Below are 59,359 nucleotides of genomic sequence, written 5' to 3'. Positions count from 1 at the left end.
AATATTAGTTGCTAGAAGGCAGAAATATAATCCTTAATAAGGTGTTTGGTAATTCTGTTAGAGGTGAAAATATAATAAACATTTCTTTATCTTCTCAGCCAAGCCCAGCCCTAATCATTATGATACTCACCTCCAGGCAAAGCAGCCAAAACTTTTTCTGTGTTCCTTTCAGTGTATCATTAGGTGAAAAGTGGGTAGGCTAAAAATCAGTATGACCATTTACTTACCTTGGTTCCAGTTTTAGACATATTTAGTGCATAGGTTGGTTCCCCCAGTGCTGAAAGAAATTCAGGAATAGCTACAGAGAGTTAGAGGCACAGTGACATTTATACTGGGCTGGTTTCAAATCAAACAGTTGCTTAGTCATGAGAATAGAATCCAAAAATTGAGTCAGTCATTTAGAGGCTATTGATGGTTTCTAGAAAAAACCAATTGGGATTATGAAATAAAAGAAAGCTTCAGTATCCCCTTTAATGCTTACCAAGCCCTGCTGCATTATAGATTTTGCTGAGTCAGGACACCAAAACCCAGCCAAAGTTTTAAAAATTAAAAACAAAAAGTCCTTCTTCCCTGGGTAATTTGGTTTTTTGTTTTTTTTTTTTAGCAAGCAGCCTCTTTGAAATTCCTAATGTCTTTTTTCCTTCAACAAAGCTTACAGGAAATAAAAGTCCAAAGATCATCCTCTATTTCTGGACAGAAGTGACATGTTCCAAAGGCAAAAGAACTTAAATGACAACTAAAGGCAATGTATGATCTTGTGTTTGGGGGGGAAGGTCACTACAAAGGCCATTGTTGGGACAGTTAGAAAAAAATCTTAATGTGGACTATACATACTATTTGCCAAAGTTTAGCTTCTTGAATTTGATCATTCACTATTACTAGGTAAGAGAATGTCTTTGTTTTTAGGAGATGCATGGTAACAGACTTAGGAGTGAAGGTACAAGATGTCTGCAACCTACATTTAAATTGAGCAAAAATAAAATAATACTATTATATAAAGAGTGGTAAAATCAGTATGGCAAAATGTTAACAATTGGTGAATGTAGACAAAAGGGTATGTAGGAGTCCACTGATCAATTCTTGCAACTGTTCCTTAAGTTTGAAATTCTTTCAAACACAAATTTAAAACCAAAGAGTTCTTTTTTTAAAAAAACAAAATAGAAGTTTATTTCTCTCTCATACAACATGGCTGCTCTGTAGTGTTATAAACCCAAGTTTGTAGAAAGAAAGAGTTTTAATCACCAGAAGGGTGCCATAGTATGTAGAGAGACAGAAAACTACCACGAGACTCCTGAATTTGCAAAGGTTTAGCTAAGTCCAACTTGCCACCCACTAGGTGGTGTTTCTCTGCCCATGATATTATATTGGGACATGTTCAGAGAGTATTTTTTGGCTATTAATATACCTCTGACTTTAGGGAAGAGATTACATCTTATGTAAACTCAAAGAAACAACAAATCAACTCTTCTCCATTTTAATTTTCCTGGTCAAGTGTATTCTTCTCAAAAGTCTGACTTCCTCATTTTTCTAATAACCAAGATTTCAGCAAATATTTTTATAAATGGGATACCTCCCAGATGTCAATCAGAAGATGGTCAATTCAGAAGATGGCAATTGTGCCTTGATAAGAAGATTAATGAGAAACAGAGTATTAAACTATATGCTTAGTTTTCTGAATTTTATAAAATTTAAATAAGTTATCTGATTAATACCATTAATTTCATTAACAAAGAGTATTTTCCAAAATATACTTCTATTATCTCAGTGTTTCTTTATTTGGTAATGCTCTACTTGCTTGAATTTCATCTTAAAAGAAAAACTATGAAAACTTCAATTAGAGTTAATATTCTGAAGATGAATTTCTACTTTAGAAATATGAAAGCAAGCCCTTTTTGATATAATTATGAATTAAATGGCCAATAAGCATATGAAACAATGTTTATCAGTGATCTGATTCATTCACTAATTTGATCATTGTTTTCCTTTACCTTCAAGAATAGGGTTTTCCCAATCAAATGTAAATTTTACTTTGATATGTCACAAAATGACACTGGAAACATTTTCTAACGTGAAAAGTAAAACTTTATCTGTGTTCAAAAGGAATACATTACTCTTTAGTTTATTGAAAACTTGAAACAGAAAATGAAAAATAAAGATTTTTACACAATTTCATTAAGTTTCATATTTTAAGGACTAAAATATCTTCATATAAAACTTTCTACTATATTTATACATCAACAAATCATACTTTCATTCCAACTATTTTTAAAAGGATTAGCAATTTCCTTTTAAATAATTACAAAGAACTATAAAACTCTTATTTAACTCCAGAAAGGATGAAATCCTTGCATACAAATTAAAATGTGCAGTAGACTTGCAAATCTACATTCAATCACTTTAATATTAACATATATACAATAGGACTGCTTTTATCAACATTTTTATTTTAGCATCATAAAGATGAGTCTTCTGATAGTCTATAAACAATGTTTATATAAAAGTCAGAAGTTTAGCTAAAACTCAACCTAAACAGTAATAAATGAATATGGAAGGAAAATCAAAAAGTCTTAACTAGGAAGAAAAAGCCCCAACATGTCTTAAGCAGCAAGAGTGCCTTCCCAATTTAGTTTCAAGATGAGCACCATCCTCCATTCATCCTCGTGCTTCTAGAGCCCTGAAGATAACAAAATAAAATTAATAACAATTTTTTGTGCCTTCATGCAAATAATAAGAAAAAGAACCATGCATTTACAAAATCACATAAATTAGCAAGATCTGATAATCGTTTAAGTTAGTTATATTCCTTTTCTCTAAATGTCACATAAGTTCATAATAGAAGAAATTCATACATAGACATAAAATATTGGCAGCCTTAACCCTTTGCACTCGCTTGCTTTTTTCTCATTATCCACTCGACATTATCCACACTCGATATCCGAGTGCAAAGGATTAAAGTAAAATTTTTACCATTTCCTTTGTATAATCCCCATGAGATTTCTAATTCTTAATCTCAGCATATATTAACATTGTAAAATTTTTTTAAAAAAATACATACTTTAAAAATGTAAACAATATGTAAAATAAACAAGAACACATTTTTACAACTTTGTAAAACTGCATTTCCTTAAAAAGTGAGACATATGTCCCTGCAATTCCCCTCCTTGATATGTACTTATGAGAAATAAAAACATGTCTACACAAAAAACTTGTACACAAATGTACACAGCAGCATTGCTCAAAATAGCTGAAAAGTGGAAACAACCCAAATGTCCATCAGCTGATGAACAGATAAACAAATTGGCAGATCCACACAACAGAATATTATCTGGCCATGAAAAAGAATGGAGTACTGATATATGCTATAACATAGATGAAACATGAAAACATGCAAAATGAAAAAAGCCATACACAGAAGGCTGCATGTTGTACAATTCCATTTATATGAAATGTCCAGAATAGACATAGTAGATTAGTGGTTGCCAGGAGCTGAGGGGAAGAGGAGATATAGAAGGCTAGAAGAATGGGGAGTGACTGCAACTGGATTTTATCTTGGGGGTGATGAGAATGTTCTGGATTTATTAATGGTTATGGTTGCCCAAACGTTGCATATATTTAAAAGCCACTAAATTCTTTACTTTAAAAAGGTGAATTTTAATTCACGTTATGTGATTATATCTTAAAGAATAAGTTTTCTCCCATCCTAGATAGATATTCAATCTCATTCCTCAAAGACAAACACTGTTTACAATTTCTTTATATCTTTTCAAAAATTTTAGGCATATAATTAGTATATACATATGTGTGATAATCCCTCTCTATTTTCAAACACACAAAGCAACATTTTACTTTTTCCCCTGAGCTTAGAGATCACTCAGTATCAGCACATATAGATAAATTTCATTATTTTTAAAGATGCACTCCATGGTATGGATGAATCAGTTCATTAGGCACCAGTCCTATACTGAGAAGTATTTGGGTTGTTTCCAGTCTACACCTATTTCAAACAATGCTGCAACAAACATCTTTTTATAATAGATCTTTACAAGTTACAAAATTTCAATTACATAGGAGGAATAAGTTTAAGAGATTTAATGTGCAACAATGATGACTATAGTTAACAATAATATAGTATATTCTTGAAAAATGCTGAGAGTAGATGTTAAGTGTTATCACAACAAAAATGAGAACTATGTGAGGTAATGCATATGTTAATTAACTTGATTTAGCCATTCCACAATGTGTATATATTTTAAAACATCAGCTGGGCTTGGTGGTATGGGCCTATATTCCCAGCTACTCAGGAGGCTGAGGTGAGATGATCACTTGAGCCCAGGAGTTCAAGACCAGCCTGGGCAACATAGCATGACCTCATTTCTTAAAAAATACAACATCATATTATGCATAAAAAATATAAACAATTTTACCTGTCAATTAAAAAAAAAGAAAAAATTAAATAGATCTCTACATACAAAAATATATCTGTAAGATAAATTCTAATAAGTGAAATTGCTCCTAAGTCAAAGAATATTTGTATTTTTAATTTTGATTTTGTCAAAATACTTCCCCATAGAGGTTACATACATTTATACTTTTCCCAGTGGTAATTGAAATGTCTTGCTAGCACTGTGTACAACCAGTTTTTGATCCTTGCCAATCTGATAAATAAAAAGTAGTATATAACATTTAAGTCATCATCTTTGTGTCTATAAATATTTTTCTGTGATCTATTCATGACCTTGGTCCATTTTTCTATTGTTAGTGCTTTAAAATACCAAAGTAAACTAATTTCTATTAAAAAAAGAATACCATATATTTGGATTAAATAACTTCCAGTAAATTGGTTTGTATCCTAATTCTCTTCTATTGAATTTATGATCTTCTAGTGTTCAGTAATCAAATTTTTATTTGGATTAATTCTGATTATTACTGCTCAGATGTGTCATTAACAAAGATCAGCTAATTTATGAATTGGTTTGGAGGGATGAGAAAGAGGGAAGATGTGTTAGAAAGAGAATTAACTTAAAGCTATGTGTGGGGAAGAGTTATATTATCTTTGGACAGTACAACTTGTACCAGGCAAAAAGCAAAAAAGTTAAAACTTGGCTATTATATTTACCCGCATTTCTATAGGCTCCATTTTGGTTGGTCTTTTCACTATAAAATATGGTTATAAAAATATGAGTATGTAAAGGTCTGTGTATACTAGTGGGAGTGGTAGAAAACATTTGGCAATGTTTAATAATACAATATTCTGTGCATTTTGTTTTACACTCAGAAGGTTTCCCCAAAAGAATGTTTTAAGTGGTGTACATTATAAACGCCTACCAGTATTTTGATGTAGGATCCCTATCCGGCTGCTTGTTTGGAGCCTGCCGCAGGAGGGACAAGGCTGTCCAGCTGCTGGCGATGTCCTGTATTAATCAACCATTCATAAAACTTGTCCTCCACAAGTACCTGGAACTGCTTCCTTTGATCCCTAAAATCACAAATGAAAGCAGAAAGAACATAAGAACACTAATTCATCTATATTTAATTCCAAGTGATTATATAACACTTTAATGGGATAATATTAAATGATTCATGGTTTCTAGTTATCCTTTTGTTCTCTCTGTTTAGAGTACACTAGACCACCCTCCACCACCAAAAAAGGATTGTTCAGATACAACGCCCTCCTTGTAAAGACTTATTCATTGTTAGATATTTACTGAGGACCAAGTGAATGCTGGGTAGTGTTGTGGTTGATGGGGATAAATGTGTAATGAAAAGGGAAGAGACAAAGCTCCTGTTCAGGCTGGATGGTGCTACTTGACACTACAGGGACACTCACACTGTGATCTATGTAAGTCTATGCCCCTGTGGACACTATATTCTAGTAGGAAAGACAGGTAACAAATAAAATAAATATATGATATAAAGTTAAATAGTTGTAAGTGTCTTGGAGAAAAATAGAGCAGGGTAAAGGAATGGAGAATTTTGGAAATGCTATTTTAGAAAAAGAATGGACAGAGATGACCTTTCTAAAATGACATTTGTGCAGAGGTCTGAAGTGATGGAGTAAGCAAAATAAATATCTGGAGGAACATACCAAGCAGAAGAAACAGAAGGGACAAAGATTCTAAAGCTAGAGCATATTTAACATGTTTATGGTAAGATAGAAAAGAGTAGCTCCTGACAGGCAGGAGCTACCTTAGCACTATCCCAGGCCTTGGTATAGCTGGATCTGGCCTGGCTGTGATGGTCTTCTGTTGAACGTAAGCAATTCCACAGAATACCAACATAAGACAAAGCTGCTCCAGGATGATGACAGTCCATAGCAAGAACAAGACCACTCCATAATCATATCTCATTCTCAGACCAAATCTATGGTCTAAACCACAAAAATGACCAAACATCACCCTTTCCTGGTTGAGTGACTGCTGCTTCCTTATAATTACAGTTGTAGCTCTACTTCCTTCCTCTTGCCTTAGATATAAAAATTATTAAGCTATCAAATCATAGAATTATTCTCAGTCCCACATAGCCTGTTTCCTAGAACCCTCCCCCAAATTCCCCAACACAAGACAAAATCCCCAAACTTTCAGTGAGATAAAACACAGTTCTCTTGCTCCTTGCAATGAGTCAATACAATCCACATTTGTTCTACATATGTTCCCAGCAGTCATTGGCTAGATGGCAATGACTAAGTAATAGCAAAAAGACTGTTGTACTCTGGAAGGGAGTAAATGAGGAAGAGAAATGGCAGCAAATGAGAAAAAGAGAGCCTGATACGTATGGTAAAGACTTTAGATTTTATTCTAAATATGATTAAAAGCCATTAGAGGGGTCAGAGCAGGAAAATGACAAAATCTAATCAATTTTAAATGGATCTTATTGGCAGTCTGTTTTCAAACTGATTTCTGTCTGCCTATATTCCCAAAGTCAAATTGACTACTTTTGTTGTTTCTGGTGTCACCATGGATCTCACCACTTGAAAACACTGATTCAGAGTTAATATTTATCAAGTGTTTACCACATCCTATACTCTGCATATAAGTTTTTCACATGTGTAAGAGAATCTAGGCACCTAAATATCAGAAGCTTATTCAACAGAATTTCTTTAAAAGGATATTTTTTCATTGGTCGTCCATTTTTAGATCACATTATTATAATGTTATTATTGTACTGTATGATATGACATGATATGGTGTGACAATAGTTGAAAGAAAATGATAAAGACATGTTAGTACCTAAAAGGTACTTAGAATAGTTTTAAATTATGTGGCATAGTCTATATATGATTTCTTTGATTCACATAACTCTTACATCTGCCAACTAAACTCAAGCTTCTTAAAAGAAGGGAGTCCAATATTTGAGTATCCACTCACTCCCATCCCCTAACCCAACAAGTGCCTAGAATACTGACCTGAAATCCAAGCATTAACAAAAGATACAATATATCTTTCATTACTTCAGCACAGCTGTAAAAATGTACAGATTAATTTGTTTTTCCATGGAGTTTCATATAAAATACAAACTATTACTTCTAAAAAATACTCACTTTGTCAAACGAGCCTCCTTCACAGTTTTCTGCCAGATTTGTATCTTCTGTTCTCTCTGACCAAGTGCTTTCTGATACGCAAATGGCAGACCCCCAGGTATCTCTGTTGTGTCCCCTTCCATTTCAAAGGGAATAATAAATACATAGAATTCACAAGGTGGTAAGAGCCGGAAGACATTAGCATCACTGTTCTCTCTGCACATAATCATTGGATTATCCCAATAGTTAGGCACTGTAGCAAGGCCTGTCCTGGCCATATGGTCCTCTAGCATTGGGTAATGGGTATGAAAAGGGGCAAAAGTTACTGTCTGGTTCCCAGACAGAATAAGTGGGCGCGTAGGCGTCAGAATGTGAAAGATGCATCCTATGGTAGAAGAGATGGACAAACGGTGGCAAACAGCAATGACTTTAACATTGTCACAATTGTGTAGGTGAAGAGTAGTCTCTACAGGGCCCAAGACAAAGGTGCTATTCCTGCATTTCTCAATTGTCACAGATCTGAAAAAAGAAAAAAATGACATAAATTCCTCTGAATAAGATAAAAAACTATTTGATTGAAATATTATTCTCTGATAGCAAAAAAAGGGTCATAGTCTAAAGAAAATATCAAAATGCCGGAACGCTATGAAGACTGTGCTTACCGTAAGGGGGAGAGCAGATATATAAAAGACTCGTTGCACCGATGAATCTTTACATGTGCCCCCACCAGTGTATCTGAGCTTTTGGCCAACGTCTGCTTGTAAACCTGGCTCATCACCACCATGCCATGCATCCTAGGGGCCACATGAGTATTACAAGCAATCTTAGCTCTTTTTGTTGTCCCTTCAACTATTTAAGAAAACATAAATAAATGAAATAGTTTCAAATCAAAGAAAACAAACAACTGTATGAGGTTACACATGTTTATGTGTATACATGTCTAAAATTAGATACTATGTGTGAGGGAAAAATGTTAGATCTGGGGATTGGGAAAAGAGGTGTTTGCTATACCATTCTCTGTTCTTTTCTATATTTGTACTATTTCATAATTTTTATGAAAAAAATTTAAAACCTATAAGCCATTTAAGATTGCTTATATATCAAAGTTTTTTTCACATCTACTCTTCAAGTTAAGTAATGTGCCTAAGGTCATATGGCTAGTAAGTGGCAGAGCTGGCCTAACTCAAGTATCTTCTCATCCATGATGCTTTACTTTATCATCCCAACCATGATTCATCTCTTTAAATTGCCATAATATAATTATGTACTCCTTCTAATTAACTTACTATGTTATTCCATGAATCCTATTTGAGTTCATGTCTTTACACCCAAGATCATTACTACCTAAAAGCACACCTTCCTATCAAATACAGTGTCTTACACAAACTAACACTCAAAAAATATGTGTAAGTTGGTGTCCTAACCATTATATGACTGGCTTCTCAAACTGTAATTCCCTGCAAGCCACTGGGACACCCTTTTAAACAATACTGGCCAAATGTAGAACAGTCACATTAAGTATGCTATTATTCTTTTAAAATAATTCTTATTGTTTATTTTTATTATATAAGTTTATTTTTATTACATATGTACCATGTACATTATACATGGTTATTGCAGAAAAAAAAGATAAAAACCATTTGTAATCCTGTTAACATTAGTGATCCTTACAAGGTTAGACATTCTTTCTTTTGTCCTACTAATGCCTATCTTAACATTCAAAAACTCTCTTGAACCTATATTATTTTATGAACATCAAGAATTATGTAGTATTCTCTTATATATTTATGGGAACCTTACATATCTGAGAGTCTTACACCTCATATTAGAGTTTAGTTGGATACAGAATTTTTGGATTACAATCTTTTTGCTCAAGATGTTGTTCAATCATCTTCTGTTTTTTATCATTATAAAAATTTGATACAAAACCTTTTTTTTCACATTTGTATGAAACCTAGTATTTTCTCTATCTCTGAAACTCAGAGATTGTAGAAGTATATTCTAGTGCATTTTTTTCCCATTCATTTTGCCTAGTACTTGCCTCAGTAGTATAGACACCTACTGGTGTTTCCTAAAACTTGTACCTGGGGCCAGGCACCTGAACCTATCCATTTAGCCACTGCTGAATCCTCAGGGATACCTGATGTAACCCATTGTTCTCTATACTGAAAATTTAAATTTCCAATTTAGAAACATCTACTCTGCTTATGCCTACGCAGCTAAAGAGACCATATCTCTATATGAACTCTCTGAGGTTGTTAGTGTGAGATGGCCAAATTCTGCTGTGTTGTATAGAAGATAGGAAAGCCTCAAGCAAGTGAGCGTGACAGTGTGAGGCAGAGGCAGAGAAGAGAAAAGCAGAGCAAAGAGAGGACTAACTACAGCTGGAGTTTCTGTTAACTGCGACCAAAAGGACCTTGACTAATAAATTAACTGAGATTGTTGCTGCCTTGAGAAAAAAAGTCATATATATAAGACAGATGTTCCCTTTTTTTCTTTAATAGTACTATTTTTTTAGGTCCTCTACAGAAGATGTGTGATCATTAATATACTAGAAAACATTAGGTTCCTTAACTTGACATTCAATTTAATATAGATCAAAATATTAAAAAATACCTTGGTGAGCCCAAGCCAATTTCTTTCCAGACTTGAGGCAAGCGGATGTACCAAATGGATTCCCAGTTAAACAGGATCTCAACCAGGCTTCCAGCTTGTAGAAAGAGAAAGTCTTAGAGATCTTTGAGAAGCCACTTTCTGCATGCAGTGGTTGCCACAGTGCAAGTTCATGAAGTGGATAGATCTTCCGGGCTCTACTTACTGTACCTTCAATAAGAAAGCTAAGTGCCACAACAGCTTCTTGAGACACCAGACTACTATGGGTTGAATGAAATGATGCAGTGAGTTGTTCTGGATCTAAAAGCAGCTCAAGAAGATCTGATAGATGATCCCAGACAAAGGCTTGGTGACTGTAATCATTCCAGTTCTAAAAAAAATCAAAAGAAAGCACTCTTAACAGAACAAAGAGATTGTCCACAAGATCTAAAACTTCTATATTTTAATTATTTTGTATTTACTCTCTGCCTTATCCTCAAAAAGGATTTAGGTAGCTTATAAATCTTACATAGTTTAGCCAGGCATGGTGGCTCATGCCTGTAATCCCAGCACTTTGGGAGGCTGAGGCAGGAGGGTTACTTGAGGCCAGTAGATCAAGACCAGCCTGGGCAACATAGCAAGACCCTGTCTCTACAAAAAATTAAAAAATTATCTGGGCATGGTGTGCAAATCTGTAGTCCCAGCTACTTGGAAGGCTGTGACAGGAGAATCACTTAAGTCTAAGAGGTTGAGGCTGCAATGAACTATTATATAATCATGCTACTGCACTCCAGACTGGGCAACAGAGCAAAACTCTGTCTCAAAAAACCAAAAAATAAACATAAAGTCTTTTTGTGTATGTGATAGGTATAAATAGATTCTCTTTCCATCTTAAGTAATTCAAAGTAATACTAATAAATAAACTTAGTGTGTGTCAAGCATTAAGTGCTATGCATACTTTACCATATTTAATCCTAACAGTAATTCTAGAATAGATACCATTATCATACCCATTTTACAGATAAGGAAATGGATTTACAGAAAAGTAAAGAAACTTGATCAAGATCACAGAGCTGGCCAGGCATGGTGGCTCACGCCTGTAATCCCAGCACTCTGGGAGGCCAAGGCGGTGGATTGGTTGAGGTCAGGAGTTTGAAACCAGCCTGAGCAAGAGCAAGACCCCATCTCTACTATAAATAGAAAGAAATTAATTGGCCAACTAATACATATATAGAAAAAATTAGCCAGGCATGGTGGCGCATGCCTGTAGTCCCAGCTACTCGGGAGGCTGAGGCAGTAAGATTGCTTGAGCCCAGGAGTTTAAGGTTGCTGTGAGCTAGGCTGTCGCCACGGCACTCACTCCAGCCTGGGCAACAAAGTGAGACCCTGTCTCGAAAAAAAAAAAAAAAGATCACAGAGCTGGTACATACTCTATAAGTTTCAGATCAAACATAAAAGTAACAATCATGGACATTCATTCAATGAAGCACTAGGTTTCTTAATTTACCTTCTCCAATTATAGAAGGAATTTCCAATTCTACTGGGTGAAATGAGGCAATTGATCCTACACTGACTGGATTTAAGAGAAATTATAACTTTGGGAATAAGCTTTAAGTTGGCAGATGTTCTAGTGATTTGACCCATTCATTTGATAGATATTTTCTGAGCCTCTTATTAACATGAAAAATGTTAAGTGATGAACATGCAAATTGATTAAGACATAGTTCCAGTCCTCAAAGAACTCAGAGTCTATTCTAGTGAGAAGACAGTATAAATAAATAACTACAACACAGTGAGATATGACCTACAGCAGAGATCAATAAAGATGTCCTATGAGCATGAGAGGAACAACTAACTCCACCTGGCAGAAAAATCATAATGGATTGCTGTTTGAATAGATTCTTGATTCATGCTGGTAGTTAAGCAAACAGATAAGAAAAAAGGCATTGTAGGAATAGGGAACGGCATATGGAAAGGCCCAAAGGAGTGGAAATACCTGCTATGTTCAGAGAACTGAAAATTCTGGGTGGGATATGGGAAGCATGCTAGGAAGTGGCAGCTGAAGTTAAAATGGTAGGCAGAGACCAATCATGAAAAGCCTTGTACAAAAAACTAAAACATTTGGGTTTTATTTTGTTTTTGTTATTTATTTATTTATTTGTTTTTTTTGAGACAGAGTCTCACTCTTATTGCCCCGGTTAGGGTGCCGTGGAGTCAGCCTGGCTCACAGCAACCTCAAACTCTTAGGCTCAAGCAATCCTTCTGCTTCAGCCTCCCAAGTAGCTGGGACTACAGGCATGTACCACTAAGCCCGGGTAATTTTTTCTAGGTATTTTTAGTTGGCCAATTAATTTGTTTCTATTTTTAGTAGAGACAGGGTCTCACTTTTGCTCAGGCTGGTTTCGAACTCTTGACCTTGAGTGATCCTCCTTCCTCAGCCTCCGAGAGTGCTGGGATTACAGGCATAAGCCACTGCACCCAGCCAGCTGGATTTTATTTTGTATGCCAGGGACTTCCAAACTATTTTCTAAATAGCTATATCTTTTATTTTTCTTTTTAATAAGTTCTCCTCTGGATGCCAAAGAAAACAGATCAAAGCAGAGTTGTCCTCAGCCTCAACCTGCTCTTCCTCTCACTGCATTCCCCCTCCTCAAAGTAGGCCATATGGTAGCTCCACAGAATTCAACATGAAACCAACATTGACAAAGGAGGATTCATTGGCACAGTTTAGACAGGAGATAAATATACTCCATCTGTATTTGGGAAAGCCCAGTGTGGTAGGTAGACTGTAGACTAAAGCAGGGTGACCAGCTAGAACCTAATTACAAAAATCAATGCAAAAAAAAAAAAAAAGTCATTAGATAAAAAAAAAAAGCTTAGATAAGAGGAAGAAAAGGGACAAATTTAAAGTGTCATATTGAGGCAGAATCAGTAAGACTTTACAACAAACTGGATTTGGGTGGTGAGAAAGGAGCAGCATGGGTGGGCTGGTGGGAACTTTAACTGGCATAGGGAGTACAAGTTAACTCAAGGAAAGGGAGATTTTACTGTAGGGACACTCATTCGTCTCCCAAATGGAGTTAGAACTGGAAATGGGAAGCATCAGAATCTGACTGTCTTTCAAGGGCCAGTGTCCCTCTGCATGTCTCTTCCATTCTCTTCTTTTTCTCTCATGACAAACATCCTGTGCTTCTGTGCTTCTCTGATTATCTCAGAGTTTCTAGTCCCTCATAACTCCAGGTCATCTCTAAGCACTGTGGCTATTTGGTCCCAATGCCACCTGGTTTTCTGGTTCAAGTACTCATCACCAAATCACAATTTCTCTCTGGGGGGACTGACTGGCCCAGGTCATCATTTCAAATCAAAGCAATTTCAAATACATAGTAACAAGTGTCCATTCCTGGTCCTATCAGTTGTTTGGAAAGGTCATGATATAGCACAAAACCAGAGTCACCATTTGCTGGTGATACAACAAGTATGCTTAGGATACAACAAGTCCCATATTACTGAATTCTCACAGCCATTGGGAAATAGGCACTATTATCCCTATCTAGAGAGGAGAAGCCAAGGCCTAGAGAAGTTATCTGACTTTCCTGAAATCACGTGACTATTAAGTGACAGAGCCAGATAAGACTGCAGACTACCTTGGCTCAAAACATCATCTCCTATTAGTGCCCATTCAGCAGGAACTACATGTGGAGAGAGCAGGCGATGATTGTTATCACTGATACATCCAGACTTGAACATTCTGAATTTCAGGTATAGCTAGGGCAACTATGTGAAGGGATAAATATGAGGCAAGAATTCTGGGATGAAGACAAAGTTAGGAGTCATTGAGATATATGCGGTCATGGGAATAGAAAGAATTATCTTGAATGAATATGTTGAGTGAGGAAATTGCCACAGGAAGAATAGCTGCATGTAAGGACCAGGGGGAGAGAAATTTATGGAAAAGAAGGAAAAATCAGAAGTAGAACCAAGGAGGTATAGCATCATGGAATATAAGGCAGGACAGATTTATTAAAAAGAGATTATAAAAGTGCCAAATAACACAGAGGGTTTTGTTTTTTGGTGTTTTTTTTTTGTTTTTTTTTGTTTTTTTTTTAGCTTCAGAACATTTTTAAAGAGCCTCTACATGGCATTAATACTGAGGTCTACATTTTAAAGTTTTTCAGACTACCTCCACAAAAACAGGTAAAAACATTTGCTTTTCTTTTTTAAAAAAACAGAAAGAAGCCGGGCGCGGTGGCTCACGCCTGTAATCCTAGCACTCTGGGAGGCTGAGGCGGGCGGATTGCTCGAGCTCAGGAGTTCGAAACCAGCCTGAGCAAGAGCAAGACCCCGTCTCTACTATAAAAATAGAAAGAAATTAATTGGCTAACTAATATATATAGAAAATTAGCCGGGCATGGTGGCACATGCCTGTAGTCCCAGCTACTCGGGAGGCTGAGGCAGAAGGATTGCTTGAGCCCAGGAGTTTGAGGTTGCTGTGAGCTAGGCTGACGCCACGGCACTCACTCTAGCCTGGGCAACAAGCGAGACTCTGTCTCAAAAAAAAAAACAAAAAAAAAAAAAAACAGAAAGAAAAAGCAATAAGACATTTTCTAAAACTCACAATGTGAGGCAGTTAAACTTAACTTTTAGGTTGTCGCATCATATATAAGTACTTAAGCATGATTAAGCAATATGAGAAGATATTTTTATAGAACATTTTTAGGATTTCAGCAGACTCTGCAAACACATCTTTTGGTTTATCCTATTTTAGTCAAATGAGTAGACTCAAATTCATTAACATTTGCAAAAATGGGAATGCTAATAGAATATAGTGAATAATCTGCCCAAAAATCATGCTAGTGTTTTTATATCAGTGAAAGTGGTGTATCAAAATCACTTCTCTATACACACTTCTCTGAATACATTGATTTTGTTTTATAATTTAAGAGAAAGTAAAAAGTAAAAAACAAAACAAGCCATCAAATCACTGACTTATATAAAAAAATCCCAACATAATTTTTAATGAAGGTAATACCATCTCCCTCACAAATTATCCATTTTATAGAAAGAGATAAGATACAAACAGTACCTTATTATGACAACTGGATTTTTCAGTCAGGTCAGGAGACTGAGATCTGTTTCTGGGACTGGGCCACTCTTCTCTAATCAAAGATGTCCTCAAGGAGACTTTATTTAACTGCTGTATGTATAAGAAGAGCAGAAACTGTAGGGTGTCCACTGAAACCTATCCAAGAAGAAAATAAATGATGAATACATGTATTTTAAAAAATGTTTTTCTCACCCCATGTCAGCAGAAAAGTAAACACATCTTAAAAAAGTATCACTAATCTACAACTAAGTAAACAGTAAATTCACAAGTTTTCTGATCCTAAGAAAACAATTTAGAAACACTGCTAGCATTTGATATGTATGTCTCTGATATGGAGATGTAGGAGTTTCTAAGACTAATTAAAGTGGAGTCATTTACCTTTGTAGAAAGCTAGATAGCATCTATGGCCATAGAGATTGTCTCCCAAAACTGATGAAGGGGAAAGAATGAAGTATACACTTTTTAAAAGCACATTATTTCAGAAATTTAAAGTTATGGTTTAAAAACCATCTTAGTAATATGAATAAATAAATGAATAGATGGAAGAAAGGAAGAAGTATATTTCATGAAGACACAGAGATTTAACCTAAGGCTCACAGACTTATCAAGAAAATTTAGGATATCAGTGCAACTTCCAAAATTGTATGTATCTTTTTGTGTATGCGCATTTTGTGGAGAAGTAGGCTTTAGGTTTTCACCAAAATTTTTTTTTTTGAGATGGGATCTCAGTATGTTGCCCAGGCTGGTCTCAAATTCCTGGGTTCAAGCAATCCTCTTGCCTCAGCCTCCTGAGTAGCTGGGATTACAGGCACATGCCTCCATACCCGGCTGGTTTTTGCCAAGTTCTTAAAGGGGTGTTTGACTTAAAGAGAAAAAATACTACTAGTCTGATAGATGTATAAAGTCATTTATTATTCAAGGAAGTGTTTGAAGCTCACAATTTGAAACCCTTGATTATCCTCATATAACCATCCGAATGCATAAACAGGAGAGGCAAAAAAGTAAAGTAATACATCTGAGTGTACAGCTATATTCTCCCTGATTCCCAACCTGGCTAAAAATCAATACCATCTGAAGAACTTAAAAGTACAGATTCTCAGAATTACCCAGATTTATTCAATCTACGTCAATGTTGAGCCCCACGAATTTATATATTTTATAAATTTTTAATTTCTTAATTAAACTTTTGAAATAACTAGATTTACATGCAGTTGTGAAAACTGATACAGAGAGATCCCATGTACCCTTTACCCATCCTGCAAAACTGCAGTACAATATCACAATCAGGATACTGACACTGATACAGTCAAAATACAGAAATTTTCCATCAACATAAGAATCTCTCATCTTGTCCTTTTATAGCCACACCCTTTCCTTAACCCCTAGCAACCACTTATTTGTTTGCCATCACTATGATTTTGACATTTCAAGAATGCCATATAAATGGAATCATATAATATGTAACCTTTTGGGATTAGCTTTTTCACTCAGCATAAGTCCTTGATTTTATAAGGTTTTAACAATTATTTGTTATATTATCATTATTTCTTCCTATATTCTCCTTGTGAGACTATATATGATCCTTGCCTTTTCCATTTTTATATCCCTAGTAACTAGCATAGAATCTGGTACATAATAAGCCTTCAAAAAACTTGGAAATCCCTAAAGGTTTTATTCATCTCTGTATCCACAGCATCTACTACTATACACAGCACACAGTAGGTACTCAAATATTTGATTAATGAATGAATATAATATCCTTCCCCTCTTGGTTGCTAGATAAAGTTCTTTTCAATTTCCAAAACCCTGTTTAGATATTACCCCATACAGCAGAGACTGACTAGATGTTAACTAAATATCTTTTTCTCTTCTTCCTGGGCACAAAATTAGATGGTGTTTCCCACTCCCCACCCTTTGCAGTTAGGTATGGTATAACGAAGTTATGGTCAATGGAATGCGGATTAATTTATATTTACCACTTTCGAGCCTGACCCATAAAACTGTCCCAAAAGAAATGGAAGCAAAGGACTCTGAGGCCCTAATGGGCATGGCTGTGGCAAACTGCATCATTATTTTCAAGTGTTCACTTACCCATCCTCCAAGTGGCTTATATAGCCCTACACATGGCCATGGGATTTTCCGACTTTCCTTACCTCTTATATGGTAGTTTACCTTTCCACCTCATTGACTTTAGCCTTGGATATGTGACAAAGCATTAGCCAAAGGAATGAAAGTAGTCATAGTTTATGTCACATCTGAGCAAAAGTTTTAAGAGGCATCATGAGAGCCCCAAAATAAACCCACACATATACAGTCAACTAATTTTTCATAACCGTGCCAAAAATACAAAATGAAGAATAGTTACATCAATAAATGGTGCCGAGAAAACTGGATATCCACATGTAAAAGAATGAAATTGGGCCCATAGCTTAAACCATACAAAATCAACTCAAAATGGATTAAAGACCTGAAATGGTGAAACTCCTAGAAGAAAAATAAGGAAAAGGGGCTCCTTGACATTGGTCTTGGTATTGATTTTTTGGACATGATATCAAAAGTGCAAGCAAGAAATGCAAAAATAAACAAGTGGGTTATCTTCTGCACAGCAAAGGAAACAATGAACAAAATGAAAAGACAACCTACAGGATGGGGGAAAATATTTGCAAACCATATATGTGTGTGTGTGTGTGTATGTGTGTGCGCACGTGTGTGTGTGTGTGTGTGTGTGTGTGTATGAGATAAGGGATTAATATCCAGAATATACATAATAAACTCCTATGGCTCAAAAGCAAGAAAAAATAAGTCAATTAAAAAATAGGCAAAAGACCTGAATAGGCATTTCTCCAAAGAAGACATACAAATGGCCAACAGGTATATGAAAAGGGGCTCACCATCACAAGTCATTAGGGAAATGCAAATCAAAACCACAATGAGATATCACTTCACACTTGTTAACAAAAGATTACTAAGTGTTGGCAAGGATGTGGCAAAAAAGGAACCCTGGTTCACTGTTGGTAAGAATGTAAAATTGGAACAGCCATTACGGAAAACAGTATGGTGGCTCCTCAAAAAAAAATGAAAAATGGAACTACCGTATGAACCAGCAATCCCATTTCTGGGTATTTATCCAAAGGAATTGAAATCAGAATTTTGAAGAGATAATTGCATTCCTGTGTTCACAGCAGCATTACTGACAATAGCCAGAGCATGGAAACAACCTAAATATCCATCAATAGATGAATGGATAAAGAAAATGTGGGGTGTGTGTATGTATATACACACATACACACACATATTATACACATACTATATACATACACATATACAAAACTGAATATTATTCAACCTTAAAAAGAAGGAAATCTTGCCATTTTCAACATGAGTGGACCTGGAAGACATTATGCTAAGTGAAATAAGCCAGACATAGAAAGACAAATACTGCATAATGGCACTTACATGTGGAATCTAAAATAGTCAAATTCATAGAAACAGGGAGAATGGTGTTTACCAAGGGCTGGGAGGAGGGGGAAACGGAGAGGCGATGATCAAAGGATACAAAGTTTTAGTGATGCAAGAAAACTAAGTTCTGGAGCTACTATATAGCATAGTGCTTATAGCTAATAATACTATACTGTATACAGTAGATCTTATGTTAGTGTTCTTAACACATACACACACAAAAATAATAATAATAAAGGAGGTGAGGACAACTTTGGGAGATGATGGATATGTCTATGGGCTTGATGGTGGTGCTGGTGGCATATACCGTGTTTCCCCAAAAATAAGACCTACCCATAAAATAAGCCCTAGCAGGATTTCTAAGCATTTGTACAATATAAGCCCTACCCTGAAAATAAGACCTAGTGATGGGTGTGGCTACGCAGAGTATCTGCACAACTCATGCATTTCATGTCGGAGCAGTAAAGACAAGCAGCCCTTCTCATCTGCCCCATGAGAGCTCTATTACTCAACATGAGAGACTGGGGCCAATAGTTCTAAAGGAAATAGAGTCGTAAGAAATTCAGGATGGAATTCAGGGTTTGGAGAGTTATGATGATGTTCCAGAAGAAGATGACTTAACTATATTTGAATAAATGTAGATTGTTGTACCATACTTTAAAAAAATAACACATCCCCTGAAAATAAGCCCTAGGGTGTCTTCTTGAGGAGAAATAAATATAAGACCCTGTCTTATTTTTGGGGAAACACAGTACTATCCTCAAACTCAAGTTGCATACATTAAACAAGAAAACAAAGAGGCATCATGAGTTTCCTGCCTCCGTTACTCTTTCCTTCTGTTACAAGAATGGGATGGCCTACACAGCAGCTATTTCTTCAGCCTGGGGCTCCAAATGAGAAAACATATAGAGCCAAGCCAGAGCCTGGAAGAGAGCCACAGCTAAAGTGTAGCTTACAGGTAAAAGGAGTAAGAAATAAACCTCTGTTACCGTAAACCACTAGAATTTCATTTTGTTTGTTTTTAATGGCAGCAAAGCTGATTAATATAATTGTGACTCCAAATGATAGAATAATGGATCCTGGGTCACTGGTTGGACAACAGCAGCTCAGAAATTCATCTAACCAAGTGTACCTGTGTTGGGCTGCTGTACAAGTGAAATAAACTCTTACTGTTCTAAGCCACTGAAATTCTGGGATTGTGTGTTACTCTGATTAATATACTTTCTCTGTGAAGTCTTTCCTGATCACCAGAATAAATCATTCTTTACTCAATTTCTGTACTTTCTGCCTTTTGTTACTGTACATATCACACTATTAAATAGCACTTTTTTACACACCAGCTTCCCCTACTAGTCTATAAGCTCCATAAGGGCAGAGATGCTGTCCTAATTATCTTTGGATCCCAGCACATAGCAGATGTTCATTTTAAAATAGGTGCTCTCGCAGTAACATATCAATGGTTCATAACACTCAATGCAAAATACTTTTAAAGTCAATGAAAATATTTTCCTCCTTCAATTACAGTGTTCCTGTGCTTTGGGAGTAGGTGAATAAATATTGGTAAGTAAGGACTAACTTATTGAATACATGAAATACTGCCATACTGGAACTGCTAAAGCTCAAGTGGTATTTTGAGATCACAAATGGTCATTAACCTAAAACCTCAAACTATACAGCTAGTATAAAAATTAAGCATGGGTTATTTCCCAAAGTAATTAAACATACATATCACAATCAATCCATACCTGATTTCTCTGCTTTTCAACTTCATCCTCAGACATGCAGTTGGACAGAACCTCAGACCATTCCAGCCGCTCCTCAGGTGTCCTCACGGAAAGACTATCAAATATTTCAAAGTAAAGCCATGCCAGATCCTTAGCCAACTGCAGCTTCCCACATGCAATGTGCCTCCATGTAGACCAGTAGAGGCGTGGGTAGGCTCCCTCTGTGGCCCGGGTTCGCACATAGCTGGATATCTTCCTGAGATAGTGAAGACTAAATTTGGATGGAGGGGGGACCTGCAAGGTACCCACTATAAAGGGTTCTGCTTTCACCCAGAGGAGAACTCCGGACTGATCCATATTATCTCCAAGGACATCTGGGTGAAAAGGCTTCTTTGCATACCTAGGAAACAAAGTTTCTTCATAAACTGATTTGAAACAAATCTCATGTACATTTCCTTGGAAGGTGACCCTTCCCTTAACTGTGTTAAATATACTACATCATCAGCTTTAAAAGCAGCTCTAGTTCATCAACCAAGAGCAGAATAAATTTTTGGTCAGATCTTATTACAGTCTATTTGAGAGAAAAAAAATTGTGATAAAATTATCCTAATTGAATTGTTAGAAATGGTTGTTTTACGAAGAGTGTGTAAATGCATGAAGTCTGAGTAGGATCCCTGCTTAGGGCAGGAATAAGGAATGGGAGGTTGGGAGGAAGTAATACTATCACAGAAACCTTGTCACTGAGAAGGAACACTGGTCAAAATAAGAATAATAAAATTTCAGAGTTAAATCACTTGCACATGGAAGACAGTTGGTTAAAGATCTGCACATGTTAGGCCGGGCATGGTGGCTCACGCAGGTGGGTTGTTTGAGCTCAGGAGTTCAAGACTAGCCTGAGCAAAGGTGAGACCCGGTCTCCACTAGAAATAGAAATTACTTGGACAGCTAAAAATATACAGGAGAAAAAAAAAAAAATTAGCCAGGCATGGTGGTGCATGCCTGTAGTCCCAGCTACTTGGGAGGCTGAGGCAGAAGGATCACTTGAGCCCAGGAGCTAGGCTGACGCCACAGCACTCTAGCCCTGGCAACTAAGTGAGACTCTGTCTCAAAAAAAAAAAAAGATTTGCATGTGTTAGCTGACCATTTAAGTTCAATATGAGGTAGCAGACAAGAATGCTAATGTAAACATAGGCTGCAAATACAGATCAAGGGAAGTTAAAGCATATTTATTCTCTTTAACAGTGAACCCACTCTGACGTATTCTATCATGCTTGATTTAGGTGTAGTATTTTGGATTTTGTTTATTGTTTCTTTGTTATAACAATGATACATGATTTTTATGGAACATTTATAAAATATCTAAAAATAGAAGGGGGGAATCATCTATGGTCTCCATCACTAAAGGGCAACTAGTTAATACTTTATCGTACTTCCTTCTCGTCTTTCTTCTACGTAGATTAGATGTTTGTTTGTTTTTGAATTTTCATAGCTGTGATAATATCACATATACAATTCTGTATTATTTAAAAAGCTTCAGAGCATTCTGGCAAAGAATGGTGGCTCACACCTGTAAACCTAGCACTTTGGGATTCCAATGTAGAAAGATTGCTTGAGACCAGAAGTTGGAGATCAGCCTGAACAACAAAGTGAAATCCTGGTCTCTATAAAAAATAGAACAATAAGCTGAGTGTGGGTGGCAGTGCCAGTATTCCCAGCTACCAGGGAGGCTGAGGCAGAAGAATCATTTGGCCCTGGAGTTTGAGGTTATAGCGAGCTATGATTGCGCCACTGCACTCCAGCCTGGGTGATGGAGCAAGACCTGTCTCAAAATAAAAACAAAAACAAATAAAAGCTTCATAGCATTCCAAATAAACATACTCTAATTAATCAAATGTTCTCCCATTTTTAGACACTTAATGGGTTTAAGATTTTTCATGAAAACAAGACAGGCAAAATATCAATCATCATTGAAGCTGGATAATGGGCACGAGGGGCTGATTATTTTACTTTGTGTATGTCAAAATTTTTCATTATAAAAAATTCTAATATTGTCACTATTTTAAATAATGCTATGACTACCATCTTTCTTATTTTCTGCAAGATGAGTTATTTCCTAGAGAAAATTTTCTGATGTGTATTTGTGAATGAAGTAACTGACATTTCTGAAACTCCTGACTACATTCCCACTATTTTCCACATGATTTTATCAAAGTGTACCATCATTTGATCATGGTACTCACTTCTATTGAGCACTCCTCAGCATTAGTAGCATTTTAAAAATGCAAAAAATCATACAAAAAATTAATTATATGACAGATGAAAAATGTTATGTTCTGCATTGATTCTAAGAAAGTTGTGCTTCTCTTCAGAATGATCTGTTCCAAAAAATAACTGACATCAATCAAGTGCTTACCACATGCTAGATGGCACAATCAGTATCTTGCATATTTCACCTCTTTCATCCTCACAACCACCTGGAGATATAGTATATATGATTGTCCTCATTTTCCAATAAGAAAATTGAAGCTTAGAGAAGTTAAGGGACTTACCCAAAGATACACACTCTGTTGGCACAGCCCTAGATTAGGATTCAGGTCTGACTTGAGAACTGCATTGCTACAAATGTACTTTGGAACCCAGTTTTGGGAGAGTCTCTGAAAAATGGGAATGGATCCAGAAGAGAATTGCCAGCATAAAGGGCCTTAGACATGAAGCCATCTAAGAGCCAGGTGAAATAACATGGGAGCATGAACCCAAAAAGGAAGGGCGTGGGAGGGTAAATAAATGGCAGCTGTCTCTGAATATGGGACTAGCTTGGTGTCGTTCTGAGTAAAACCAGACGATGAAAATTAGGTGAGGAAGACCTTAGTTCTCTCCAAAATGTAACAGGCTTCTCTGTGAGGACTGAACTCCTGTCCTGATGTGTACAGACCCTGGGATGAACCCTCTATTCTAACTCCGAGATTGGACAGGGCTAAATTCGAAAACAAACATACACAGGGGCTCTTGCCCTGGAGGTGCGCGGGAGTTAGGGTCTTTCAGGTCGAGAGGTCGGCGCGGGCCCATGGCGGTCCTCCTGAGGCTGGCCCGCCTCTGGACGTGATCCGGGGAAGGACTCGGCGTGGGCCGCCCGAGCAACCGACCAAACTTCAGGAACACAGACACCCAAGCTGACAGGGTTCGCAGTCGACCTGAGACTGGGCGAAAGCGAAGGCGGTCTCCCCAGTCCGAGCCTGACGCTTGACCCGCCCGCACCGCCCTCCCTGGTGCCACCCGGACGCAGTTACCTGCGAAGGCAGGCGTCGCTCCGCTGCACCCCTCTGCGCGCCACCGCAGCCCGCGCCCTGCTCCGCTGGCCCGCCCCTCGCCCTCCGTCGCGCCCACAGCGCAAGCGCGAGGCTTCGCACCACCGAGAGCCGGCGGACCCCGTTGCTAGAGCGGCACATTGCCGCTTTTGCGGCTCAGAGAAACTTGGTTGAGCCCAAGAGATCTCGGCAGTGGGACTTGGAGCCAGACCACAGCTTTCTGGTGTTGCGCCTTCGAACCTAGGGGAGTAGAAAGTTTTCTATTGCTCCACATAACTGTGGTCAGCCAATAGCTGCTGTTAAGGTCAGCACGCTTTCGTCAGTAATAATAACGATGATGATGGCAGTTTACATTTATAGAGCGTTTACTATGACCTGAGCACTGTATAAACTTTATGTGGATTATTTCAATCTTCTCAAGAGCCCTTTAGATGCATTTATTTTACTGATGAGGAAAATATGGCGTAGAAAGGTGAAAGTAACACACACCTAAGGTCACACAAGAGACAGAGCCGGGTTCAAATCCAGACGGTTTAAAGCACGACAGCCACTCCCGGCACCGCCCTCTCTCCTCACTCTCACCCCACCTAGCTTTCGCTCCTTAGCTTATCTTTACCTCCTAGTTTCTGTCTTCATGAAGCTTTTTTGGATTCCACCCAGCAGAAGACCTCACACCTTCCTTTAAACCTCCATTTCATGATTTCTGGACGTTTCCTGCTTCTTAGTTCGCTTATGGCCTCTCTAGGTGTAGAAGATACAAAGGTAAATCAGATCATAAAATGCAATTTAGTTTCTCTTACAGTGGCCTCTCTTCCCTACTAGGCATCTTCCTGAAAGCAGGGGCTTCAGATTTAAATAGACCTGGGTTAAGATCCAGTTTACATCACTTAATATTAATAGCTCAGTGATCTTGAACAAGTTTCTTTTTTCTGTCCCTCCTCCCCAGCAAATTTCATCACCTCTCTGTGTCTTAGTTTTCCACAACAGCAATTATTATTTGTCGAGCACCACTGTGTGTCTGGCACAGTGCTAGGCACTAAAGTTACAATGGTGAACAGACAAGGTCCTTGCTTTCTTGGGTGTATAATTTAATAGGGAGAATAGACAATACATGTTAATGAATAAAATGGAATAATTTCAGTTAGTAGTAAATGCTAATGAAGATTGGGGCTGGGCATCAGAGAAGGCCACTTTGTAGTGCTGAATTTGAGGTGAGGCCTGAAGAATAAGAAGCCAGCCATCTGAAGATCACAGTCAAAGCAACTTGTACTCAGAAATATTTGAGCACCTACTCCATGCCAGGCACTGTTCTAAGGTACTGTTTTATACATTTTTGAACACAGTCTAGAGATCCATGCCTTCATGAAACTGGCATTTCAATGTGTGAGTGGGGAGCCAGGGATGGAAAAAATGAAATAGGGTAGGGTAAGAATAAGGGATTCAGTAAGGACTAATTTTGATTGGTTGGTCGGGAGGTCTTCTCTGAGGTGACAACATGTAAGCTGATACCTGAATTTAAAAAAAAAGGATTCACTCATGTTAGGATCTGAGGGAGGGAGGAGCTGTTCATGTAAATGGAACAGCTACAGTAGTACAAAGGCCCTAGGTAGGAATGAACTTGGTGTATTCAAGAAAGAGAAAGGAAGCCAGTTTTGCTGGAACATGGTGAGGAGTATAATAGGTGAGGGTACAAAGCAGATAAGGTTTTGTAAACTAGCATAGAGTTGAGATTTTATTCTAATTGTAATTGGAAAGCCATTCGAGGCCTTTAAATAGGGAATGACATGATTTTAAAAAATCATGGGGTGGGAAACATGAGTGAGGAACAGTTATTAAAATATTAAGTAAGAGTTTAGAGTGGTGTAAAGAGACCAATTAGGAGGTCTTTGCCAGGTGAGAGATGATGTGACTTGGCCCGGAGACCTAGTAATAATGATGCGTAGTTTTCTGCAACAGCAATTATTATTTGTTGAGCACCATTTGTCTGGCAGAGTGCTCTAAGCTATTTATCTGGGGCTATATCTAAACTCAAGTAAGAATTGGATAGGTTATGCAGGAAAGGAATCAAGGAAGGCATCTGGAGTTTTGTCCTGAACAACTAGGTGATGTGTTTATTGTGATGAGCAAAACTGGAGGCAGAGGGGGAATCAAAGAGTTCTGCTCAAAACTGTAGTAAGTTTTTATTCATTGAGTGCTACCTATGTGCTAGACGCTGTGCTAGACGACTTACAGATATTTTTTCCTGTTAAAAAAGATCACAACACTGCCTCAGTTTTGTTAATAAACTTAGGCTCTGACTGGGGTGGGTGTAGGTATACGGCTAAGAAGTGGTAGAATCCTTTTTTTTCTTTAAAAAAAGAATTTTTGAACGTATCAGATATTAAACTGATAAGAACAGATACTGCACTTATGCACTTAATCTTAGCCAAAGCGATCAAATCCGAACTTAAATCGGTCTGTCTCCAAGGTCGCTTCTCTGTATGGTACAAGGCTTCTTTTCCATAAAACCAACAGTTTTCTTAGGGTTTTTTTGTTTGTTTGTTTGTTTGTTTGAGACAGTCTCACTCTGTTGCCTGGGCTAGAGCGCCGTGGCATCAGCCTAGCTCACAGCAACCTCAAACTCCTGGGCTCAAGCGATCCTCCTGCCTCAGCCTCCCAAGTAGCTGGGACTACGGGCACGGGCAACTGTGCCCAGCTAATTTTTTTTATTTTTAGTTGTTTGGCTAATTTCTTTCCATTTATGGTAGAGAGGGGTCTGGCTCTTGCTCAGGCTGGTGTCGAACTCCTGAGCTCCAGCAATCATCCCGCCTGCGCCTCCCAAAGTGCTAGGATTACAGACATGAGCCAAGGCGCCTGGCTCATTAGCCTAAGTGTTCCGGGTGTAGTAGGCTGGGGTGTCACGACTCCGCCCATTCCGCCTTCGTATGTCCGCTACCTCCTCCAGCTGGGAGCTCAAACTGAATGAAATTCCAAGACATGTAACCAAGATGAAACCTGCCTCCCGCAATTGGTCAGTGCTGGGGAGGAGCCTTGTGATTGGCGGAAAGTCCGGGGAGGCGGGCGAGGGGAGACCAGGTACCTCGGGTGCCCTCACGTGGCACCACCCCCTACCTTTCACGTAATTTTCTCCGACTCCCGGGAGCCTGGCCGAGCGGACTCCTGCGGCGGCGCGACCCTCTGACGTTTCCTCTTCTAGTTGGCCGGGAGCTGTGGATGCTGTTCCGAAGCCTGACTGGCTGCCTGCGCCGCCTCGGAGGTGAAGTGTACCGCGCCGATTGGCTCCCAGGCGCCGGCCGCGTGTGATGCCCCGGGCCGCGATTGGCCCTCGCCTGCCGGGGGCTTCTCTCGCCGGGACTCTGGACTCCCGGGAAGTGGACTAGTGGGGGAGAGGGTACGCTAGCTGTCTCTGCGGACCAAGTAGGAGACCCCTGGCGTGAGGCGGCCTCACTGGGCCGGGTGGGCTGGCGAGCTGACGCGGCGGCGGAGGCTGTGAGGAGTGTGTGGGACCGGGCCTGGGACAGAAGAGCCATGGCCCCGCAGAACCTGAGCACCTTTTGCCTGTTGCTGCTGTACCTCATCGGGGCCGTGATCGCCGGGTGAGGAACAGGCACCCCCAGGCGCGGGGCCCGTGGGTCAGCCTTTGCTGGGGAAGCGTGTGTGTGAGGCGGAGGGGGCTGGGGGGGGCTGTGGGGGGAGCGGCACTGCCAGACTGAGGGAGTGGAGAGGGGCATCGCTGTGGGGCGGAGGGCTGGGTGGTATGGGCCAAGCTAGTGGGGTGAGAGGGGAGCCGCGGGTGGCACCAGTGAGAAGGCCTTAGATCCAGAGGCCCTTAGAACTAGGTTTGCCCGGAGGAGTGGGAGTCGGATGCCTTGCTGAACACATCTGGGGCATGAGGGCAGTTTGAGGGAAAGGAGGTGATTGTGAGCAGAAGCAATGTCACGCAGAGCTGAGGAAAAGAGGGGTGCCTGAGTGTCACGAAGGCAGTGACAGTGCCAGGCCAAGGTTGAGGGAATGGACATTTCTTTGGTCCAGGAGGTGGGTTGCTGTGCCCTACTGAGCTGGAGAAGCGGACAATGCTACGCCTAGCCTGGACGAACCACTGTGGGGGTGATTTTAAAGTGGGTGGGTTATGCCAGGTCGAGTGGGGAGGGCAGAGAGGGAAGCCATGCAAGGACTGAAAGAAATTGGATTAAGAGAGTAAGGAGACCTTTGCAGAGCTCTTGTATTTCCCAGCTTCCTGAGCTATTTAGTGAGCCTAAGCTGTCATCACGCCTCTCTCTCTGTGGTACATTCTTAAGAAGCTAAATAGTCTGAGTGGGAAGAGCAATTCACCAACAGGTAGTAAACTGGGATTCTACCCAGGTGCCCCTACCTCACATATGAATTATATAATCTTGAAGGAACGATTTAAATTCTCTAACATTGGGATAGTAATGTGCCACCCCTTATGCAGGGAATGGGAGCAGATGAACCCTTGAGGATTCTTTCTTAAGATCCAAGCCTTGTGACCCAGGATATGGTATGCCGGCCTCATATTTTAGAATGCAAGGAATAGTAGGTCTCAGCTTCTGACAGTTCATAGGTTGTTCTAAATAGGGAAAGTGCTACCTAGCAGAGCTTTAAATTTTAAGTACTGTTCTCTTAAAAGTTTTTTCTCTGTGCATATATGCTTTAACTTTGTCATCATTTTTTTGTGCAACATCTTAAATTTCTCAAAACATAACTCCTGGAAAATGCTTCATTGTTTTTCTTGATATACTGTTTTTGCTAGTATTTTTTACATTTATAGCAACACCCTTAGGTGTTTAAGAAAATATCAACATAAATATTATTAACACTGTAGGTTTAAACTTCAGTCATTTGTAAAGGAGTCTCTTAGGAACTGTAATGTTGATGCTGAGCTGTGCTAGCCATCTTTTCCCTGCATTTTTCTGTGCTGTTACTTAACCATTTTTATTTGAAGCATATTCTAAGCCTCACACTTTATACAGTTAGCCCTTTTGTTACTAACGTTAGCAATCCTTTTGATTATTTTGTTCTTATCTCAAAAGATGTCAAAATGTAACAGATTTAGGGGGGGAGGAAAAAGCCCCTAATCAATTCTCATAGAGCCTCTTGTAAGTGATCATTTTAAAAACAGATATATGAAATAATTAAATGACTTTTCCTAAAGTGTGAATAAGAGCTTATAATTTTTAAAAAATATTTTGTCACATATCACCTGGTCTTGGTAGCCGAATGCATTTTTTTTTTTTAAGGCAGAGTTTTGCTCCATTGCCCAGGCTAGACTGCAATGGCATCATAATACCACAGCCTCAAACTCCAGCACTAGCAATCCTCCTGCCTCAACCTCCCCAATTGCTGGGACTGTAGGTGCTGACCACCTCACCTAGCTAATTTTTTCTATTTTTAGTAGAGGGGTCTTGCTCTTGCTCTTGCTCAGGCTCCTCTTCTGAGCTCCAGTGATCCTCCCTCCTTGGCCTCCCAGAGTGCTAGGATTACAGGTGTGAACCACTGAGCCTGGCCTCCAGTGCATTTTTAAATTACCATCACTGCTAAGTCACTGTCTCTATTGTAAATAGCTTCCCCATTCCCATTGTTGAGAGAATGCATTTTTAGAATAAATTCTGGTAGCTAAAATGACTCTGGCAAAAGAAATAGATTTTTGTGAGTGTTTTTATTTATTCATTTCATTCAGTGTGTTTTTATTGGTCTCTTCAATGGGCTATGTAAAATCCCTGCCTTGAGAATTTATTGTAGTCCTATTCTATCTTCCCACTACCACTTTTTGCAAAGATTGCTTTACAATTCATTGGATTCCAGCATAGTCCCTGGCAAGAAAGTCAGTAGATCTCTACTCTAGTGCATGCCATGCATATTCACAGCTGCTGAGACATAGAGGCTTTTGCATATGGGCTTTAGCAGCTGTCTATAATAAAGGTTTGATCTAGACAAACTAGTATAATTACTAGAAATGAATACAAGATTGATATTTTCTCTTTCAGCAAAAAGCACAATTCATGCATCCCAATGCGTGTTATTCTTTCTTCAGAATTTTTATTTTGGCTTTGGCTTACCTCTATTTTAACCTCTGAAGTTAATTTCAGTTATTTCATCTTTAACATTCCAACAATGTTACTGTTAGTCAGAATATTTATGTAACGTAATCTTTTTGAATAAAGTCATCCTTTAAGGTTATTTGACTTTTGGAAATAAGCAGCATTCATTTGGAGCCAATATAGGGAAAAAGATGGAGAGTTAATTTGATTATACAGTTATTGCCTAAAAATAGCATGGGACCATAAAATGATAAAAATGGTTTTTGTAACTGAAGGTAGTTATAAAAAAAGAATTGCCTCAGATGTTTTGAATAATCTAGTAATGCCCAAAAAACATAGCCTCTCATTGTAATTACTTCAATATATAAGACTCATTACAATTTCTGATGTGTTCTCTTTTTAGTCATTCTGTGTATATGTGAGTGTGACGTATACCTTCATTTTTGTACCACTTTGCTCAGACACAAACCTAAATATAAAGGGGGGAAAATCCACTTTCACTTTTAAAATGTAATGTATAACTCTTTAATGAAGTGTTGTTCTCTCTTCCCACTTTCCAGGCGAGATTTCTATAAGATCTTGGGGGTGCCTCGCAGTGCCTCTATAAAGGATATTAAAAAGGCTTATAGAAAACTAGCCCTGCAGCTTCATCCTGACCGGAACCCTGATGATCCACAAGCCCAGGAGAAATTCCAGGATCTAGGTGCTGCATATGAGGTGAATCAGGAAAAAAGATAAAGTATGAATAAAACCTATGGCTATAGAAAAAATATATATAACACAGAGAAACCTTTCTTCATGTCACTCCTATTTAAAAATAAACAATGGATAAAAAGAAGAGTGGTTCTAACGCTATGTTTTAGTAAATCGTATATTCATCTTAGTAGACGCCATTTCCTGCCTTTCTCATATTAATATTTATTTTAATATGGAGAGTAATGTTAAAAAGACTAAATAAAAGAAAGAAAGATTAATAGATTAATAAGTTGATTAACCAGTTGGTCTATTGGTCAATCAGTTTGGGAACTAGAATTAGAAATAAAAACAAAACCTAAATGAGGGTTGTGAACCTATTTGCCCATATGCACTGAACCAGACAAGTAACATGCAGGGCAGATATAAGATAAAATATAACAATGGATATTCTGCATCCATATTGGGAAACAATAGGGATTGTTGTGGACTGTGATAAACTGAAGCCTTCTTGCCCTGTTTAAAGGAGCAGCTATATATGAGAATGTATATAGCAAAAACCCCAGCCAGTTTTTGCCAAATACAAATACAAACACTACTGTGTTGCCAGATCATCTAATTTTTCAAGAGAAGTTGGAAATCCAGATTTTTATATAGATTCTCCTGCTTGTGAAAATTTAACTAATTTGGTTAAATTTATTTTTTATGCAGATGAAACAAAACACAGCTATAGTTTGAATTTGCAGCCTCTAATCTAGAATTCAGAACACTTTCATGTCATGTATCGTTTCATTTAGTCTTCACTAGGACACCATGAAGTATAGTACAGCTATGCATATTTTTATTCCCATTTTCTAGAATGGCACAGAAAAAAAATTAGTTTGACTCTAAGAGTCACAAAGCTAAAACTCAATTCAAATTTAAATCTCTATGTATTGCAAAAGCTGGAAACAAATCAGAAAACATTTACAAAGAACCCCAAAGGAAGAAATCCCAAGACCTCTTAGACTAAAAAGCTCTGAACCAAAACAGTGACTTGTATACCCAGGTGAACCCTAGAGCTGATGGGGTCCCCCTTTCTTTTCCTCATATCTTCAGGGATCCTGTAGGACAGAAATTCTCAAACTGAGGCCCATTAATAAACTTGAGAAGGTTGATGGCCCCTCTTAAATTACATGTAACATTTTGTTTCTTATTGATAATATGGATTCCATATTTTACCCTGTATTTCCATGGATAGTATCAGTGTTTGCTAAGAACCCAATTCTCAAAATATTTTCTAGGAAGCTGAATTTACCATGGTCTCCAAAGAATCTACCATATTCTTTATCCATGACGTAGGCAGGCTATACTCATGAAATTGTACTTTATTTAACAACCTTTCTAGTTACTAGTTCAAAGTTTCTTTTTTCTTTGTTATTATTGAAGCTTGATTGCATTTACTCTTAGGTAAATTAGGGTTCACAAATCAGAATCCCAGTACAGTATGAAGAATCTTTTGTGAAGAGAAATTTGTTTTCTCTAGAGAGCTAGGATTACTGCTGGCATTTTAATTAGTTGAAATCTGTGTGTTGGTTGGCCAGTCAGCTGAGAACCTTTAAATAAAATTGTTTAAAATAAAATAAAATTGTTTCCAAGACCATGGAATAAAATTGAATTCCTTAGATAGAAGAAAAGTGAGGAGAAAGTAAATGATAATAAATGACTTCAAAGGTAGTTTTGAAAGGCTTATTCCATAAGCCTCCGATGTCCAGAAAGAAACTGACTTAAAACTAGTTATTATTTTGAGGTCTTGAAATGGTGTTTTTTATAGACCCAAATTCACGGTTTATTTCTTTGCCAAGGCAAGATTAGAGAAGTAGACTTGACAGTGAAAATATTGAAAATTCAAATCATGTAATAGTAAGAGTTTGTTTTTGTGTTTTTTAAAGTTAATCTTGCCTATTTCTGCTTCCCCTAGGACCTATTTTCTAAAGATATTTGCCCAAACATTCTGTTCTCTCTTCTGGTCTGTCACAGTGGCTTTAGTCAAAATACTGTGGTCACTTCTGGACTAACCCATTTGTCTTTGCTTTTAAGAAGTCTCCCTCTTTTGTACATCAATTTCTATTTATCCTTCTAAGTATATTTTAAATGTTAATAAATTCTTACCATGACTCCTTACATATTATTCAGGCCCTAAGCCAAAAACATGTCTTATAAAAAGAGTAGGAAAATACAGCAGTGTAGTAGACCTCTCTGGAGGGGCAATCATCTAATTCCCTTGACTTGCCAATCTCCTAATATTTACATGTTGCGTGTGTTTGGGTGTGGGGAGATTGTAGACATGTGGGGCCCAGCTATTTGTAAAGCTGTCCTAATTTACTGCTTCTGTTACTAATGACAATCTGTTATAGACATATCTTAATTTATAGTGTAGAGAGATAATTTAGTATGGTTGCTAACAGCATAAGCCCTAGAGTCAAACTGCATGAGAAGTAAACCTGAAGAATCTATCTCACTTCTTTCCTGTTACCACCCTGACCTTCACAGGCACATCACTAATCTCAGATATGATATTTAAGTGACTAGGTGAGGTTTGATAACTTTAAAAACATGAATTGAGCAATGTGAAATTAACAGTACATCAAAGAATTTAGTCTGTTAGAGAAAATAACTTTTGTAAACATGCCTTAATACAATACACAATGAAAACTACATCCCACTGAAATCTTAGACCCAGTATCAGATTTGAAAAAAAAAACCACACACAAACATGAATGTACCTTAACTGAATATTACCAACTCATGATATTTTCCTCCACTGGTTTTTATCTCCTAGGTTCTATCAGATAATGAGAAACGGAAACAATATGATACTTATGGTGAAGAAGGATTAAAAGATGGTCATCAAAGCTCCCATGGAGACATTTTTTCACAGTAAGTAATTTATCCATCTACAAAGTATTACTGTCTGAGAATGGGACACTTAATGATTATTAAAAATTTATCCTCACTCTATAGTTCAGAAACTTTTGATGAAGAGTACAAGACAACCAATCCAATAATCAGTTACTGTCTTCCCTGTGGAAAGATAGTCTTCTGTTGTCACAAAGCTTCAGGAAAGACAGATAGCATTGAAAGGGCTGTCCTTCTAGCCAACCATATTAGTTAAATCAACCCTGAAAATTATGGGGGATGTATGTTGGAAACCAGATTGTCCTTGCCTACTTGCTGTCTTGGAATCTGTAAACCATTTAGTGAGCAAAAGTACTGTAAGCAGAGAGAGAAAACTTCCTATTTCCATACCCAGAACTGCTTCTCTTTCATCCTGTCAACAAGCAAGGGATGATTATGATAACCAGCATTGAGGGAAGGGATTAAGGTAGAGGCTTTTATCTCCTGCCTTCTGGGGGTGCTGGGTGTCTGGAATCATAAACTCCCTTCCTCCTCCCTTTGAACCCCTCTTTGTTGAGCATTTGTATTTCCACATTCCCTGATGATGCCATATACTAGGAGATCTTAACCAAGGGTTTCAGGTCTGAAGTTATAAATAAAAAAATGTTTTAAACTAAATTGTATTTTTATGAGGAGTGAGTTCATTGTTTTCTTCAGATTTTCAAAGAGTTCTGTGAACCCCTCCCCAAAAGAAGTAAGAATCACTGTAACATACAATACGTTTCTCCATTTAGTGCTTGGGAGTGACAATAGATTTTAAGGGTTTGTAAAGATGTGTGAGTAATATGATTAGGAAGTACATCTTTATCTCCCCAGGATTAATTTGGCTATTTTATCCTGTTAGGGAAGTGACCTGTTCTCCTTGGCTACCAAAGTGATACCTGGGGATACCAGAAAGAGAGAAAGCTTACCATAACTCCCATTTCATTCTCCCTTTTTGCTTTTATTTGAGATTCAGAGAATTCACTCACCAGGGCTGGTTGGTGGAGGAGAAGTTATTATATATAATCATCATCCTCACTGTGCTAATTGGTGAGGCTTCTTAATAATACCAAAAATTAAGATTAGAACACCTGCATAATTAAAGGTCATTATTTTTATTAATCTCAAAATGATTCTTTTGTTACTTACAAAAATTAATTTTGGTCTTGTGGAATCTAGAACTTCTTTCTCTTTAAGAACTAGAATTGTACTAACGCTAGTGCATGTTTAGCTTATTTAATTTCATACCCAAGATTTAGTACAGAGCAGTAGCCTCTTTCATGTAAAGTGAAAACTACATATGTTAACATTACCCTTAAAAATTCCTTCAATTAACCATGAAGTTCAGCATTGTATAAGTTCATACACTATACCCTTTCTCAATATGTCCACCATAAATGGATTTTTCCCAGAATTGAAACATTATTTCATTGGTTGAATCCAGTGTTGAATTCATTGGCATACTATATGTATATACTGTGCTATATGTATGGGCCATAGTGTATTAAAAAGTAAACTTTTTTTTGGCCGGGCGCGGTGGCTCACGCCTGTAATCCTAGCTCTTGGGAGGCGGGCGGATTGCTCAAGGTCAGGAGTTCAAAACCAGCCTGAGCAAGAGCGAGACCCCGTCTCTACTATAAATAGAAAGAAATTAATTGGCCAACTGATATATATATAAAAAATTAGCCGGGCATGGTGGCTCATGCCTGTAGTCCCAGCTACTCGGGAGGCTGAGGCAGAAGGATCGCTCGAGCCCAGAAGTTTGAGGTTGCTGTGAGCTAGGCTGACGCCACGGCACTCACTCTAGCCTGGACAACAAAGCGAGACTCTGTCTCAAAAAAAAAAAAAAAAGTAAACTTTTTTTGTGGTAAGGGGCAATATAGTTGATAGTATATAAATTAAAAATTGTGTATGATATATGACTACAGTGTATTAAAAATATCTTTCAGTTTTGCACAATGTGTTGGTAGGAAACAATATTTTATCATTGTGAAGAAAACAAAATAATTGTAAAACATGAACTCTGATTTCTTTTCCTGATGATTTTACACTTATATACAGCTTCTTTGGAGATTTTGGTTTCATGTTTGGAGGGACCCCTCGTCAGCAAGACAGAAATATTCCGAGAGGAAGTGATATTATTGTAGATCTAGAAGTCACTTTGGAAGAAGTGTATGCAGGAAATTTTGTGGAAGTAAGTTCAAATATAGCCGCTCATATTGACTCCCAGAATTTATACTTTGTACTAAAATGAGAGATTTCTATATACCTTCTCTGTCTTTTAGAGGGTAAGGGGGAGTAGCCAGATGCACAGAATTGAATTAATCATAATCCTTGATTTATGATACACTGTTGTCATTGTTTTATGAACTTACCACCCAGCCTAAGAACTAAGTGAAAGAATACCATAACTTAACTTACTTTGATACTACTTCTCTATTCCATTCCCCTGCCTCCCTTCAGAGATAATGTCTGTCCTCAATTTTGTCTTTATTCCTTTGCCATTCTTGTTTGTTTTATCATGTATGTATAAACAGCTGAATAATGTATTGTTTTCATTGCTTTTGACTTTGTAAAAATGGCATATCATTCATTATCTTCTGGGACTGGCTTTTTTCACCTACTGTTATGTTGCTAGGATTTATCCTAATTACTTATAGCTATAATTCTGGATAAAATTTTATTGTGGCCACATGTTATCAATAGGCATTTAGGTTTTTCCCAGTTTTTTTCAATTCCAAACAGTGCTTTTATGAACATTCTTAGGCATATATCCAGGTTCACATGAGCAAGAATATCTGTTGGGTGGATTTACTTAAGAGTAGAATTTCTGAATAATGTGAACCAATCTTCATTTTTACAAGATAATACCATATTATTTTTGAAATTGATTATATCAACACTTCTACCAGCAATTTACGAAGAGATTCTATAGATTTGGTATCTCTCTAATACTTGGAATTATTAGACTTCTTAATTTTTGACCATCACATGGGTACAAAATGTTCTCTCATTGTGGTCTTATTTTGTATTTTCTTGATTGCCAGTTAGAATAAGAATCTCTTCATGTGTTTATTGCCCGTATTTGTTTCCTCTCTTATGAAATAACTGTTCATGTCTTTTGCCCATTTTTCTTTTGCCCTTTTATTTTTTTATTTATTTATTTTTTTGAGACAGAGTCTCACTTTGTTGCCCAGGCTAGAGTGAGTGCCGTGGCGCTAGCCTAGCTCACAGCAACCTCAAACTCCTGGGCTCAAGCAATCCTTCTGCCTCAGCCTCCCGAGTAGCTGGGACTACAGGCATGTGCCACCATGCCCGGCTAATTTTTTCTACATATATTAGTTGGCCAATTAATTTCTTTCTATTTATACTAGAGATGGGGTCTCGCTCTTGCTCAGGGTGGTTTCGAACTCCAGACCTTGAGCAGTCCACCCGCCTCAGCCTCCCAGAGTGCTAAGATTACAGGCGTGAGCCACCATGCCTGGCCTGCCCTTTTGTTATTGATTTCTAAGAGTATTTCACTCTTGCTGCAAATCTGTTGTTCACTGTATGTAATACAAATACATCCTATCAGTTTGTAACTTATCTTTTCATTATGTTTAAGATTTATTTCAATGAATAGAATTAGTTCATTTTAATGTGGTCAAATCTGTCAGTCTTTTATGGTTAGTTTTTGTGTCCTGTTTAAGAAATTTCTTTTCTGCTCTAAGATAAGAAAGTACCTCAGTGCATTGCTAGGCACCTGTAGTTCCAGCTACTTGGGAGACTAAGGTGGGATCACTTGAGGCCAGTAGTTTGAGGCTGCAGTGCGCCATGATTCCACCTGTGAATAGGTCCAGCCACTGTACCCCAGCCTGGATGACATAGTGAGACACTGTCTCTAGAAAAGTTTAAAAATAAAGTAAGAAAGCTATTCACTTATATTTTCTATTAAAACTTTGTAAATTTTAGAGTTTATTCATCTTTTTTAAATTCTGGAAAATATATCTCCATATTTTTCAAATACTTAATTCTCTCCTTTGTCACATCTGTCTACTCTTAACTTTCTTTTATGTATGAAAAATAAATTCTATTTTTCCTTTACTCCTTCCTTCTGGGAGAGTACCTCATTCTGATCTTCCAGCTCACTAGTTCGATCTTTAGCTATATCCATTCTAATAATATCCCATTTATTATGTTTTAATTGCAACTCATATTTTTATTCAAAATAATTCTATTTCTTATATTATTTCTTTTTCATTTTGCTAATGTCTTTCATATCTCCTTAATTATTATCATGCTTATTTTAAATTCCTGATCTGTCTTCTCTAGCACATTTGCTTGAAATATATGTGTCATCCAGTTTGTTGTCTTTTAGGGGGGAGATAGTTGGACTCCTGAGGTGTCTAGCTATTTTGGCCTGTGAGCACATATTACCTTATGGGTATTTTTGGCAACTACTTTCCCTGTAGAGCATCTTGGGGCGAGCCCTTGCCCAGTGGTTTTTAACTGTGTTTTATTTGTTTGTTTGGGGTGTTTTGGGTTTTGTTTGGTATTTGGATCTTTTGTTTTCTCCTTCTCCAGAGTAGGGGCAAACAGTACTTGTTCCAAGGCAGTTCAGGAGAGAGGCAAGAGCAGATCTTCAGCTACTTTTTCCTCATGTCTTCTCACTGCCCTCACTAGCTACTGTTGCTCAGGTTGTAGCCACCACCCTACATACATATCAGTTCAAAACAGCCTTCTGTCTCTGGGATTTTCCCATATATTCTATCTTACAGTTATTATTTCCTGTAATCCATGTTTTTCTTGTAGTTTTTCCAGGATTTTGGAGGGGATAACCAGTAGCCTATGCATATGTTCCATCTTTACAGAAAGCATTTCTTCTTAGTTGTAGCTTTTGCACTGAATAGTTGAAAGAAGAGGAATAAACAATCAGGGAAAATGCTATTGGCTTGTAATACTGTTGTTCAGACTGCAGGATAGAAGAAAGGGGCATTAAAAATATTTGAGCCATCTCTCCTTCAAAAACAGGAGAAGTTGTTTAGAGAAAAGAGGTGAGCCTTATTAACTCCCACAATCCCTTCCAAACCTGTTGTTCTGCAGTCATCACTATTACACAGTATACATCAGTTTTTGCTGTTAGTGTGCTCCTAAACAAATTCTCTTTTAATCTAATCATTGTAAAGGATGCAATGGCTTCGCTATTTCAATGACCCCATGGTAAATTCTTTGATTAAGAAAAAATTGCATTGAGAGATAGATAAGATGTATAATGGTTAGAAGCAAGGACTTTGCAGCTAGACCGCCTAGTTTAGAATCCTGGCTCTGCCATATATTGGTTACATGGCCTTGGTCATGTTACTTAACCTTTCTATGCTTTCATTACCTCATCTGTAAAATTGAGATCATAACAGTATCTACCTCATAAAGTGGTTGTAAGGATTAATTGAATATGTAAAAGTGTTTAAAGCATTGCTTGGCATGTATTATAGTAATTACTATAAAAGTGTTTGCTCTAATTACTGTTATCGTTTTTATAATTTCTTCTGTTGTCCTGGGCTTTCATATGTTGGTAGACTTTAAAGGACTTTTCTTCAAGCATTCCTGTCATTCTGTGTCATGAGCACATACCTTGTGATTGGTATTTTGACTAAATAAGTGGATAAAAATAGGAATACACTTCTTCCTATATATTAATCTCATATATTTAGAGGGATCAGAAGGTTTGCTTACAGTCAACTATAAAGAGATGGTTGTTGTATGTGTTCTTGCCTGTTAAAGGAAAATAGTTCTAGATCAAGTTGCCTGAGCAAGGAGGGCATTTTATTAGGTTAATCACAGGATTGGATGGTAGCCACATACCAGTTTTTGAGGGCTGTGATTGTTCCTCAGTATGCTTTACACAGCTCAGATTTCTTAAAAGATAATGATTCTATGAACTACTTTAACTCAGTAGCATTTAGTTGTGGCTTAGAAATGCTTACGTGCTACATCTTATTTTTGGGTTGTCTTCTTTCTTACTCTTCTCTGTTTTCCAGCTTTAGAATTTGAGTCATTTAAGTATGTGTTTGCTTCATTTTAGCCTATTTTTAGGCTGATTTGTCCTCCTCAAAGAGTTCTGTCAGTTTTAGGTCTCCCTAAGGGATAGCTTGCCAGAGAAAGGGAAGTTTCAGTCCACCCAGGTGCACAGAACCCTGAGTTTTAGTGGAAACTAATGGCTGTTTTGCATGAGAGAAAAGCTGACATTGTTTATGTACTTCTTAGGTAGTTAGAAACAAACCTGTGGCAAGGCAGGCTCCAGGCAAACGGAAATGCAATTGTCGGCAAGAAATGCGGACCACCCAGCTGGGCCCTGGGCGCTTCCAAATGACCCAGGAGGTGGTCTGCGATGAATGCCCTAATGTCAAGTAAGTGAAAGCATCTTCTTTGTTCTACTGAGAAACACTGTGTAATTTGATTTGCCTAATAAAATGCTAGTGGTCCATAACCTAGATCTCCTTCCCTGCCTCTTTCTCCCTTCCCTTACACGGTCTGTCAAAGGATAGAGGAAAAAAAAAAAAGGAAATTTTTATTTTTTCCTTAAGTATTCTAAATACTTTTATGTTTCTGAACTAATAAACAGTGCCCTTTATTTCTGAATATATTTAAGTGTTAATGCTTCATTTTCTTCCTACTTGGAATGTTAGATCAATCTTATGTGTATATGTAATATATAGTAGTTTCACCCTGAATTTTAGCATGTAGAAGATGTAAATGGATATCAGAAGGCTTTGTCAAGTGGAGACACACTATAGTCTTCCAAGAAAAAGTTCCGATAAAATACATAAAACTTTAACTACTGTCCATATCTGGGGTTTTGTTTGTGTTTTCATTTTGGTTTTCTTTTTTGATCCTCTTTTGCTCAGACTAGTGAATGAAGAACGAACATTAGAGGTAGAAATCGAACCTGGGGTGAGAGACGGCATGGAGTACCCATTTATTGGAGAAGGTGAAATACTGATATTTGATGTTTTATTATTATAGCTTTCTGCTCTCTGCTTGCTTATGAATACCTCTCACCAGGTCTTAATGGCCACATAGTAAATGCATATATAATTTCTAACACTCTTCATCCAGTTTTAAGATACAGAATGTTTTTTATGATTATCATGGTTAGTCACTTGAAGCAGTGCCATTACTGCTTATCCTTCGAATATCATAGCCAAAAGTTATTGTCAGGTAGCCCAAGTTTTAAATTTTATCAGAATTTAGGGTGTTCTGATCTTAATGGATTAATTTTAAGTGATGAAAGAAGATAATGTAGCTCTAGTTGTCATTAATAAAATGCTCTCAGACCTCACCTTTGGACTTAAATTTAAAATTCTAAAAGAAAAGAAAAAGCTTTAAGACTTTAGGTTCAGAAAACCATTGAATCATTCTTTTGTTTAGGAAATAGGTCAAGTTATTTATTGCTGTACCCAAGGCACAGGTGATCTTCACTAATAACCTGAAACTTGATATAAACAGGCATAGACACTGCCCTTACAAATAGACTTGACAGAGTCAATACCTAAGGTAGTGGCTTTAAAAAATTATCTCAGTTGCTAAGTAGATTTGTGATGTTTGACTTGTGTGACTTACAGTATGCTGTTATCTGCTCTGACTAGGTGAACCTCACGTGGATGGGGAGCCTGGAGATTTACGGTTCAGAATCAAAGTTGTTAAGTAAGTACTCTAACTTTAGAGGCCTTCTCTTTAGCCCCAGCTTTTCAGATGAGTCAGATTATAGAGATGTGAGTAGCCACCAGAGCACTTGCAGACATTTTTCTGTTTCATGCCCTTGATACCCTAGACAATTATTTGTAACTTTTTAATAATACTACTGAAAATTTGGGGTTGGGCCCTAGAATTGAGCCCCAGTTATTTACTTAATACTCATAAATCCAAAAGATGTTGAAAGGAAAGATTTGATAAGACATGTAAGAAGTTATAAAAGAGAAGCAAACAAGATAGGGAGTCGAGAAGAGCTAAGATTTTAGCTGAGGAACTGTGGCACCATATAAAAATGGGGGACTTTTCCATAGAAAGGACCTTCTGTTACATACTATTGCAGCTTCTATGATCAGAACTTTTCTGAGCTTCTCTTCAGCATGAAGTGCTGCTTAGACAATTTTACCTGGGGCTTGGGCTTTCTTATTTATTATTTCTCTCCTGTTACCACTTTGGAAACCAGTGATACCTAAGGTTCACTGAAACAGATTCCTATTGAAATAAGGGAAAATGGCCCACCACTGCCTAGGACTTTTCACTTACCTCACTCTTTAATCTCAACAACTTTTTCCCCAGTTTCCTTACCTACCTTGTCTTTCTCATCACTTCCCAGAGAAAATGGAATATGTGCTGTTCCCTGAATAAACCTGGTACCTTCTCAAGTTGTTGCCTTTGCCAGAATTCTCTTTCACTCTATTCCCCTCTTCCTCACAGCTGCCTTATCTGCATTTCCAGAGCTGACTTGGCCTTCAAGGACAGCACAGGAAATCTCCACAGATCTGTTTCAGTTGCTTGTCTCCCCAACTTCTGCTAGAAGTTGTCTTTCTCTCTTTTCCATAATCTGGTGACTAATAGTTTTACTTATGTACTTTGGCTTTTGTTGACTGTAAGCTCCTTAAGAGTAGCATTTAATGAGACTTACACAACTTTATAGTCTCAGTTAATACTATACACAAAAGCATGTCTGATAAATGCTTATTGTTTGAAAGAGTAGTATTCATCTTTATCTCAGATTTTTCTAACAACTTTTTGAACTCTTCTCAGAGAGAGATGGAAATTAACAATTTTTACGTTGTTCTGTTTTTAGGCACCCAATATTTGAAAGGAGAGGAGATGATTTGTACACAAATGTGACAATCTCGCTAGTTGAGTCTCTTGTTGGCTTTGAGATGGACATTACTCACTTGGATGGTCACAAGGTAAACAGACCAATTTTCCTGTTTTCTGTCCTTTTGAAGCCTTCAAATGGGTAGTTTTGAGTTTATTTCAGATGCCTCAATCATTTAGAACCACGGGGACTCCTTTCTCGCTCTTGTTCTGCCTTTTCTCCTCACTCTGCTGCTGAATGTCCAGCAGTAACACAGACTTTTAGCTACTCAGAGTTGATGGCAGCCTTTGACAGTCCTGTTCTATAGTTTCTACTGACAAAAACCTTACTTTTTTTTTACTTGTTTCTGTGTTTGATTTTTCTTTTTTTAAAAACCTTTTCTTCTGTGACTTGCATTGTCCTAATACATTTCCTTTGCCCTTTCATCCTTTCCTTTTGCTGAGCTGTGACATTAGTTTTATGCGCCAGTGCTCACTAGAAGCTGCGTGGTATACTTCATGTGCCAGACCTATTCCAGTCCATTCCCTTTTCCTTTCCAGGTACATATCTCCCGGGATAAGATCACTAGGCCGGGAGCAAAGCTATGGAAGAAGGGGGAAGGGCTCCCTAGCTTTGACAACAACAATATCAAGGGCTCTTTGATAATCACTTTTGATGTGGATTTTCCAAAAGAACAGTTAACAGAGGAAGCAAGAGAAGGTATGGACTATAAGGAGTTGGGGGTGGGAGGGAGTTGTTGTTGGATGTGTGTTAGGAGGGTGGCAATAGATGTAAAAGCCTCCAATGATAGGAGACATCAACCATTAATACTAGTAGAAAACAAAGATTGGAATGAACTTGTCTTTCTCTGTAAAGGCAATTTAAAAAAAATCTTTGTGTCACTGTTACAAAATGTTGTGTAAGTTGGGCTTTGAAACGTAGGGAGTGATAGGTTGTAGGGGAGTGAAACAGAATCACTTAAAACAAATGAGCTGGACTAAACTCCAAAAGGGAAGATGAGGTATAATAGAAGGACTAGAGGCTCAGGGGTAGGTATCTATGATGACTGGTTTGGAAGAGAGCCCAGTTAAGGCTCCTAAATGGGAAAAGAAAGGAGAGCGATAAAAAGAGGATAAAAAAGGAGGAATGAAGACTTAGCTGAAGAGTTTTCTTTCCTTTTTTATTGCTGCTTCTCATTTGTCATTTCATAGCGTTTTGTGGGGTTGTATATGTGGAATGTGGGCCTGAGAGAAAGAGACAAGGGATCATCTTGGATGCACGTGTGTGTGTGTGGGGGGGGGGGAGTATCTACATGTGATCCAGTTGGAGATTTGTAGCTATTTGTTTAATTCAGATCTATGGTTGTCATAAGGCGTTTTATGAGCCTTCCATGAAACATGCTCTTTAAACTCTAGGGAAGTAGCTTTTTTGTTAATAGAATCATTTGTTCATTCTTTCTTCAGGTATCAAACAGCTACTGAAACAAGGATCAGTGCAGAAGGTATACAATGGACTGCAAGGATATTAAGAGTGAATAAAATTGGACTTTGTTTAAAATGAGTGAATCAGCGATATTTATTATCTGCAGGGTTTTTTGTCTGTGTTTTTGTTTTTATTTTCAATATGCAAGTTTGGTTTAATTTTTTTTTCTAATGATCGTCATGAAATGAATAAAGAGGGCTTAAGAATTTGCCCATTGCATTCAGAAAAGAATGACCAGCAAAAGGTTTACTAATACCTCTCCCTTTGGGGATTTAATGTCTGGTGCTGCCACCTGAGTTTCAAGAATTAAAGCTGCAAGAGGACTCCAGGAGCAAAAGAAACACAACATAGAGGGTTGGAGTTAATTGTTAACTATCTCATTCAAAATGCCAACTGGAGAAGTCTGTTTTTAAATACATTTTGTTGTTATTTTTTTCGTGACTCCTGTTTCTTTTCTCCTGTGAGCTAGTTGGGTTGTCCTCCTCCCATCAAGTGAGTTGGATGCACAAGCATGCAAAAGAGTGATAAAAATCCAGTTCCCAAACCCAGTTAAACACATGGCAATGGCATCTTCTAGAAAGAAGCTTGAAGAATATGAATAGATTAGAGATTGGGACACATGGATTAAAGTTACACAAAGACCTAATTGTCCTTGAGAAAGTATATCTCCTCTCATTTAATTTGGGAATAATAAAACATGACATGGATGCTTTACTATTTAGAAGGTACTTTTCATGTGTATAATCTTAGTTGACCTTATGATTGGAAAGCCTTTGATTTGTTTAGGAACAAGAATTACCAGTGGCTCTAGAAAATGAATTTAAAGTAGGGTTGCAAATTCCATTTGCCTCCTCTAATGGCACCTGATTCAAATGGTGTGTGACTTTAGTACATTTGACTTTGAACCTCCTTCCCCTTTTCTCATTATACAGTCCTCTCACACTCTACTTTTCATTTACGTTTGCCTCTGCTAGTGAATGTTTCAGTGCTGTTCAACAATTGCTGTTGCAGTGTGGTGGAGTTGCCTTCCAGCCATTAGTGTAGTTCAGCAGCAGCGAGTGCTACTATTTGTAATTATCTTAGAAATCAAATGAAATCACGTAAATAAGTTTAGTAGACTTTTTGTACATTTGAGATTCATTATGTATTGAATTGCCTGTAGTTGAACATTTCTTAAAAATGATCATTTCCCTTACATATCTAAACCCAAGAGAGTGCTTGATCATTATTTGCACTTGCAAATACTCACTTTTCCAAGATGTCTGCAAAAGTCAGTGATGATACTAAGAGCTAGAGTTACTAGTCTTAGCTAGAAAGACCCCCATAGAGATAATGCTCGGCCTACAAAGAACATTAATGGGGCTTTGTCACTCCTTTTTATCCATGGTCAACTGCCATACTTTAACGAGTTAAAAAGGAATATCTTCTTATCATTGGACTCTGAGTGTTAGTCAGCTTTAAGTACTTTATCTGAGGCATATTGTAATTTGGACAGATTTTTATCAAAGTTCCAATAATCAATCTTTATTGCAAGATTTTCTTGCAATAAAGTATAGTAATGGGTGGGAAGGGGGTAAGATGATGGGAGGATCATAAAACCAGGCTCTGAAGCCCAGATTTTTTGCACTATGGTACAACTTCTTTCCCAGAAGTTAGTGCTGCGCAAAAATGGAGTAGTGGTCCCTGAAGCAGCAAGTTTTCACCAAGTAAACTAAAAATATCCATCCATTCAGGAGTATTGCAGAGGAGATTCTTAGGCTGGAAGGTTACAGTAGGCAATACGTAAGTTCCCTTCAAGCCAGAAGCTTTCATGTGTTAGAAGAGTGCAAGTGAAGAACAGTGAAAACTTGGTCTCTTATCCATTAAGTAAAAGATATCATTAGTGCCTACTATAGCCAAGTTCTATTAGAAGTGCTTTACATGGATAAGCTAGTTGACATGAGTAAGGGCCTCTTTTTTCCCCAATTTATTGATAAGGAAATCAAGCTACATTCCATATCTTACAAATGGTGTGAGCAGCATTAGAACTAAAGAAACCTGCTCTAGAGAATATACTCAACTACCGTGAATTCACAAGTAGAGAAAATAAACACGGTGGAAGAAGGGTGTCAAGTAATGATGGTGGGGGAACAGATAGTAGTGCCTTCATTGCTGTAAGGAAAAGTATTATTCCAGGGAGCTATGCAATAAGGCAGAAAGGATGCTTGGCTCGGAAACAGACTTAATCTCTGGGACAATGGGGAAGCCAGTTACCCTTTCTGAACCTCAGTTTTCCAATCTGCAAAGTGGAGATAATGGAGGATGATATTTTTGAGCTTGAGCGTTTGTGCATTTTTAACATCTTTTTTGGATATTTGTTTTATTTGTTCACTTATGTTACTTGCTACTTCTCAGCTGCATTCACTATCGGTTAGATTGCTAGATTCTTGAATGGATGTTAGTGCCCAGAAATCACTGAAAAGGGAACAGGATGTGGAAACTTAAAACCTATTTGAAAAGTTGCATTGAATGTTATTAGAAATGGAAATAGAGAATTTTGTTCTATTCCTTGAAAAAAGATAAGCTACTACTAGCTCTGGTAATGACTTGTACCATGAACAAAAAGACTTATCCAAAGACACTGGGAGATAAGCAAGAGAAGAAAAAACCATTTGGTAAGTGTTCACTTATTTAAAATTTTAGTATTTTGGTCACTGAAATTGTCCCAGCACTCACAATCAATGGTTGGACACAGGTCATAGGCAGCGCCAATAGTGATTTTATATGTCATAGAGCCCAGATCCTTGCTTTTTCCATTAAAAGAATTAAATCCTCCTGAGTGGTATAACTTTAGGCACAGTCCCTCTATTTGTGCACTCAGCCTGAGAACAACATAATTGAGGGTCTATCTCATCACAGCTGAGTGTCAATGGAAACCCTCTAGAACCTGTTCAGTTCAGTAACCACATGTGGCTATTAAACACTTGAAATGTGGTTCATACAAATTGAGAGGTGCTATGAAGTATAACATACATACTGAAGTTTGAAGACTTAGTATAAGGAAGCATGTAAAATATCCCAATGATTTTTATATTGATTACATGTTTAAATGATAGAATTTTGAGTATATTTGGTAAAATAAAATATGTTATTAAAATTCACCTGAGGTTTTTTTTTTTCTTTTTTACTTTTTAGAATGTGGCTACTAGAAGATTTTAAATTAATTACATACGTAGTTCACATTATATTTTTGTTGATTGCACTACTCTAAAGGGTCTCACCCAGGGTGCACCAGGTCACTCCTCAACACAGAAGTTGACTAGTACTTTGGGATGAAGGGCCTCGTATTCATTTCTATTCAGTTACCTCGTATTCAGTCAGCCCAGTGGCCCAGGCTATTACAATGTTTTGGGATCCTCCAGTTGTCTGTACCTCTCCACTTGATGTTATCTCCACAGTGTATTGACTGAGACATAAGATTTTCATCCCAACAGTGAATAAAAGTGCTGAGCAAAGAATTGAAGGCAACTCTTGGATTTTGCCACTAAAACTTCCTCCAGGTTGACAACTATCGGAACATCAGGGTATAGTCATGTCAACCTCCATGAAAATAACCAATGTTGAGTGTAGCCGTATTTCTTCATCTTTTCCACAAGGATGTGCTGAGCGGCCTTGATGAAATCCAGTTAGCAGCCTGTTATAAAATGAGGTGTGTCTGACATGACTTATTCTTAGCAAACCCATACCAGGGCCTAGGAATCAGAACTTCCATATCTACGTGCTTAGAAATGATGCTTCAATTGGCTGCCATCATCTTACCTTCCAGAAAAACCTCCCATCCCCAGTCTTTCAGCCTCTCTCCCCTCTACGGTGCCTTAAAATCACAGACATGTTTAGCAACCTCTATATTCTCTCAGTATTCTTAGATTGTGTCAGTCCAGAAGACATGATTTCTTTTGGAGTCTTCAAGTGTTTCCTACAATCAATTGCCTCTTCTTGGGCTTTTATTTCCTCTTACTGATGTTCATTCTACCCTTGATATTTCAAATGTCACTTTTTGACATAATACAGAAGCAAAATGGGAGGTTTTATGTGCCATAGTGGTTAAAATGTATATGCTCTAAAATCAGACTTAGATTCAAATTCTAGTTCTACTTGCTGTGGCTTAGTTTCTCCATCTCTAAAATGGTGATTATAATATTTTATAAGGCTGTTGGATGATTGGACATTTACAAATGTAATGCCTCTCTGAGTACAGATAGACAAAAAAGAGCAAGTTATAATCTATATTGCTTACTTGAGATTTGGGAAGATTATGATTTTTTTTCTTCCTATTTTCCTACCCTCTGCAATACATGATGTTTGTCGCCAGGTGGCACTAAAATAATGCTGTGAGAACTGTAAAATCAGCTCTGGGGCTCCAAACTTTTTTTTTGTTTCTTTTTAAGTCATTTTCTGGTTATCGCCACTAAAAATCAAGCTATTAAGTAAAACAACAATGATGGTAATTTTCAATGCAAAGCCAAATACTAATGTATCTTAACTATCTGCCCTCTTCTCTTATCCTCCCTTAATTCTAATGTAGAGAAGGTAGATTCCACCTGGGCTAGATTTTTGATTTGGAGCTTGATTCTGCCAATAATAATAATAAAATAAAATTTAAAATAAAGGATGGCTCCTAAGAATTAATAACAGTTGTGGAAACCATTGCAAGGAGCCAAACTAGGTGATTAGGAACAAGTCATGTAATTAAACCTTCTATCTTGTATATCAATTAGGTAATTAAACTGGGAGAATAGGAAATGCGATAGACAAGGTTGTCAGCTAAGTGTTTGATGATTCATCTCGTGATATCCCTGGGGACAAAATGAAGGCATATAGTTGGAGTCATAAGTCACTAATTATGGTTGAATATGCTGTTGATTGATGGATCAATGTCTGCCTAGAAGGAAGATGTCTCTGCTGGCACAAAACAGAGCTATGTTCTCAGTCCTGATCTATTCAATACTCTTATTGATGGTGAATATCCCAGGAAGAGAGCTTAAAATACCAGGTGCCTACTGTGTATAAGTCACAGAGTTTTCATAGCTCCTATATGTTTGTCAGTTCAAAAAGTCCTAGGAGAGGGGCAGGACACATCAAACCTGACCAGACAAGCTTTTGACTCTTATACAATGTTTCAGGTGGGGGAAGCAACTTAACCTGGAGCTATAGGGTTGCAGTGCACCAGCTTCATCCACAGCATTGTTGGGGAAGCATGATTTGACAGCGATGCCATCAAGGTGTCCCTTGAATTGATATCTCCTAACATAACCACAAGGGCACTTGCACTGAATTTTGTGGGCAGAGTAACCGTAACAAACTGCAGTCAATTCAATAAAGAGTATATCTGTCAGGGACATTATAAGAAGCTATAAGATTTTAGATTGTGAGAGTTAAATGCCTCTGTTTATGTTTTGTGGTTTGGTAAAGGAATTTTGACACTGGTAAAAGCAGGAAGCTTTCCTTAATTCTGCTCAGCAACTGTTATAGAAGAAAAGCAAGGGTCTCACAAGAAGCAAGGTGATAATACCATAAGGATGATGTCTCAGTTGCCATTGCCATGTACAAAATTACCCTACACCTCCTGGCGTAACGCAGCAATATTTATGTTTTCTCACAAATCTGCGATATGGGCTGGGCTGGTGGAGATAGCACCTTGGCTCCATTTGGTGTCAGCTGGGACAGCACAAAAGCTGGAGACTGAAATCATTTTACTCACATGTCTGGCAGCTGATTCTGCAAGGACTCAAGAACTGGGAACTGGAACTAGGGAATCTTTGTCTCTGTGTGGTCTCTGCAGCATGAAGGCTTCAGTGCAGCTGGACTTCTTACACATTGGCTCCGGGCTTCTAACACACGTGTCCCAAAAGTAAGAGGGAATAAGCTAGAAGCCTCACTTCTTTTTGTGACCTGGCCTCATGTGTCATGCAGTATCCTTTCCTTCACATTCCTATTTATGGAGGCAGCCACAAAGGCTCACCTGTACTCCAGGGAAAGGAATTAGACTTGATCTTTTGACAAAAGAATCTCCCAGGTTCTGAAGGATTATGTAGATCTACAAATATTGATGTGGTCATTTTTGGAAAATACGATTTGTCCCAGCTGATCACATGAGGAGACCATACAAGTAGCAGCTGAGATGGTAGAATATCAGAACAGCAATGGAGGAGCCACATGGCTCACAGAACATGAAAGAGGATGGGGGAATTTGGGAAGAGTGAACTTACTATCTGCAAGTCCATGAGTACCAACCCCTATCCCTGCCATCAAGGAAGAAAAGGATTCTAACAGCTGGAGTTTCAGGAATAAGACCTGATCTAATGTCACACCATTCTGGTCCCTACGGTTATTCCTATCTCTGCTGGGGGGCCTGGGAATTGTGGGCTACACATCAACAATTTTCATGAGAACACAAGAGATACCGATCAAACTGTGGACACTCAAAACTGAGAGGGGTGTCAAATGACGGGTCTGGTTCCTCACTACAGCTGCCAAAACCTGTCAGATCCCAGCTCCAGTAAAAGAGGATAGTTGTTTTTAAACCTTATAATACATGAAAAGTCTCTTAAAGTCAACTGTGTCTTCTACACTCCACAGGACTCAACACGATACAATCACTAAATCTATTTCTACTGAATGCCAGGCACAGTGCAAGGTGCTGGGGATATATAAGAAACATTTGTGTGTGTGTGTGTGTGTGTGTGTGTGTGTGTGTGTGTGAGACAGTCTCACTCTGTTGCCTGGGCTAGAGTGCGGTGGCATCAGCCTAGCTCACAGCAACCTCACATTCCCGGACTCAAGCAATCCTCCTGCCTCAGCCTCCCAAGTAGCTGGGACTATAGGCATGCGCCACCATGCCCGGCTAATTTTTTCTATATGTATTTAGTTGTCCAATTAATTTCTTTCTATTTTTAGTAGAGACAGGGTCTCGCTCTTGCTCAGGCTGTTTTCAAACTCATGACCTTGCGCGATCCTCCCGCCTTGGCCTCCCAGAGTGCTAGGATTACAGGTGTGAGCCACCGCATCCAGCAAGAAACATTTTTAACATAACACACATACACATAAAACTACAACGAAAAACTAATTAACCAGAGCACAAGACTAAGAAAGTCTCAATCATTGGCCAGTAAAAACTTTTAAATGTGTTAGCTAAATATGGAAAGTTGAGTTAGTTACTGCAGAAGGAGCACTTACAATTAAAAGATGACAGAAAAACATCTTTCAACAGTTTATCCAAGGAAAACAGGAGGCCATGTCCTGCGTTGCCTGCATCTCCCTTCCTGGGATCAAATTACGCATTTATGAAGGACAAGGAGAAAGGAATCACTGCATGTATTGACTATATGATATTCATAAAAATACAAGCTTTATTGGATTTGTCTTTCATTTCACAGTTTTCCATTTATTTTAATGAATAACATTAACCACTCATATATACTAAGAATATAGGCAACTTACATGGTCATGGGCTTCGAGTCCTCTGAAAATATCTTTAAAACTATTTTTTTCTGGTTTTGTTGGCAAAATTCTCCCACTCTTGTTTGTTTGCTTTATCCTTTTTTAAATTTCTATTTGTCTGTTTTCGTTTGTTGTGTGGTTATTCCTTTTATGAGTCTTGAAGCAGGCGTCTTCTTAAGATACATATGAAGAGGTTTTTACAATTTAGTAATAAAGTGTATTCATTGTTCGTCATGCACAGTGGTGTTTCGGAAAGTCAGCCAACTCTACTGATAGCTGGCGGGTTTCAGAGTTCCTGTGGGAACATTTTCTAAAAAGTTTATTTCCACGAGAGGACGCTGTCTACTGTGGCGGATATAGGGCTAATGTACATTTTGTCCACTATAGAGCTACCAGTGGACACCGAATGATTGCTGCCCAGCTGCCAGTTTCTTCTAGCAGCATTTTAGCGCCCCCTTCTGATTGGTGCCCAGGCCTATGCATGCTACCCCTCCCCATATGACTCAAGCAGGGGCTCTTCGTAGTAATACTCTTGTCAGCCGGGGAAAAGCCCATGGTCTCTGGTGTAGAGAGGAAGTGGACAAAATTACATCAAGAGAGAAAAAAGATAGCTCAATTGTGGAAGGCTTTACAGCTTTAATTTGGTATTAAAAAACCAACTAAGGTTTTTTAATTATAGGGGGTTTTTTTTTAATGGAAAATAAAGATGAAAACAATATTCTTTGTTGAATCACCAAACATTTATTAAGCAGCTACTATGTGCATGAAGTGGAGGAGGCGCTGGCAACCAAGGATGCTCAGAGCCCAGCCCGTGCAGGGGGGAGCCCAGCCAGTGAGGGTGCGGGTGCAGGCTTGTGTCTACCCCAGCCCCTGCTACTGGTGCCCTAGCTCAGACTCCTTCCGAGCACACAGCTTAAGGGGGCTTTCCAATGGGTGAGGCCATCCCTGACCTATTCTTTGCTGAAGATGGTTCTGGTTCACAGGAAGACCATTTTCTCCACTCCTGCAGCATGGCTTATATCACCTTCTCTCTCCTCCCCTTCCTCCTCCTTCACACATATTCTTCTTCTTTGAATATGTCATCATCACCTGTCCTATGCATGGCACAGAGCTAGGCCTTGGCAGCTGCCATTCACAACACAAAAAGCAGGCCATGGCAGAAGAGCTGCAGAAAGCAGGCCCTGTGCCATCGGGGCAGCAGGTCAGTTGTGGCCGCTGCAAACTTGACACGTGTGCTCTGAAAGATGGCTTTTTTTTTCCTGGTTTAGAATGTTATCTGAATGGAAAGAATGGTGTTAGAATGGCATGAACTTTAAATCACACTTATGTAAATGTTTGACAAAATGTAAATATTTAACTAAGGAAAAAACTAAGCAATCGAGGTTACTGTAAAAAATCAAGGTCTGACAGCCACCTTGGTTATGTTCCTATTTCCGGAGCAGCTCTAGCCTCCTGCACCCCAAAACAATTTAGCCTATAAGTGGGGAAGCATGTGTGTGTGGAGGGGTGGGGAGATGTCAGCAGAGAGTGACAGAGCAGAGCTGGTGTGCTAGAATTTCTATTCAGGGCTGGGGCTCGAGGTGACCTCCCTGGGACTGACGGGTGGATGGGGCAGCCTCCATGTCACAGAGCGACACTCACGTAGCATTTTCTGTTCCACTGAGAAAACATCCATCATGCACAGCAAAGGAAGCGAAGTGCTGGTGGAAATTAGGGGGCCTCAGCCCCACCCACATCCACTCCAGGTCACCCTGTATGCCCCCATTCCCTGATAAGGTTCTCTGGCCAATAACTTTTCCCTGGACTTGTCTTTGAACTAGTGAACAAAGCACACATGAATAACAAACTGACTTTGAACTTACACTTCTTTACATCAGAAAGTAAATTAACCTTGACCTGTTAGTTTTAGATTTCCTACAAAGAGATAATGCTGCCACCCCCTCTCTACAATCAGGTTACATGTAGTCACTGTTGGTTTAAACTGTCCTTGGCAACCATTTTCCATCCTGTCTTAAACATGATGCTCCCAAATTTATTTATTTATTCCTTCCTTCCTTCTTTTCTTCCTTTCTTTCTTTCTCTCTCTCTTTTCATTCATTCTTTCTTTCTTTCTTTCTTTCTCCTTTCCTTTCCTTTCCTTTCCTTTCCTTTCCTTTCCTTTCCTTTCCTTTCCTTTCCTTTCCTTTCCTTTCCTTTCCTTTCCTTTCCTTTCCTTTCCTTTCCTTTCCTTTCCTCTTTCTTTCTTTCTTTCTTTCTTTCTTTCTTTCTTTCTTTCTTTCTTTCTTTCTTTCTTTCTTTCTTTCTTTTTTCCTGTCACCCTGGGTAGAGTGCAGTGACATTGTCATAGCTCACTGCAACCTCAAATTTCTGGACTCAAGTGATCACTCTGCCTCAGCCTCCTGAGTAACTGGAACTATGCCACGCCTGGCTAATTTTTTCTACTTTTGGTAGAGATGGGGTCTCTCACTTGCTCAGGCTAGTCTTGAACTCCTGAATTCACATCATCCTCCCATCTTGGCCTCCCAGAGTGCTAGGGTTACAGTTGAGAGCCACCACACCTAGCCCCCAAATTTCTTTTGGCTAGCTGTTATATTCTCTGTTCACTTCTGAAAGTATGCTGTGTATTAGTATACAATGAGAGGACACTGTTTTCTAACAGTGATCAAATGACATAGGGACTATGAAAGCCACACTCCCTTCTTCAGGGTACCACTGCCTGTCCCTGAACATAACTGCCTGCCCTGAACACTGCTGCCTACCACTGGATACCATGGTTTCTCCCTGGATGTCACTTCCTGGCCCTGGGCACCACTACCCACAGCGAAGCACTGCTACCTGCATCTGGGCACTACCTTGACTGCTTGACACTGTCCTTTAGTGCCCCAGCTGAAGCCATGGGGCACACAGGGCCACATAGAGTTCTGTACAACTATAGGAGAAGGGCTCTTTGCTCTTCTGGGTTCCAAGCTGTCAACATTGTTGCTCCCATTGACCATGGAGGCTCTATTACAGGGCCAGACCTATGGGTCCTGACTCCCCACCCCTCCTGCACGTGGTCTGTCCCACCAGTACTCAGACAAGCAGCAACACAGCCTAGGAGGACTCTGAGGTTCTTGCACCACACAAAACATACTAGTTATCTGTGCAACTCTGTCCTATTAAATTTAAGAGTAGGACACTTACATTGGAAAAGAAAAGTCAAAGCCTGTTGATCAAGTGACGAAGTTCTATATTTATGCAAATTAAGTGGGAACACAACAGAATGTATATTGGCATGTCACTCATGATACGTTGTTAATAGAAATGATGGCAGTCATACCACATCAACAGAAATAAAATTTCAAATGCAAATTTTAGGATAGTAAGGATAGAGATTGTGAGATTTGCAAAAGAAAAATGCCTTTTTCCTTATATGCTGACTCTCAACCATGTCACTTGGTATGACTCTAGTTAATTTTATAAGTGCCAATACTTGCTTCGTTTCTGCACCACTCCAGGGTTCTGTTTGGGGAAACCCCAGAGAAGTAAAGTGGGGTTGTGGCAATATGCGGTAGAGGACAGAGGACAGGATTTGGACCCTGGTCAGAATTCCACCTCCACCACTTGCCTGCTGTGCAAAACTTTACACAGAAGTGGTGACATGAAAGACGGAGAGAGAGCAAATTGGACAATGGGGGTTCTGAATCAAATTTTCTCTTCATTAGCATTTGTTCTATTATTTGATCTATTTAAGTACTTTTAATTTTTTATTTCAAAAAATAAAAATTTGATTTTTAATTAACATTTTTTTATTTGATTCTTTTTCAAATCTGCTTTTCCCCAGCCTTGCTTTGAGATTTCTATGAATAACATGGGTAGGTTTAATTTGCTGGGCAGGTACCTAGCAGAATGGCACTTGGAAGAAAGGACTAAGAAAGGCCTTGAAAAAGGGTCCCTATGGAAAGGCCAGCTGAGCATGGCATCGTCCTGGAGAGACAGATGTGAGCAGCTCAAGAGCTGTGACTCCAAGTTCACAAGGATTTCTTACCATTCCCTTAGCAGAATCCAAACTTCTCCACCTCTTGACTTTCTTCTAGCCAGACAGCCATATTTCCATTTCCACCTATCCAAATCCTGCCTATCCATCAAGGTCAAATTCAAAAGGTGCCCTGTCCACAACACTTTCTTTCTTTTTTCTTTTCTTTCCTTTCTTTCTTTCTTTTTTTTTTTTTTTTCTGAGACAGAGTCTCGCTTTGTTGCCCAGGCTAGAGTGAGTGCCCTGGCATCAGCCTAGCTCACAGCAACCTCAAACTCCTGGGCTCAAGCAATCCTGCTGCCTCAGCCTCCCAAGTAGCTGGGACTACAGGCATGTATCACCATGCCCGGCTAATTTTTTCTAGATATATTAGTTGGCCAATTAATTTCTTTCTATTTATAGTAGAGACGGGGTCTTGCTCTTGCTCAGGCTGGTTTCTAACTCCTGACCTTGAGCAATCTGCCCGCCTCGGCCTCCCAGAGTGCTAGGATTGCAGGCATGAGTCACCTCGCCTGGCCCGCAACACTTTCTTTACTCTCTCCTTGCCCACCCTCAGCTGGAAATGATTCTCCCTCTCCCGTGAATGCCTACAATACTTGCTTCCTCTAACATACTACTTATGTGTAAGCCGGGACCATCTACATGATGTACAAAGCCCAATGCAAAATGAAAACCCAGGACCCCTTGTTAAAAAAGTATTAAGAATTTCAAGACAGAAGAGCATTCCACCAAGCACATGGTCCTTCTAAGTGCAGGGCTCTGCACTCCTGCACAGACACACACGTGGGAAGCTGGCCGTGACTATTATATTTGCAGACCCAATGGGAACCTGAGAGTCCCACTGGGTAAGAACAGTCTTTTAAACGCCCATTGGAATCCCCTCCCAGGGAAGCTCCTGAACTGCTCCCCTCTCCTTCCTGAGCTCTGTCTCAGTGCTCAGCATCTATGTGCCTGGTTCTCCAGTGACTTAGCTGAGTGCTCTGCACCCTGAGCCCCCACTCGCCACTTTGACCTGTGCCTACTGCCCTCTTACCCTTGAGTCCTGCCACATGAATTCCTTAAGGTGGCCAAGGAAATTGTTTCCTTTCCTGCAATACCATTAGCCCTCTTTCTTTCTGGTCCCTCCTGCTGCCAGGAGTTGCTGACATGCGACCCTCTCTTTGCCAGCATGTTGACGCAAAAAGATGTGGTCCCTAGCACTCCTTCACCTGTTATGTTTCTTCTGTCTGAGTAAGTGGTGATGTGGCTGCTAACCTGATGCCAGGGATGTTAATTAAGTGTACTATCTTATTTAATGCTCTCAAAGATTAAAGGATTTTTTGGTATAATTTTTTTCCAGATAAGTGAAATGAGACTCAGAGAGGATAAGTAACTTGCCCACAGTGATAAAATTAAGGACTCCTTATTTTAGCCACTAGGCTATATTGCTTTTATATATAGGTTGCTTGAAGGCAAAGACTTATCTTAGTCTTTATTAGTTTTCAGTATTCCCTATGTCACCTCCTTATGTTGTCAGTACTGGTGTGTTATCAGTGCTATTAAGAACTCCTATTTATTGATAGCTTACTGTGGGCGTGTCAGGCCCTACACTGAGCATTTTGCAAATGTTATCTCATTAAATCCTCAGCACATCTCTACTAGCCAGGTTTTATTGCCCATAGTTTACAGATGAAGAAACAAAGTCTTAGTGATATTTACTGTCTGGTTAGGTCACATAGCTAGTAAATAGTGCCACCAGAGTTTGGATTTGGGTCTGTAAAGCCCTAAATGTAGGGCTCCTAATCAAGCTAAGCTGCTCTCACACCCTTCCTCCCCCCATCCAGCCCCTCTCCATAGTACTCACCCTCACTTCCTGCTAGTATCCCTCCTCCCACTGCCTCAGTCGCCATTAGAATCTGAGTCCTGGAGGCTCAATCTGTTGCTTAACTCACCAAATGATTTGGCTGCCTGTTGCACAATGCCAGTGCAGAGAGAAAATTGCCCACATTACCTGCCCTGGCTCTGTGATCTGCACCCTCTCAATTTCAAATCGTTGCCTTCTACTGTTCTAACAAGAACACCAAAAGCAAAGATTTCCCACGTCCTTAAGTGTCTTCAGGAGATCAGATGACAAATTGTGAAGAAATGCTACAGCTGAGAGCCTTGCCAAATCCAAGCCAAGTAGGAGACTTAGTCCCTTCTGACATGTGTTGCATTAGCCTCCTATTTTTTCCCTCTCAACATTGAAGAAGTCTAATCAAGGCAATCTATGGAGAAGAATGGCCTGTTTGTTGGTTTTATTATTAATCCTTTTGAGGGTTGGGATAAGCCTCTGAGAAATTCAGGAGCAATTCTCATTCCCTGCCAGTGGCAGCTGGCTAAGCTCCATGCCATAATTATTGAGTGTGCACAAATCCTCACTCATTCAGATAGTTACATAATTAATTTGACCCCTGATCACAAGATGTTTCATCCTACTATTGAACCATTGGTGCCAGTCCTGCCTAGTCTATAGAATCATGATACAGTCTCATAACTAATTTATCTGAGAAGTAACTGAAGGAAGGGATATTGGAGGCCAGGAAAGGGAAGCAGAGTATAGTACAGATATCTCTAAATACGTAAAGCCCAACATCGAGACTAGGGATTTAGTCTGTGCAGTTGTTTTAGTCTGTGTGAATTCTGAGGGCAGAATCTGGGCCCATTGGTGAGGTTATAAAGTATACAGGAAAAACTTTCTAGTAACTAGAGTGATTCAACAATGGAATGTGCTGCCAAAGTGGTAGAGAGAGTCTTGTATCTGAGCACCCCAGGCAGACACCAGACATTGGAGGGAGGCCCTATGTAGAGTGATAGGGTGGTCTGGAGACCCTCAGTCAGGGATCATGTACAGGACAGGAGGCAGGTGCTGAGGATACAAAATTGAATAAGAAATAGACACTGTTGGTCCTCTGAGAACCCTTCCAACTCAGGGACTTGTGTTCCTTCGGATTTAATGCAGGCTGAAGGCAGGAACCACAGCTTATACTTCTCTTGTGTGTTCACAATAGCAGCCATAGTTCTATGGACCTAGTTCTATCAGACCCAACAGTGGGCATCTGGAACTATACCATTCATCTGTGATTCCTTAGCACCTAGCACGGTGCAGTGTTCAACAAATAGTTTGGAAGTTAACACATATGTGTTTAGGGAATATCCAATACATGTCAATAAATGGACCCACAGAATCTTCAATATTGACTCGCTGTCAAAGGGATGAATTCCAGTCCCAATAATCCACATGGTGGGTAAAGAAGTCCCCAAATTTAAAAAGGTGCAAGGAGTTACTTGACTCTAGGGACTCAGTATAACTTTAAATGGTAAGGACACAGCTCTTCTGAAAATCCCCAGAGCCAAAGGCCCCAGCAAGCACACCATGGGGCTCACTAGACGACGATTCCACCTCCCACCTTCCTTCCTGTCTGAAGAGTGCCACTTACTCGCCTTGCTTCGAAGATATTAAAAGTTGATGGCAGAAATCAGCAGGAAAGATGGATGTGATTCTCTGCATTGACTGGCATTTCTCTGGAAAAAATATCTAACTAGAAATACTGTAATCATTTACCTTTTATTTACCTTTTAAACCTGAGATAGAGATAACTTCAATACTGGCTGAGTCATCACTAAAGTCAACAGATCAAAGGTTTGTTTTTTGGTTTTGTGGGTTTTTTTTTTTTGAATTGAGTTCCAGGTATTTTCTACTGAATGAAATTATGTGAGCAACCTAATTTTTAAATTATTTTAATTGGTATACAAACTCAATACATTGCTGTATTCCTTTAGTTTTTTTTTTTTTTTCTTGAAATACAACAACATACAGCCATGTTTGCTATTGTTAAGAATAATCACTTGCTCACTTTTAGGCACTGTCCAACAGCCAGCCTCCTCAGCTTTCTTTGGGCACCATATTCTTTCGGTTTGGGGTTGATAGAGAAATAAAGTGATTAGACTAAATCCAGGGTCTATGACTTCCTTGGTGTGTGACATGGTCAAATTCCAGAAACTCTCCAAAGCTCTGTTTCCTCTGTAAAGGAAGGAGCATGAGAACAGCACAGCTCTCATGCCTTTTACAGAATAAGGAGTCAGTAACATTAGCTATGATGATGCTGTTCTCTTGAGGAGGTGCTGTTTCAGTACTGGAAAGACCAAATCTCTCCATTGCTTTAACCCTAAAGCAAT

The 59,359-nt window shown here is 38.7% G+C and overlaps 2 protein-coding genes across 3 annotated transcripts; one reads left to right on the top strand and one right to left on the bottom strand.

Annotated features, from left to right (window-relative positions):
* Positions 1–2,059: 2,059 nt before the first annotated feature.
* TBCCD1 (TBCC domain containing 1) lies at positions 2,060–23,788 on the bottom strand. Of its 2 annotated transcripts, none has more exons than XM_012789656.3 (8): positions 23,683–23,788; positions 20,417–20,795; positions 15,192–15,347; positions 10,133–10,499; positions 8,179–8,365; positions 7,538–8,035; positions 5,326–5,476; positions 2,060–2,674 (listed from the first exon to the last, which is right to left on the bottom strand). In XM_012789656.3, exons 2-7 carry the CDS (start codon positions 20,750–20,752, stop codon positions 5,347–5,349), a joined length of 1,674 nt encoding a protein of 557 aa, XP_012645110.2. In that variant the 5' UTR covers positions 20,753–20,795; positions 23,683–23,788; the 3' UTR covers positions 2,060–2,674; positions 5,326–5,346. The 2 variants fall into 2 exon arrangements, with proteins under 2 accessions (XP_012645110.2, XP_012645111.2); XM_012789657.3 differs by lacking the exon at positions 23,683–23,788 and adding an exon at positions 22,945–23,550.
* Positions 23,789–26,970: 3,182 nt separating this feature from the next.
* On the top strand, positions 26,971–44,102 carry DNAJB11 (DnaJ heat shock protein family (Hsp40) member B11). The gene is made up of 10 exons (XM_076003239.1): positions 26,971–27,296; positions 30,320–30,476; positions 33,274–33,371; positions 35,433–35,565; positions 39,615–39,757; positions 40,256–40,338; positions 40,997–41,054; positions 42,187–42,298; positions 42,747–42,906; positions 43,650–44,102. Exons 1-10 carry the CDS (start codon positions 27,229–27,231, stop codon positions 43,712–43,714), a joined length of 1,077 nt encoding a protein of 358 aa, XP_075859354.1. The 5' UTR covers positions 26,971–27,228; the 3' UTR covers positions 43,715–44,102.
* The last annotated feature ends 15,257 nt before the right edge of the window (positions 44,103–59,359 follow it).

The sequence above is a fragment of the Microcebus murinus genome, chromosome 1, assembly GCF_040939455.1.
Source record: "Microcebus murinus isolate Inina chromosome 1, M.murinus_Inina_mat1.0, whole genome shotgun sequence".
NCBI classification, from domain to species: Eukaryota; Metazoa; Chordata; class Mammalia; order Primates; family Cheirogaleidae; genus Microcebus; species Microcebus murinus.
Note: the sequence above shows the minus strand (reverse complement) of the source record. Positions and strands in the feature narration are given on the sequence as shown.

Coding starts and splice junctions, on each gene's coding strand:
- TBCCD1 (XM_012789656.3), bottom strand. CDS start 20,752: ATGGATCAGTCCGGAGTTCTCCTCTGGGTGAAAGCAGAACCCTTTATA. Junction 15,348..20,416: donor TTGAAAAGCAGAGAAATCAG/GTATGGATTGAT, acceptor CTTCTTGGATAG/GTTTCAGTGGACACCCTACA. Junction 10,500..15,191: donor AATCCAGTTGTCATAATAAG/GTACTGTTTGTA, acceptor GATTTTTTTTAG/AACTGGAATGATTACAGTCA.
- DNAJB11 (XM_076003239.1), top strand. CDS start 27,229: ATGGCCCCGCAGAACCTGAGCACCTTTTGCCTGTTGCTGCTGTACCTC. Junction 27,297..30,319: donor ATCGGGGCCGTGATCGCCGG/GTGAGGAACAGG, acceptor CCCACTTTCCAG/GCGAGATTTCTATAAGATCT. Junction 41,055..42,186: donor TTCAGAATCAAAGTTGTTAA/GTAAGTACTCTA, acceptor TTCTGTTTTTAG/GCACCCAATATTTGAAAGGA.